This window comes from Trematomus bernacchii, unplaced genomic scaffold (assembly GCF_902827165.1).
Source record: "Trematomus bernacchii unplaced genomic scaffold, fTreBer1.1, whole genome shotgun sequence".
Lineage (NCBI taxonomy): Eukaryota > Metazoa > Chordata > Actinopteri > Perciformes > Nototheniidae > Trematomus > Trematomus bernacchii.
In genome coordinates, this window is record NW_022987910.1 from 739075 (window position 1) to 804864 (window position 65790).

The window sequence follows — 65790 nt, forward strand, 5'->3', positions numbered from 1 at the left end:
ATCTACAGGACACACATGTTCAGAGTAAAGGCTTTCACATTATAATTACAATTTTATTGAAATGTACATTTTACTTTAACCACGCAACTGATTTGAGCTTTTTGCAATGGGTTCTTGGCATTTGTTTCTGTTACTCAAATGTGTTTTACTACCCGACATATGTTTGATATATCTTAGGCTAGCACCAAAAAGTTTTAAGAATTGGTTGTTTTTGTTTGTTTTTTGGTTTAATTATCTCATTAAAGATTTTCAACATAAGCGCTCTTGTCTTATTGCTTATACCTGTGAAGTGGCTGCACATCAGCAGTATGTTAATGCCCAAACTATTAATTCCATCAAAGAAATTGGACAAAAGCATTGAAAAAATGCCATAAATATTCAAGGAAACAATGTTTTAGAAATGATTATTTCATTTCAATCTTTATTTCGAACAGATTAAAAAAATAACAAATGTGAAAAACAGAATACCGTATTGTTAAAATACAGTATTTATCCACATTCATGATAATATTTATATATTCAACAAAAAACAAAAAGTCTTCATATTAATAATAATAAATCATATGTGTCTGAAAGGGAGTAGGAGGAAGCATATGCTTATTAATTCCCACCCCTTACTTGATCAATGATTGTCCTTTAATTATAGCAATGGATTTGGGGCACAGGACATTTGGGTGAAACTATGATTTTAACAACTTGTTGCTTCTGATGCGGCTGTTGCTCTGATGCCAAATCTCTGCCATGACTCGCTCCTGTCGGGTCACAGCACTGAAGTCCATCGTCTTCAACTGAGACAGAGCAGAAATCCCATGATTCCTAAAGGGACAAAAACAAGTATTGATGCACACGCACTAAATCGTTTTAATACATTTTGCTTGCAACAATTGAATGTTGAAATCCAACCTTATTTCCCCTTTCTGGTGTTACACATTTAAATACAAATGATTCAAAAACGTACAGGATTTATGAGAACCTGGTTAATTAGAATAGACCTTTGACCAGCAGCCCCTCTCTCTTTCTGTGTGTGCTTGTGGTGTTGCTATGCAGACTGGAATATGAACTGTAACATGAGCTTGATGTGCATTTAAGCACCTGTTACAATGCTGAGCACCTACAGGCTTGCCAAGTATTTGAGTCTCACTCAGCAAACCACCAGCAGTTGTATATTGTTAAATCAGATTCAGAATAAGGTTTATTGCCAGGTGGGTTTTCACTTACAAGGAATTTGCCTTGGTGTTTTGGTGCATCCGATAAAAATCAAGTGTATACAAATAAAATACAATGACAGGAAAGTACTGCTTAATCAAAAATATAAATATAGACTATGACAGTAAAAATAAAATAAAAATGAAAAAGATACTATAAACATTGTACAAGAAATATGTTCAAAATGAAAGTTCAGTGCAAGATTTGGAAAAATATGTCTTTGCACATTCATTCACACTCAGTTTTTTAAATAAATAACCACACAACAATGACTGATCATTAAAAGTATCATCATACAGCTAAGCAGAATGTGTTTGGGGTACATTTAAAAGAAACTCTCCACCTGTAAGCCTTGTTGGTTTCTATGAGATTTCCATGCAGAGTGATGCTGTGTAGATGTGGTAGTGCTCCCAGCCGGTCCACCTCTGAGAGAATGAAAATGCTGTTGCCGTGAAGATACAACACACGCAGCTCACGCAGCTCGCACAAAACCTGGAACACAAGCACACACATGTACATGCATATTGCAGATGTACTGTGGGAGAAAGAAGACATGCTAATCCAAGGAAAGAGGAAGTTTACTTTATCTATGTGTGAGATGCTGTTGAAGGAGAGGTCCAGCCAGGCGAGCTGTGAAGGCTCGGCCAGGAAGTAGCTAACCGTCTTCTGGAGGTCATGGAGGTCGAGGATGTTGTTATTATTGAGACGTAGAGAGCAGCTTGGGTACTTCATCTCTGAATTTCTCTTTAAAGGCCGCAGACCCCTGCTGGGTTCTTCAGTCCATGCGTCTGAGACCAAAGAAAAGGGAAAAATATACTTTGAATTGAATAGTTTCTTGCGTGACATTTTTTTTATATGGTGAACATAGTTTCCAAGGCATCAACTGTATATGTATTGTGTCTATGTCAATGTCCATTGAACTTAAAATATGTTACGTTTTTAAACTATATACATAGATATATGTATAGATAACTATATAAAACAGTATATAGAATATATAAACATAGATATTGTGTCTTTAGGTGTGGGTTGTTAACCCTGCTTAATTTAACATGTATATGCCTTTTTATGTATTACTGTCTTCCACATGAAGTAGCTATCTTATAGGCTTTTTCATTTTTTGCTAGCAAAGTACATTAGACCATTCGTATTTTTGGATCCATTGATATGCTGATTTTGTTCCCCTGATGTTTAGATAACTTAATGGTAATCCACTGTAATGTTCAGCCATTTAAGCAAAGGTAAAATTAGCAGAGGTCATAATATAGTTTAGGTAGGAATCACACAATAGTATTGGCTACAAGGCAAGGCAAGGCAAGTTTATTTGTATAGCACCTTTCAACACAAGGCAATTCAAAGTGCTTTACACAAATGAAAGACATTAAGAATATGGCATTTAAAAACAGTCATTAAAAAGCAAAGATAATACAAATAAACATAATACAGTAAAAGTATAAACCTGTGTATAAGTGTATACCTTCCAAACTGCAGATGTTTTTGAAAGATAAATCCACTGGAGCTCCATACATAATCACACCTCTATAGATTCAGTCACCTGTTGAAGGACAGTGACTTCATCGTAAATAAGAAGATCATACGCAATTCATTTGAAAAACAAAAAGCCTCATATTTTTAACATCGTATAGGGCCTATCACGAATATTCAAACACATGATATAGCTTTGCTGTCATAACCCAGTAATTACGGAGCGGCCACAAACTATTACGTTGCAGACAACTTGCAGTTCTTATATTTTGTATAGAAACACAATTGAATACTCTGTTCCCTTTTACATCCGGTTATGAACCTACCTTGATTTAATGTTGGCCTATTAAAAAAATGACCGACAAACTCAGCAACACGCTATTTAACTGAGGGTAATAATGAGCAACCCGTGTTTCCACTTTACCTGCCTGTGGAGATCATAGACTGTATATATAAAGGTGGAGATACAACACGGCGTTTCCACGGCAACCAACAGGTAGGCCTACATGGGATTTGTAGTTAGGGTTTATTTGTTATCGATCAAGATAACCTTTAAATTGCATTTGCCCAAAGTAATGTCCAAAGACCTCTAATCCTATAGGCTACACACTGTATAACATTTGATAATTACAGAGTTATAAGCCGATAAGGAGCACACATGCTGCCTATCAATGATTAACTGTGCATGTATAGTTACTCGCTTGCTAGAAACACCTTACAATACAAAATAATAATTTCGTATGCAGTTATCAAGTATTGTAATATCCATCCATCGTCAACCACTTATCCGGAGTCGGGTAGTAAGTAATTAACACATTAATGACCAGACAGTAATTTAAAAACTACAATTACATTAAATTAACATAAATGGAAACATTAAACGCCTTGCTGCTGCAAAGCGGGAGCAATGCTTTTTTATTTTTTATATTTTCTATGTGTTTGGCCCGCGTGTAACGTAATGATTCGGACACGGAAGAAAATTGAGCCAAACAACATTTTAATGTCCACTGTGAATATTACCCATTTGGTTTTTAAACGTCAGTTGTCTCCGCCTACTTTAGACTGAAACGCTCCGGCGTCAAAAACAAGCGCAACTTTAAAGACGTCATGCATTTCAACCAATCAGATTCGCTTAATTTCAGACGCGTCAATATATGAAACCTGATTGGCTGATTCGATCTTAAGCTACCCTTTTTTAATTGTGTGTGGTTTTTGCACTGGACTCGACTGTTTATTTTTAGGCAGGTAGTCGGACGGCTGCGTCCCTTTTCAGAGAAAGAATAAATACGATACAGAAAAAAAGGACAACGTCTTTCAAGGTAAGTCACTGCTTGTAAGCCACATCTTTATCATCGTTGGTCTTTAAATATAAACTCACTCGATAGGTTACAGTTAGCGTTACAGTAACGCATATATGTTGGCAGTTGCAATAACTTTGCTAACATGCAAACCAGAAGTTTAGCAAGGTGTATCGTTAACTTTAACTACTTATCGTTAACTAACATAGTTTTGGATGAAAACTTGTGAACGTCAATAATCAAAGTCAATGCTTATATTTGCTAATTCGTTAGCTGATAAGGCTTGTTTGTTTCCATGTTTTCAGGTTGAAATCCCTTTGGGGAAAAAGGGTCAGCCAAGATGGCGATTGATTGATTGATTGATTGAAAAGTTTATTAACAGCTTGTATATTGGGTACAGTACAGTACAGCTCAAAACATACAATTGTTAAGGGGATGCAGACCAGAGAAAGACTTTCGTCTTGTTTACATCAGGGTCCCCCATTTCCAATTCATCATATCATTTAAGACATATAAGACATATATGACATACAGATGGCTTATTTACAATTTACATACAGGTGGTTTTTTACATACAGATGGCTTATTTACAATTTTCATTTTAGATTTCGTTCTAATACATCCTAACCGGACATTTAAGACATACCAAGTCTACAGATATACAGTTAGTAACAGAGTCTAAAATGCGAGTATATACATAGATGGGGGGGGGAAGCTGTCCATTGTACGACAGGTTGAGATTTGTACCATTACCGGGGCCAGTTTTGCAATGCTTTCCCCCGAAGGTGCTCTTTAAGAGAGGTTTTGAAGGTAAGTATAGTTTTACTTTCCTTTACAGTTGTGGGAAGAGCGTTCCACCTTGATGTGGCATAATTGCGAAACGTGTATTCCCCTTTTTTTGTGCCAAATCTGGGTTTTACATGATTTGTGGAGCTCCCTCTGGTGTTATGATCATGGTATTCCTTGACCTTTGGGAAGAATTTTGACATGTACATGGGTACCATAGAGGTGTAGTGGATCTTGTAGACCAGGCCCATTGCAAGTAGCTGTACTCTGTCGTCTACTCTAAGCCATCCTAGGTTGTCAAAGTGGGCAGAGGTGAGGTGGGTTCTAGATGAAAGGTCAAGCAGTAGTCTGACCAGTTTATTTTGCGATGTTTGAAGTTTTGTTTTTAGCGCCTTGGAGGTGCTATGGTACCATGACGTGCAAGCATAGTCATAGTACCCTTGAATGAGTGCTCCTGCCAGAGTTTTCAGGGTGTTTTTGTTTACCAGAGAGGAGATCCGGTATAGGAATCTAGTTCTTTGATTGACTTTTTTTATTACATTGGATGCCATTTTGTCACAGGAGAGGTTTGCCTCAAGAATAGATCCTAGGTATGTAATTTCCTTCTTACTTGTGACAATAATGTCACCCACTGCAACTGAGAAGTCGTCGGATTTGCTGAGATTATGTTTCGAACCGAAGAGAATGGACTCTGTTTTACCCAGGTGTAATGATAATTTATTATCGGCGAGCCAGGTGCAGATTCTGCCGAGCTCGGAGCTGAGGGTTTTTTCAACCTGCAATCTGCTCCTGTCAGAGACCAGCAGGGCTGAGTCGTCCGCGAACAGGAACAAGTTGCAGTCACATGCTGATGACATGTCATTTGCATAAATTAGGAACAGTAACGGACCTAATATGCTTCCTTGTGGAACACCACAGCTCACTGGGAGGGGGGGGGACAGAGTACCGTTTACCTCCACCATCTGTTCTCTCCCCTCCAGTGATGAATCTTGGGTTAACGGCTCTTCTGAGCTGGGTAAGTTGAAATTAAACTTGGTCATATAGTGCCAATATGTTGACTGTAGCTACCATTTACCCAACTTGTCAAACTAACGTCATGTGTTTGCAGGTCAACAGCTTAAAACTGTCTGAGCGCGATATGACTGTCGACGATTTACAAGATGGGACAGTCTTACTGAAAGTTGTTTATATGCTGTAAGTAGTAGGTATCAGGGAGCATCATGTGATCACATGTTTGTTCTGTGTAAATAAGTGATGGCCAATGACTGTTGAACTACATTTTCAAAATGCTTTTCTTGTAAGTGGGTTCTTTTGAAGTATAGAGATGATCATTTCTCTAAACCTCCACTTTATTCCTATTTCCTTCTGTCCTCTCAGGAAAAAGGAACCCAACTCCTGTGTCAGTAATACTATCAAGGATCGATTCCAGTTCATTGCAGACTTTGTGGAAAGTGAGTTTCTATACCTTAAAAAATATATATTTTCAGATATTGCTTTAATGTGATTTAAGTCTAGCTTGCTTCCAGTTTTGTGCTAAGAAGGCTTACCATGTTCTAGACCTGTCACTGTACTGATTGCATGCAGAAGACTCATGAATTGTCATCTGACAGTGCTTGACACAGCAAAAATCATTAAGAATTTCTTGAATTGTGTAAAGTAGCTCAGAGTAGGCATTGATTATTCTAACGTCTTCTGGTTAAACATTTCAAATGTGCTACTCCAGACCACTCCCCGTGACATTGTTGGGCGTGGTCTGAAGTTTACACTTTGGCACCTTCAAACATGCCAGACATATGTGACATATTGCTTTTTTTTCTTCCATCTATTCTATTGATTTTGCTATTAGGGGATTGCAGATTTAATGCAGCCAAAGGCACTTCACTATCTTGGGACAACATAAAAGATGGGATGCATCTCACAGTAGAAATTTCAAAGGTATGAAACAAACACAATACAAAGACAAACATAAACAGAGGACCATAATCTCACTTATTCTTTGTGATGCCACCAGGTGCTTTTGTTGCTTGTGTACTACGATATGATGAATGACCGCTGCACTCTGAACATGATGGAATGTGAATCGGAGGTAAGCAGAAAGCTTTTTTTCTGATTTGCTACTAAGTGCATGCGTTCACCACTTAGATGCATCACATTTCATTTATCATGTGTTGTGCTACTATTTTATTCTGTGCCTATTCTCTTATCTGTAGCGAGAGATAGCAAACCTAACTGGTTGCTATGTAATGGAGAGTGACGGCTGCGTTTATCTGAACAAAGAACTTGATGCCTATTTAGGAAGAAGATGTAAGTCACACATTTTTTCAATCCTCCATTTCTTTATAATATGCCATACTGACAGACAGTAGTGTCACATATGCAATTCTGCTTTATAACACCATTTGTCTAGATCAGGGGTGGGCAATTATTTTTTACAAGGGGCCACTTCAGAAACTCGAGCTGTGTTGGGGGGCCGAATCAAAAATAAGTTGAACTTAATTCTGCTCAATATACCAATACTGAAAAGGTGTTTTACAGTATGTTAAAGATAAGAAATGAATGAGTGCTTTTGATTTTTGTTTTTCAGTTCATTTTACTTGTTCAGTGAGAAAAATCCAGTCTGTCTTGGGCTTGAACAAGTGCACGGAAATCTGGTTCAATGTCTGAGGTGGATATGCGAAGGACAGCTGAGAGGTGATCATCAGTGATAGAGGATCTGTATCTGGATTTGTTGAACTTCATCACTGAGAATGTCTGTTCACATATGTAGGTAGATCCAAAGAGGACCATCATCTTCTGAGCACGTCTCCTGATGTGTGGAAAGTTCTCCTCTTTCAGGGAAGAGTAAAACTCAGGCAGTGAGACTGACCTAAAGTGCTCTGACAGAAGTGTGTCAGACTGCAGGTCAATTAGTTCAAGCTGAACATCACTGGGTGCATCATCCACATGGCATGTAAATGGGGAAAAGATCATGTTCATTTCATTCTCAACTGTTTTGAAGTCTTTAAATCGCCTTGAAAACTCACCATGCAGTGCTTCTAACATGGATGAGTACCTCTGGAGGTGATCAGCTGATGGTGTGGCTTCCTTCAGTGTTGGCAAGTGCGTGAGAATGTTGTCCTCCATTTGGCTTGAGAGAAGCTGCAGCTTTCTCATGAAAGCCTTCACTGCACTGTACATGTCATGCACAAAAAGGCCCTTGCCTTGCAGTTTGACATTTAGTTCACTCATTAGTGCAGTCACATCTACAGCAAAACCAAGGTCTGCCATCCAGTCTGCATCTGAAAGCTGTGGGATGTCGTTTCCTTTCTTCACACAGAAGTCTTGAATCTCTTCTCTCAGGTCCCCTACTCTTTTCAGCACTTTGCCCAGGCTGAGCCACCTGACAGCTGCATGGTAGGGTATGTCACGATGTTCAGTCTCACTTTCCTCCAAAAGTGCAACAAACTGTCTGTGATTCAATGCTCTTGCCCTGATGAAGTTAACTATTTTAGTTACAACATCAACAACATGGTTAATTTTTAACACTGACTTACACAACACTTCCTGATGTATAATACAATGCAAAAATACCTATTTCTGCTCAGGGTTAATTTCTGTCACTTTATCCTGCATTCTCTTCAATAGTCCAACATTTTTCCCTGTCAGATTTGGACAACCATCCGTTGTCACGCCTGTCAGCTTGTCCCATTTCAGTCCCAACTTTTCCACACATGCATTTACCTCCGTGAACAAATCACTCCCTGTTGTTGTACCTTTCATTGACTGCATGGCTGCCAGCTCCTCCGTGATTTTGAAGTCTGTAGTTATCCCACGTAGGAAGATGAGTAGCTGGGCAGTGTCACGTACATCGCAGCTCTCATCCAAAGCCAAGGAAAAAAAGTCAAAGTTGACCGCTCTGTTCTGCAGCTGAAGCTCCAGATTTCCCGCGATGTCCTCAATTCTCCTCGTAACAGTGCGTCGGGAGAGCGGCACTTTCTCAAATGCCTCCTTTTTCTCCGGGCATATTAGTGTCCAACAAACACTCCTTAATGAACTCTTCGTCCGAAAACGGTTAACTTTTAAGACATAACTCGTCTTGACAGCTGCATCTCTGGATGTGGAATGTTTTGTGAAAATGTGTTGTTGGCTTTGCAGCTTAGCTAGCAAAGCATCCGACCCCTTTGCCCGCTCTTCCTCAGACAGGTTCTTGTATTTATCTGCGTGTTTGGTAGCATAGTGGCGACTCAAATTGTACTCCTTGAACACAGCGACCTGCGCACCACAAACTAAACACACAGCTTTACCTTTCACTTCTGTAAATAAATACTTAGCGGTCCATGTCTTGTTGAAAATGCGGCATTCAGTATCGATCTTTCTTTTTTTTCCCTTAGCGGACATTTCGAGGACTAGCCGGCCTGCATCACTCGTAGCTGTTACGGCATAAGCGTTTACGTAAATAAATAAAAAAAACAGCAGCTTCCTTTTCAAAATAAAAGCAACACAGTTAGAAAAGTATTTACGCCATGCAAGCAATACAGCTGTGTTGCTTTTATTTTGAAAAGGTTGCTGTTTTTTTTCATTTTGTTGTAATTTATGATCAACCTCACACGGGCCGGCCAAGGCCGGCCAACGGGCCGGATGTGGCCCGCGGGCCGTAAAATGCCCACCCCTGCTCAAGGCTGAGGAGAAGCTTCAGATCCTCCAGACCAGTGACGTGCGGTGAGGTTCATGGCTGGTGAGGCACTGACTCTTTCAGTCAGATTTACAAATATTATAGCCTATTTTGACCTTAATCGAAATATTCTGTTATTTTCAAAAGCTTTTTTAGTCTGATGCTATGATTAATTTTAAACAGACCGATCAACAAAAGGATACCCAAAATCTAAATATTGGATTGTTCTTTCTAAGTAAGATCCCATTTTAATTACAGTTGTGGTCTTACCTTGACTTGAAGATGAATATAAGTCCATGCTATCCTTCTGGACAACAATCTCTATTACTGTTTTGTAAAAGTCCTCCGTATCTTCCTGTAGTTTCAAAAGTTTTGTTTGTTGTTTGCGGTAGAATAACAGTAGCAACAAGAACCTGTGGGCTCACGTGCGCCCCCTTCAGTGCGGCAGAGGTTATGGCTGCCTCCCCATGTAATTGTTTCATTGCCGTTGTATGATAAGACCAGCGAGCCTAAATATGATATATACGTGAAATAAGTTATTTAGAGACTATGGATGGCGAGGATAAATGTAATAAAGGGATCTACAAACATCACATTGGTGACCTACAGTGAGATGGTAACAGGCATGCGCTTAGGGCCCGCTTTCCAGCCAGTTTCTGTGGGGTGACACATTCTGAATTGAGGCAGAGCTCATCTGTGCCTCCCCTCAGAATGCGTCACCCCACAGTAAATGGCTTGAGCGCGCTCACAAAATAAGTGGCCCCGCTAAATTAGTGCCCGCGCTCCAGCAAGTTACTGTGGGCTTACGTGAGGCAGTGCTCGTGCTTGCCTCACTTCTTATCGCTCCCGTAGCGGAGCTCGGCAAATTTGCTGATTTTGACTATAAAATGCGATTGGAATCATACAGAAATCACATTTACACAAGATCAGTGGAGACATTTTATTATTATTATTATTTAGTTTTTCTTTAATTGTTTTTCCGTTACATTGGAGTATGACAGGTGAGGCTCTGCCTCCCCTGCCTCCACTGACTGCACGTCGCTGCTCCAGACAGAGTTGTCTGCATTCAACCAACTCTTGACGGACAAAGACCAACATCTGAACACTCTCAGAGAGGAGGTCACTGCCCAAGCTAATTTGATTCAAAAAACAAAAGGGGAAGCTGAAGCCAAAGAGAAAATGCTGACCGATATAAAGGCGGAGTGTTCCAACCAGACAGATAACCTTCAACATGAGATACAGGTTCTGAAAGAGAACGTTGAAACCACATCTCAGGGTCTTCTTGATAAAGAGCAGATGTTACTTGAAGCTCAGAAGGAGTCTTCTGAGCAGACGGGGCTCCTTCAGCAGCAGCTGGCGTCAGTAAATGCAGAGCTGGACCAATACAAAGAGACACAAGCTGTAGAAATCCGAGTGAAAGAGACTGAACAGGCTGCCACTTTCAGAGAAAAGGAGGCTCTGGTTCAGGAAAAAGAAGTACTCGTGGCCAGGATACTGCAGACGGAGAACAATCAGAAAGCTCTGGAGAAACAACATGAAGCTGTGGTGTTTGAGAAGGATAGACTCGCTCAAGCCACGCAGGCCATGGAGAGAGACGACAAGGAAGATGAGATTCAAAAATTAAAAGAATCTCAGAGTGAGAAAGAGAGCCATATCCTCAAGGCTGAGGAGAAGCTTCAGATCCTCCAGACAGAGTTGTGTGCATTCAACCAACTCTTGACGGACAAAGACCAACATCTGAACACTCTTAGAGAGGAGGTCACTGCCCAAGCTAATTTGATTCAAAAAACAAGAGAGGAAGCTGAAGCCAAAGAGAAAATGCTGACCGATATAAAGGAGGCGTGTTCCAACCAGACAGATAACCTTCAACATGAGATACAGGTTCTGAAAGAGAACGTTGAAACCACATCTCAGGGTCTTCTTGATAAAGAGCAGATGTTACTTGAAGCTCAGCAGGAGTCTTCTGAGCAGACGGGGCTCGTTCAGCAGCAGCTGGACCAATACAAAGAGACACAAGCTGTAGAAATCCGAGTGAAAGAGACTGAACAGGCTGCCACTTTCAGAGAAAAGGAGGCTCTGGTTCAGGAAAAAGAAGTACTCATGGCCAGGATACTGCAGACGGAGAACAATCAGAAAGCTCTGGAGAAACAACATGAAGCTGTGGTGTTTGAGAAGGATAGACTCGCTCAAGCCACGCAGGCCATGGAGAGAGACAACAAGGCCTCTCATAAACTGGAATCTTTGCTACAGCATGAGATGGAGATATTGAAAAAGGAGAAGGAGATACTCTTGAAAGAGAAAGAAAAAGCAGACGAAACCCAAACACTAAAGAAAGACCTACAAGAACAGCTGTCGGCTAAATCTGAGGCTGCAGAACACTACAAAGCACAGGTTGGTGTAAAAACAAATCCTCCAAGGACATAACACTATTCACTACTTTTATTTCTACCTACCTAATAAGCTTGTTAAGAGTCCAAAATTATCAATTTAGATTAATCTACAGTTTCATGTGCAAAGTGAGTTACTGTTTGGTGTGATTCATTCTAACATTTGTTTTATTATCACAATGCCACAGATGGAGAAGGCCATGAGCCATTACAATGGCAAAAAGCAGCTTCTCCAGGAAAGCCAAGAGGAGGCGATTAAACTCAAGCAATCCTTGGAGGTGAAAGAGTGTGAAGTAAATGATACTACCATGGAAAACCATCTGCTTCAACTTGATTTGGATAAGGCCCACACCAACGAGAAAGCACTTTTGAACAAGGTGGCCAGTTTAGAGGCACAGGTTAGTATTTTGACTCATGGGGAGAATGAAAAACTATTTATTTAAATAATAAAAAAAGAAATGTTTTGCTGCTGACCTTCATCACTATATTTTATAATTTGTACCTTTTAGCTGGCGTTTGCTGACCGTAACCTGCGTGCACAGAACAAGTTTCATGGTAATGAAGGAAGCTCGCTGACGTCCCTTAACATGGAGGTTCCCAATGCACACTCAAGTGTAAACACTAAAGCAAAGGAGAAGAAAGCCATAAGCTCTGACAGCCTGGACTACAGCTCCATGGAAGACTCTCTAAACAACACAAGGTAAAACACTTCAGATACGTAGCATGACATCTTTTTGGGTTACATCTATCAAAACATGTGCAACTGTTCGATAAAGTGATTAGAAAAAAAAAGAATATATGTGCTTCGTTCCAAATGGTTTCTGATTATTTCTTTGGTCATATTTGGTTAAAGTTGGTCAAAGGAAATAAGATTTACTATTAAAACTTTTAGTAATACATTTAATTAAGATAATCAATTTTAGCCAACCAACTCCTGTTTTTCAGGAAAGTATTTTTTTTCAAATTATTCTTAAAGATAGGGTAGGTAAGTTTGAGAAACCGGCTCGAGATACACTTTTTGTTATATTCCATGGAATGCTCTTAACATCCCGATAGCAATAGGCGCGTTCACACCAAGTACTTTTCCCACAGTAGTTCCTGAGAACTTTAGTTCATGAGAGTTCTTTTAGTTCTGACGAACTAAAGCAGATCGCGTTCACACCAAAATGAGTTCCTGGGGGTGGATTAGGCAAATGAGCCGCTGACGTCACTTATTCTTCTTCTGCTTAGATTTTCCTGGCAGGCTGCAAACAACTTCACGGCGAGTACAGTAGGTGGCGGTATGCACCTTAAAGTTGCAATCCGCCAAAAAACCGAGAGAAGAAGAAGAAAAGCTTCCGCTGTATGCTTGTTTACCTTCCGACCTCAGACACGGTATGGAGTTGACGTTTTGGTGCTCGTGTTATATAGCTTCGTAACGGAGTTATTTAAGCCAATAACTCAGCCACAAATAAAAATACAGATCGACCATTCAAATGCAATACAAATGCTGAGTCGGAGGCGAAGGCGGTTAAGAAGCCTTAACAAAAGGATTGGACCACGAAAAGCACACGCTATGGACATGTTTCGATAGCGGAGGATGATGACCGTTATCACGCCCAAAGAACAGCAATGGTACGTTCATTAAATCACATTAATACTATCTAATGTAGGATTTATGGAGTTATGTAGGGCTAATTTGTGTCTTTGTATGTATTCCAGATATGCGAATACTACGGAACGCGTCGTGTCCCGCGCTCTCTCTGGGTGAACCTCGGCCTGGTGCACACCAATGTGCAGTGGATCAAAGTGGATCTTTTCAACTCCTCTGTATTCGCCTGGAAGCAACCATTGGGGAGACGCAACCTAAACAAATCGCCACGGGGCAAGACACGCGCACAGCCCTTGAGGCATCTGAACAGCATGGAAATTGTAAATTGACAATAAAGCTGATCTTTTGTACTGTGCATTTGGTTCTCTCTTTTATTTACCACAGTCAACAGACACAATTACAATAGTGCAGACACACCTTTGTGCAAAGATTAAATGTCAGTATCAAAACAGTACTCGTACTGTATATTTGTATATTAATATGAGTATATTATTATGTTAAAGACAATGGGATGAGGTTGAAAGCTCTTTAAAAAGCTTTTGTATACCATCTTTACTGTGATAAATACATACATGTTAAGCATACACATCTGAAGAACTACGTTACACACACACACACACAGGTTAGTCTGTGTACCGCTGCACTGCTGCTGGTTTAAACAAAGACAGTCATGATGCTAGTGCCGTGCATGTAGGTTCTCTTTTATTTATCAGAAGCAGATTAATAAGTGTCAGTATCAAAACAATATAATAACAGTGGCAATATATATATATATATAATCACAATAATACAAAATTAACTGTCCCAGGTGTAGGCAATTTGGGGTGAAGTGTCTTGCCCAGGGACACAACGACATCCTGACTGCAGTGGGGTTTGAACCTGTGCTCCCCTGATCCGAACACCAACGCACCAGACCACTGCATCACACGCCTCCCAACAAGTCATTGTACAGTTTATCAACGACAAGTTTTTCTTAATTTTTGTATTGAAGGCCTGTTGGATTTAATCAGCTCGCTTAGCACTGCCAGAAGCCCAGCCTGAAAGGTATTTTGTTCCACCTCGATTCCTGGGCCTTGTGTGAATGCAGCAGCTGTTCGTCGTGCATCTCCTTGGCACGCAGGTCCTCATTCTCCTTGCTGACCATGGCACAGCGGGCCATCGCCATGATGGTGTCAAGGAAGCCGTCATCGCGTGCCCACTTTCCTAAGGTGAAATATGCAAGATACAAGATCAGTTTAATCGCAACAACGACACAACATTGTCCAAATCTGTCTCTGCAGGCACACAACAGGAGGAACACAGGGAACACCTTTGATTTGACTATTAACATGTAAACAACACTCTGTATGAACGTGTGAAGCAGAGTGTTAGCCCACCTTGGGGGAGCGTGTCTGGGGTAAGTTGACGGAGTGTTTCAGCCTTTTGACGGCCTCAGTGATGGCCTGGGTCTCCGTCTCGTCCAGAGCACAGCACAGGTTCTTCAGAGTCTGCACCACCCGCTCCACCGTCTTATACTGGGTGCTCTGAATATAGAGATACATGTTGGTCAGAGGTAGGAAGTAGCGGAGTACAAATACCTCGTTACTGTACTTAAGTACATTCCACTACTTATTTTTCTGATCACTTTTTACTTCTACTTCTTACATTTTGAACACAAATACCTGTACTTTCTACTTCTTACATTTTGAACACAAATACCTGTACTTTCTACTTCTTACATTTTCCAAACAGGCTGGTTACTTTAGTTTGAATGTGTGTTTGGTGGCGTGATCATTATTATTTAGAGTCATTGCGTGCCTATTGATTTGAACACGATCCGTGTATCCATCATTTCCTGGTCTTCTCTAAAGAAGAGGGACCAATGAAAACGTTGTCATGTTGCCGTTGTTCAGCATGGAAACATTCATTAGCTAACAATGACATTATTGTTCTATTAATATAAAGGGAGGTCAGGTACTCTTTAAAACAGCTGGTAGTTATGGGTACTTTTTACTTAAGTACATTTCAAAGCCCTCTTTACTTTTACTTAAGAAGTTTTACCAGAGTATTTCAAACACGAGTATCTGTACTTCTACTTGAGTAAAGGATGGAGGTGTGTGGCGCAGTGGATAAGTGCATTGGTGTTCGGATCAGGGGAGCACAGGTTCAAACCCCACTGCAGTCAGCATGTCGTTGTGTCCTTGAGACACTTCACCCCAAAGTGCTCCTGTGGGGATTGCCCACAGTATTGAGTATGTAAGCTTTGGATAAAAGCGTCTAACAAGTGACATGTAATGATTCAAAAAGCTTTTGAATATTGAATAACAAACCAATGTGGTTTACTTGTTATCCACAGTTTAGCTGCTAAATGTTTTTTAGCAATGCTTTTCTTTGTGCTCCACATATCTAAATGTATAAAGTGTGTTTTCACCTCCGTTCCCTCCTGTTTGCTGCAGTATGGCAGCAGCGGTCAGGATGGACCGGGCACAGGGTGTGGAGCTGCCTACTCTCAGCGGGGGGGAACTGAACGTGGAAACTGTGTTTCTCTGAGGGATCCTCCATGTAGTCTGAGAAGCCTTCTGAGGAAACAAGGTCAAACTATTTAGGATAATACAAGGAACAATGTTTATTTAGGCAGTAAATAGAATTTCAATTACATTTCTACTTAAATGTGCAAAAATATTAGAACATCAGTCTTTGTGGCATGCAGGTAATCAACTGTTTAAGCTTTTACCATTAACATGTAGAATGAATGTTGCAAATTACTTGAAATTAGAGGAACTACAATCTATTGTTTACCTCAGTGTAGCCACACAGGTCCAGCTAGCATGCTAATTGCTAACGTTATATTATCGAGTTATCCCGGAGGGGAAAACTAGTTTCTAATCCTGAGAGAAACACCTCGCCTGAAACACACGATTTGTGCCATGAGTTAGTGAAGCAAATTACAGAACATTGCACACTTATTCACAAGTCAAAACGTGTTCATAGCGGGCATGGATGAGAATAGCTAGCTAGCTAGATGTTATTAGCCAGCTTGGACCTAACGTTAGCAAGTTCTACCATGGCTAGCTCGATCTACTGAGCAAATAAAAGTACATCTAAGACCAGTATTGTGCAGATTAAAACAGTGCAGTGCATGTATTTTATTTTACCTTGGTAGTCGTCCCGACATGACTTTGCCAGGTCTGCTAACTTTGCTGATCCACTGAAACTGCATGCAGTAGAAGCTTCTGAATGCGGCGCTTCGCGTCCTCCGAGTCAATCGCCAGAAGCGCAGACACATCCTCATCCTCATCACTCCACCGCTCCAATTGATTTATTTAGTGTTGCTATAATAACTGCTTTCACAAAAGGAATCTCTTCGGGTGTGCTGCGAAGCGAGGAAATACAATGGCCGCTTACAACAAAAAATTCTGAATCAAACGGGCATGGTTTGCATTCCGCACAGCCAATCAGACGTAGGAACTACTTTCTCCCACGAGAGACCCTGCTCTGTAGCAGGGACTGAAAAGCGAGTCTCGCGAACTAAGTTGAGCTACTTTAGTTCCTGGGGCTTTTTGGTGTGAACGCAAATATATCGTAGTTCTGATGAACTATTGTGGGAAAAGTACACCAAAGTACTCCGGTGTGAACGCACCTATTGAATATCTTAAGTGCTTTGACAAAAAATCCATAAAAGAAATGTCATCTGTGGAAGCCGTAGTACTGTAAAAAGCACGACCAATCATTTTAGCCGGCCCGGCTAAAATAACTGGATGGCCTACCTGCCTGTCAGCCTTCCATCTGTGCACAGATTTATCTCGTGCCCTCATTGGTCATGTGCGCGTTCGTGTGTGTTGGAGGAGGGGCTCTGTAAGGAAGTGACAGATTTTCTCCGGTTGTGTATTTTCAAATTCTAGCAATCTCGAGCCGGTTTCTCAAACGTACCTACCCTACCTTTAAGTTTCCCTTCCCTATATACATACTTTTCTGAAGTGAAACCAATATCACTGCTCTTTCTACATAAGATTCTTGTTTTCTTTTTTGCCTAGGATCAATGCGGAGCACACACACAAGCTGGATTCAACACAGAAAAATCCAACTTCCTCTGTGAAGCGACGAAGGACCACACAGGTTATTAACATCACCCTGACCAAGGTGGAGGAAACTCACTTGCACACTCATTGCATGTTTTGCATGTTCAAAATAAGGCACACTGTGAATAAACTACATGTATATAGTCCCTTAACAGTTATATAATCACAATGGCTTCTCTATCACTATTCCTCAAATATATTAATTACGAGGACATTTAGCTTATTTTGTTTTCTTAAGGTTTAGCTGGTTCTTTCACTCTCATTATTCAATAATACTATTATATTATAATGTATCTTTAGCATTACTGTGCTTGTTTTGACCATCATAATATAAAAATGTGCAACTAAAGAGCTGTGTTTGCTCTTCAGGTTGTTGGTTGCTGTCTGCGTTCACTTGCATTCAAACGGCTGAACCAACATGTTCTAACTTGCCCTCTTGAAATTTTATCGAATCAAAATGTAAAATGAAATACACAGAAAAGGTACACATCTCAGGTCTTCCTTAACTTCCCTTCCCTAAGAAATGGTACCAAACAAGGTTACATTTTGTTTATTTCTATGCCCTTAATCCTTTTCTATCAGTTTAATAAATCCCTCTCTCTGTTCTCTCAGCCATGCCGTGGCGCGACATTCCTCTTCACAGACGAAGAGCTCCGTACGGGCGACCCGTCTGACACCATCCGCCGGGGGTCCACCATGCCGGGCCAGCTGCAAGATTCTCTCGCCTCCCATCGGCACTCTCTCATGGTGGGACACTCGGCTGCCGCTGCCAATACTCGTTCTCACCGTCTGTCCTTGATGCCCGAGCTGCCATCAAAAACCGTCAGCTCCTCTCAGCTGAGAAGCCCGAAAGGCACCAAGCGGTCTTCATCTACGCTGTCCGTACACCAAACTTCGCCTGAGGTTGGTTTGCGTCCTGCAGGACATGAGTATTCGTTACATTTTGTGTTGCTTAATGTGAGAGCCTGACTGAAGTGCAAATTATGAATGTTTCATAGGCCAACTTTAATGTTTTACTGAGGTTTCCTTACATTAAAAGGTTATTCATAATGTAATTAGTATTGAAAATGTACCTTTTCCCTATGCTATCTCTGACAATTAACTGTAAAGTATCTTATCATATTACATGTCTTTGCCACTTGCCTGAACACCACATTTGCCTATTGGCTGACATATGAACAGACATTTTGAGCATTATTCTCAAAGAATAGTTGTCAGGCTTTTGTGTTGTTTGCTTATTTAATTTGTTATCTGAAAGCTTACTCTTAACATAAAGTTACTCTTAAATGTAACTTTCTGAAATCTTCTTTGTCTTTCCACGTTTCCATCTGACAGAAAAAGGTGAGGGCCAGCTGTTTCCCCCGACCACTCACTCCCAAAATATTTCACACTAACACACACACAGAATATATTGCATATATGTCATTTTAGGGAACAAAAGGATACATACAATGTTTTGCATGTTTTTCTAACAGTTACCCTTGTATTATTCTCTAGGTTGATCGGAGGCAGTCAATGATGTTGAGTATTGACAACACCCCTCAAAAAACCAGCAACTTCCTTACGAAAAACATAAACAAACTACGCAGCTCCACTCGGAAATCCCCAGGAAAAACTTCAAAGAAGTCTCCTGCTCAGAAGTCTGTGCGTAAAAATGAAAACAACCCTGCGGCAGATTCCCGTGCTGGAGTGGCACGGACAGGAAAAATTGTCTAGTGCTCGCAAGGTAAACACTCACACAGACAAATCCATTCAGGATTTTACAGGGTACACATTATTATGTTTTTCTCTCTGCACTTTATTTCCCCATGCCAGCATGCCTCTTGTGGTAGCTTGTGTAGCCCAAATGGAGTGCAGGCTGCATATGAGGCTGCAGGCATGACAAATAATCATCATCTGCTGATAATCAAACGGCAGCACGTAGTGGAGATGCTGACGTAAACTTTTGATTCGATTTCTGTCCCTAGTTTGAGTGTTATTTATTTTGTCCTTGACTACGAGAGATGGATTATGTTTGAAATCTCTAATCAGGGATCTGATTGATATGACAATGACGCAAAACTTCATGATCATTAATGTGGAGGAAACTTCTGTGTAGTAATGCATGGAGTCACCGACTCAGGAAGGAGACACGGTGAGAGTTGGAGCTTTGATGTCAAACACTGATGGGTTTATTCAGAGTATTCGGCCGGAGGATTCACATCACAAATCAAAGAGTCAGAGGTTCTGACTACACGGTAGAGTTGCCACGTCAATTCTGAAGAGCCTCTCTCTATGCTAGACCTTTTAACAGGTTCACATAGAGAAATCAACATCTCTGAAGGAGTAGACTAAACACTGAATCATCTGCGTCCAACGCTCATGGCCTCAAGGATTTCACATCCGAGAGCCCACAAACACCGATAAAGTGCCTCAGTGTTCCCACAACAATTACCCTACGTGCCAGTCAAGTTGACCGGTCTCACACTGGTGACAACACATATGGCACCAAGGCCTTTCCTTAAAGGAGATAACACATGTCAGAGTAAAAGGTTAGATATCTAGAAGAATTATTCCTCAACAGTTCCTCTCTTTTTATCATTTTTGATAACCTTAAAACATTAGTCTAATAATTCTGGTCAATACTTAAATCAATAGGCGTCTTCAGATTCGAGTGTGGTCTCACCTTACATTCAATTACATCACAAAGTAGAGTAAGATTGAAACATTCAATCACAATGATTGATACAGGCAATCATAATAGGAAAAATTGTCTCTCATCAGTGTTTGGAGCATCTTTTGTCAATAAATACAATAATGAACACACATAAAAACACAGATACATAATAGCAAAATATTTGTTTTAAACTAATATCTTTTATCATTTAAACCATTAGTTAATGTCATTTATCAAACTATAAAATCAAAACCAGAAACAGCTTAAGGCAATCACTAGTTAAAAGCATTTAAAACTTAGGATCATAAGAGATCCAGCTAAGGCAGACCTGGGCATTGTACGGCCCCCGGGCCACATACGGCCCTTTGGTTGACTCTGACCGGCCCGTGTAAGGCTAATTGGAAATTACAAAATAAACATATTTTCTAACTTTACCTCATGCATGGACTAAAGCTGCATTGCTTTTATTTTGAAGTTGTTTTTTATTCACGTGCATAATGACGCAATACGTATATCAAGACGTGCACATTATTGGATCCTTGTCACAAGACGACTTTAGCCCTCAAAAAAATGTCCGCTAAAAAAAGAAAGGTAGATGCTGAATGCAGGGTTTTCAACAAAAATTGGACTGCTAAGTATTTATTTACTGAAGTCGGAGGTAAAACAGTGTGTTTAGTTTGCGGGGAGCAGATCGCCGTGTTTAAGGAGTACAATGTGAGTCGACATTACGAGACGAAACACGCGGAGAAATATAAAAACTTGACTGACGCTGAAAGGGCGCGGACATCGGAAGCTTTGCTAGCTAAGCTGCAAAAGCAGCAAGGCTTTTTTACCAAGCTTCACACATCCAGTGATGCAGCAACCATGACCAGCTTTGTGATATCCCACAAAATTGCTAAAAACAGTAAGCCGTTCTCGGAGGGGGGGTTGTCAAAGAGTGCTTGGTGGACTCTGCAGCACTAATATGCCCTGAAAAAAAAGCCGCATTTGAGCAAGTCCCGCTGTCCAGGCGAACCGTGACTAGAAGGATCGAGGACATTGCGGGGAATCTGGAGCTTCAGCTGCAACGTGAAGTGGCAAGTTACGACTTTTTCTCCTTGGCTTTGGACGAGAGCTGTGATGTCCGCGACACAGCCCAGTTACTCATATTCGTCCGCGGGATAACACCGGACTTCAAGATTACGGAGGAGCTGGCAGCAATGCGGTCGATGAAAGGGACGACGACAGGGAGCGATCTGTTCACGGAGGTAAACGAGTGCATGGACACGCTGGGACTGAAATGGACAGACTGGCAGGTGTCACAACGGACGGTTGTCCAAATCTTACCGGAAAAAAATGTCGGACTTTTGAAACGTATGCAAGATAAAGTGACTGAAATCGACGCGGATCAGAAACTGGTATTTTTGCATTGTATTATACACCAACATGTGTTGTGCAAGTCAGTGCTGAAAAATTAACCATGTTATTGATGTTGTTACTAAAATAGTAAACTTCATCAGGGCAAGAGCTTTGAACCACAGACAGTTTATCGCACTTTTGGAGGAGCATGAGACTGAGCATCGTGACATCGGCTACCACACAGCTATCAGATGGCTCAGCCTGGGCAAAGTGCTAAAAAGAGTTTGGGACCTGAAAGCAGAGATTCGAGAGTTTTGTGAGAAGAAAGGCAAAGACTTCCCAGAGCTCTCAGATGAGGACTGGATGGCAGATTTTGCATTTGCTGTTGATGTGACTGCACTGATGAATGAACTGAATACCAAACTGCAAGGCAAGGGCCTTTTTGTTCATGAAATGCACAGCCTGGTGAAGGCTTTCATGACAAAGATGCAGTTTCTTTCAAGCCAACTGGAGAGCAACAATCTCACTCACATGCAAACCCTGAAAGAAGTCACACCATCAGCTGATCACCTCCGCAGGTACTCATCCATGTTGGGAGCATTGCATGGTGAGTTTTCAAGGCGATTTGAAGATCTCAGAAAAATCGAGGATGAAATGCACCTGATTTCCTCTCCCTTTATCTGCAGTGTGGATAATGCACCCAGTGATGTTCAGCTGGAACTCATCGACCTGCAGTCTGATGCAGTACTGGCAGAGCACTTTAAGTCAGGATCTCTGCTGGATTTCTACTCTTCTCTCAAGGAGGAGAACTTTCCAAACATGAGGAGACATGCTCAGAAGATGTTGGTTCTCTTTGGCTCGACCTACATATGTGAACAAACATTTTCAATTATGAAGTTTACGAAATCCAGGTATAGATCCTCTCTCACTGATGATCATCTGTCAGCTGTGCTTCGCATCTCCACCTCAGACATTCAACCTGACTTTGATGCACTCGTTAAAGCCCAGCAGAGACTAGATTTCTCTCACTGAACAAGAAAAGAGAACTTAAAAACACCAAATGAGGTGGTTAGACTACAAATGTTGGCATGTAAAGGCACCAACTAGCAGTGAACTGGGACACTTTCTTTGGAAGCCTTTTTCTCAAAATCACAGTTCAGTGATGTTTAGTGACAGTTCAATATGATGTATCTTGCTTAATATTTGGAGTACAAAGACAATATTGTGATGTCTTTAGAATGCTAAGAACCTCTTTCCAACAGTAAATGAAACTCAAAATGTGTTTGAGTGAATGTGACTGAAAATGTTCACTAATATGAGTCACAAATGGTGAAAAACGTTCATTTTGTTTACCATTGTTTTGGGAAATTTGATTTAATAAATGACATTTTTTGTAAGGCAACCTCACTTTTTCATTGCTTAACTATAACATATACTCTTACCAGCTTGTCAAAACAATGCTATTTACTGCTTTTTATAAAGAAATACAATTAATATTATGCAGAATTGAGTTCAGCCTTTTGGCCCGGCCCTCCACAATATTTTCAGTTTCTCATGTGGCCCCATGGAAAAAATAATTGCCCACCCCTGAGCTAAGGCATACAATTCACAGTGGTGATTTGATCAATCTGTAATCGGCAAAGTTGCAGTGTCCTCAATTTTAGGATTACTTTACGTTTACTTCATTACGCTTTAGTCAAGAGTAAGGCACTTAGTCTTAGTAAAATCAATACATTCATTTTAGTCTGAAAAGGAAAAGTTAGGCAAATATTCAAAGACTTTTGTAAAAACCTGGGAAGGAACGATTAAACATTCTTAAAACTTTAATTCATACATTTGTAAATGCTACAACTGATCTGTACCAAATTAAGTCTATCACTTATTCTTATTAGCCATACTTACCTGAACATCTACTTATGGTACTTGGAAAGGGTTCTTCTTTGCTTATCTAATGTTGAATATAGAATATCAATTTCTTTAAATTATGCTTCTCTAATTTGAGGATCAAATATGCTGCATAATTGTTATATGAATTATTATAAATATTTGTTTTGGGCCAAAACTGAAATTAATCCAGTACTTGAAACATCATTTTATGTCTGTCTGTGCATGGGTAATACATTACAGAGTAGTGTTGTTAAGCCTGAGTGCTGGATGATTAAGGATATTAACATTATCTGTTATAATATTAGAAATACCTTATTATTCAATACCTTATAATCTGAGAATATTTATTTATTAATTTTGTTTAGTGTGAAAATGTAATCTGATCTGACTAAATATATTTATCACCACTATTTAACACATGTCTGGTCATTGGAAATATAAAAAAACAATCATTAATTGTACATCTTTAAACATCTGGTCATTCAATTCAAAGTTCATCTTTGTACGAGAGCTGGAAGAACATGTCCGTCAGGCTTCCTGACTCGTTCTCCTCCTCCCTTTATGACACCGAGTGTCTGGTGTGTAAAGGCATCCTGATACTGTAGATTAGCACTGAGGTGCTGATTGGCTCAAACTCTTCTTCATCAGAGCGCCATATTTCAACCCCCAATTGCTCTGCTTTTGTGTGGCTCATTCAGTGAGCACTGTAGCTGACCCCCCAGTGAGACGGAGGCTCATCTGCCGGTATTCCTTCTGCTATCTGCTTGAGTACAACTGCGTATTCCTGATGCATCCAGGTGTCCCCCCCGTGATGGGAGAGGTTAGGAAGACATCAAACTCCTCCAAGAAACATGGAACCTTGTATTATAGAAGCCTCTGAAGCCCTCGCTCGTCCTGCAGGGTTGTCTGCTAGAGCCCACCGAGCAGAAAGATGAAGAGAAGAACCCCCTCTCAGCAGAAAGGTGAAGAGAAGCATCCTCTCATCTCGAACGACCTTGTGCTTCCTTGCACGTGGCTGGGGGTGCTCTCTGCACCCGGAGAGTGTGTCCTAGTTATTGGGTTAACACTTGATAGGGATGTTTTTTCTGAGTGAAGACAACTCAAAGTAATGGATTAGCACATTATCATTTAATTACAAAAACAGGATAGGCCCCTCAGAATGATTTGGGAGCCTTCCTGACACATGCACATTATCATTTTGAAGGTTTGTGTTAGTCATTTAACATGCAAGAATCATATACTCATCAGTCCATAGCAGAGACATGTTATTGTAAGTTAAAGGTGAGCTTGTCCCTGTGGATATAACCCCTTCTCAATGATTCTAAATGTATATTAATTCACCATTTACCTTTTGATAAAATATTAGTTTATCAGAAATATTTTGTCTCTTCCATAAAACATAGGTTTGAGAAATAAATTACCCAATATAAAATCAATTACTCAATATAATTGACTCTTCCCTCCCTTTTCTTACATATGGTACATATGAAATAATAACTTAGGAGTCTATTTAAGCATGGTATAGTTTATAATCTATTAATCGAGAAGACTCAGTATCACCTGTGTGCAGCTTACAAAAAACCATTGTGATAAACATATATTATGCAGGGCTAGGAATGGCTACATTTGTTGAAAAACAAAGCATATCTGATTTGGGAGGAAAAGTTTCATCCCTTTAACATCTGTGTTATTACTGAAGGCATAGCATGAATGATATTGGGTGTCTGAGGGTGTCATTACTGAGAAATGTCAAACAAAATCAAAACCTTACATTTGAAAACAGGTTTGCATTCCTCAACTTAAGGTGACGTTATCATTGGAAACAATAAACGCTAATTGTTTTGATGTAGAATCTATACATTGAATCGTTAGAGCAGAACAGAATGGTTGTATTGTAGCCTGAGTTTTGTGCAGCCTTTAGTTTTACCAGGTGGAAACATTGTCTATATAATGTGAATACATGTAGAACTAGACATTAAGAGACCCCTGACATTAGGCCTATTTGAACAATAGTAGGGGCTTTTACCAGCTCGCCAACTTACAGGCATCCTCTGCATAGCAGTATGAATAGCCTTAAAAACAACCCACTCTGCGGTAACGAGAGTCATGTATCTGAACCAAATGCCCTAAGTGAAGCCGTTAGTCTCATCTGACTGACCCAAGGGTTGGTGCTGGTGTGACAGGGAGGCTTCCAAGTGTTCAAAGCAGATGTCATGCTTTCAGTTCATGGCTCAGTGGGGGGGGAGCAGACCCATGTGAGACAGTATCAACGGCTGTAATGTTCTGGGAGCAGGAAATGGTGTCCATTCAGACCAGACCATTAATGTCATGTAGAGCAGCCATAGCATCTCTGTGACTGCACTCAGCCGGACTGCAGCAGGGCAGAACTGGGTGACTTTTAGTGAAGCCGTCCAAGGCCATAGATAAAATGGAACCACGTACTAACAAAAGGGACACAAGGTCATCAATGTCTCTCTTTACCTTTGGCCTAATTGTAAAACAAATTAGTGGAAGAAATGTGGAACACTAATCCATCATCATGTGACATTTAGAGTTAATTTAAATAATTACTTATGGGTTGAAGTCAAATTAACATTAAAACTAAAGTCAGTCAAAATTGGACTTGCACGGATCAGAATCTAATCAATACACCATTTTCCCAGCTCTGTAATGAAAAGGATATCAAGATGAGGTACATTACAGGAGTGTTAAAACATCCAAACATGCACACTTATCTTATTCTAGTAGAGATTAGAGGACAGGTCTAATGTTGTGAACAAAATGATCAAGTCAAGTTATTTTATCTTATGTACCACATTTAATTTAATAATTAATCTTAAATTACTAATAACTTTAAAGAAGGCAACAATTTACAATGTGGATAAGGTGACTACTTATCCAAAGTGTGTGGGTGTGTGTGGGTGTGTGAACAGCTTGTCTGCCCAAGGTTAAAACATTTGGGACAGCAGTGAGAATGTTATGAGAAACAATTTGTTGCTTAGACTGAACTCGAAAGAAGCTGAGATTAGAACATTTGAAATAAATCAAAACACTTGTACATTAATTAAATACATTTGACATTTAGCTTGAGCTGGGTTCAATACTTTCTTTATGGTATTTAAATTGGGCTCAAGTAGAACCTTTACATGGATTTGGCTTGCAACACAAAGTGATACCGATCTCTGTCTGTTATGATTTGAAAGTCTCATGATTTAAAGTGTAGGGCTGTGAAGGAGAGGCCCTTGGAAAACAACCTCTACTTCTTTGTTAACTGTAATTACTTATTGTAAAGAGATTGCAACATTATACTTTTTAAATAATTGCTCAATTCATTTAACACATTTATTATGCACACTGTAATGAAAACGTCAACAAATATATTGATCCTGGCTTAACCAGCGACCTTTACTCTTTTGTTCATAAACTCGGTTTCAGAAAACTTGTCAGTAGTTTAACAACTATTAGAATTGTATTAATGTCTATGGAGACCAATTGGTTGATACGAGAAATCATTTGAAGCAGTTTAATAAAGAATGTTAAACTATATTTAAAACTGTAATTAAACTTCAACTTATATTAATTATCTGAATCCAGTGGCCAGTTGGAATAGATAATCAACAAAGTTTCCATTTTGCAGCAACAGCGCAAAAGGTTTCAACAATCATTTGTATTATGTTTGAGTCTAGTTCTGTCTTATCAGCTTTGTTTCGGAATGTGTTCAAAACATTACGTTTTTTTTTTTCATTATTACCATACAATACATAGATTTAAGAATAAATGAAACAAATAATACAATATTGACCTAAAACAGCAGACAGATTTTGCAACCCTGACCTCCTCAGGCAGGTTGTTTACGACCAGCAATGATGCCTCTTAGGGTCTCAGGGTGCAGGACGGGGCATAGGGTTTATAAAAGGTCACAAACATATCTTAACATACCAGCAATACAATTTAAGAATGTATTCTTAAAAGTAATATAATCTTATTTTCTTCTTACACCTACAGCGCACACCCTGAACAGTGTGCTTCTTGTTTACATTTTCTCTGCACACTCAGATGCAGGACATAAAAACACTTTTGCTTCTTCTTTTCATTTTGCAGCACATCTATACTACCAGAATTTTGCAAAACACTATATATTATTTATCTTTCTCAAGTCATTTACTTTTGGTGAGTTAACTAAAGCTTAGTTTATTTTACCCTGGCTATGGACTGATTCATTATTAGTAGGGCTGTCAAGTTAACGCGTTAATAACGCAAAAAAAAATTAACGCCACTAATTATTTTAACGCGATTAACGCATGTGTATTTTTTGTCCTCGGCCGCCGTAGTTTCAGAGCGCATCGAGTTTAAAATACCATCTACAAGCTGATGCTGACAGCCCCGCTCCTGCTGCCCGCTTGTAGCAGACCACACTTCCACGCTCACCGGCAGGCCCGGACTGGCCATCGGGAGGACCGGGAGGGTGTGTGTATGTGTGGCGCGAGCGAAGCACACCTTACGTGTTGTTGTTAGCATCTGGTGCTAGCTAGCTGAGCTAACGGATATAAGGAGCTGTTTCAATGAAAACAGAGGAGCGACATTTCGCCGACAACTGCGCCGAGCACTTGACTTTATGCAGGTAGCCAGACAGCACACTCAGCACGGATAGTGCCGCAACACAGCTCATACACACAGGCATATATGCCTTGAGCTGCACATAGCTCCAACAATCCTCCACATTCACACACAAACACACACACACACAGTATTGTATGAGAGAGGTTCTAGGTTGAATTGAGGCGAATATTTGTAATGTTCAGGTTGTTGTGTGTAATATTCATGAGAATATTTGTCATTGTTCAAATGATAACAAACAAACATATAAAGCATAGTTGTCCACTCATATGTTGATAAGAGTATTAAAAACTTGAAAAATATCCCTCTAAGGTACATTTAGAACAGATAAAAAATGTGCGATTAATTTTGCGATTAACTATGGACAATCATGCGATTAATCGCGATTAAATATTTTAATCGACTGACAGCCCTAATTATTAGTTGTTACAAAACATGCACAAGACGGCGGTTAGACAAACCAATATAGACCCCTGATACAAACAATCAGACAAACAAACATGAACTCGTAATAAACAACAATGCGACAGCAAAGTTCATCCAGCTCAATTTAGTCCGGATTAAAGAGGTTTCAGAGGGGGTAGGGACTATTTGATCTCTCCCAATGGGAACCCAGTGGGGTACCTTGACTCGTACCTCCACCCTTGTATACAAGTCCTTAGATTGGTGCCTGAAGACCGTCCAAGAGCAATAACTAGCTTATCCTCTTGCGACTCCACTATCCCTGCTCTAGTGGTGCTATGCCCCCCCGATCTGGAGCACAGACTTTTTTTCCTCTACCCTTTCTATCCGAAACCACACAGTTAACTGTAGTCCTACTCGACCAGCCTACACACCTCCCATCATGCTCATCCCAACGATGAAACACAGTTTTGCTCTACACTTGCATACCACTGCCCACCCATGATCAATTAGCCTATAATTTTATGTATGCACCCCGGACCGACACCAGCTCCTCCAGCAATGTAGGGAGCCTGTCGCATCAGGTAATGCACGCACCTCGCACCGGCCAGCACGTCGTAAACGGCCACAAGCCACGAGAGTGCTTTTAAACCGTCTCGTTTTTAATAGAGACGGCGGTGGTGTGAGTTAAAGCTATAGACAAAAGCTGTGATTTTCTCCCTCTGAGTTCACTTCACCAGCTCATGCAGATACGGGGAGGTATTTGACACACATTCCCCGGAGCCGCAGCAGCTGGAGCCGTGTTTTTTTTAGAGGCGCTGGAGGTAATATCTCTGGCTGCTTTAGTTAACTGCTAGTGTTGGCCGCTGAAACCCCCGGAATCTCGGCGATTTGTTCATTACAAATCTCTATTTTGATTTCACACAGAAGTTCCACTTTACTGCTGCCCTCATTAAGGTCTTTTTAAACATCTCCGTGTATGCCTGCACGGCACATACGTCCCGAGCAGCACACACAGAGGGAACCAGCCAAGACAGAGTCCCTGGATGATCCCCTGGGGTTACTAGCCCCAAATGTTCATTAACCAAAACGAAACGCAGCCGCTTAGCTTCACAGATAATTTTAGGATACCGTCAATCACAGATTCTGGTAAGGCAATGTCCAAATGTAGATTTGAAATCACACTTACCAGTCTCTGAAGATCTGTTGGTATCCTGCCGACAACGCCAATTTGTGGAGGAAACTTCTGTGTAGTAATGCATGGAGTCACCGACTCAGGAAGGAGACACGGTGAGAGTTGGAGCTTTGATGTCAAACACTGATGGGTTTATTCAGAGTATTCGGCCGGAGGATTCACATCACAAATCAAAGAGTCAGAGGTTCTGACTACACGGTAGAGTTGCCACGTCAATTCTGAAGAGCCTCTCTCTATGCTAGACCTTTTAACAGGTTCACAGAGAGAAATCAACATCTCTGAAGGAGTAGACTAAACACTGAATCATCTGCGTCCAACGCTCATGGCCTCAAGGATTTCACATCCTAGAGCCCACAAACACCGATAAAGTGCCTCAGTGTTCCCACAACAATTACCCTACGTGCCAGTCAAGTTGACCGGTCTCACACTGGTGACAACACATATGGCACCAAGGCCTTTCCTTAAAGGAGATAACACATGTCAGAGTAAAAGGTTAGATATCTAGAAGAATTATTCCTTAACAATTAACATTTCAGTAACCGTTTTCAGAAGCGTGTGTCTGTAAATGAAGACAACCTTCGTGGAGGTGTTTAAAGGTCAATAAAAGTAATTGTATTTTGTGGAATAAGGGTTTGTTGACTTACACTGGCTGGTTGGGTTTTTACTTTTGCCATAATAACACACGGTGTGTTCATTTCATATATAAACTTTATGGGTTTTCACCATAGACTGTATATATAAAGGTTTTCACATGTATCTGTCACAAAAACACACTTGGCTTTAGCTTTCAATAAATGAACATATTGTATAAAAACATGCTTCACTGTAATCTCTGGTTTAATCACATGTTTTGTATCCCACAGATGAGCAGGATGAATTTTTGAGGACTGGTTCCAGTGATTGTCTACAGTTCTACTTGAATCATATGTTTTACTCTGAAATCTTTTATAATGTTGTCCTTCAGCAATTGTTTTATCTTTTCTTAAATTACTTTTCATTAAATCTGTATTGTATTTACATGTTTGCCAATAAAAGTGATAAAACACACTATAAAAAAGCCTGCTATTTGAACCACTTACCTCAGAGTCGTGTCTGGTGCAGCTTGGTCTAGAAATCTTCTGATAAACTTAAACCTCGTCACTTTAGGATGCATTTTCCAGAAATTGCAATTGCAGTAGAAAAGATGGATTTTGACAGCAGTTTGTCTCATTTCTACTGTGAGGCACTATCCCAAAACTAGCTCTGTAAATAAAAATGAATAATATTAATTTATTCAAAATGTGTTTAAATAGAGTGAATATTGACAATTTGCTCCAATAATATTTTAATTAAGGTGGCTCGTTCTCTAAGATCATCAATTTTGTTTTTCATCCTGTTGTCCATTTGTTAGAATGCGCTACCTTATTTAAGCATAATGGCACATAGGAAGTTCATGTTTGTATAAATACATTTCTTACTTAATAGATATGATTGAGCAGCTTTAATTGTCTGAACACACACTAAAACAAATTGCGGAGAAATCATGTTAACTCAGTTTCCTTGTTTGAAGGGGACTATTCTACTCTTTGATCATGATAACTGGGGAAATGCAGCGACGGAAGTATGAAGATCCCAAGATATTTTTGATCCGAAAATGATTTGGTCAGTGGCGACTGGTCATTAGGGGCAGGTGGGGCACAGCCCCACCTAGTGTCAGCAGAAAGTATTACAAATAATGATTACAAAAATGCAAAAAAAAAAAAATAAAAAAAAATATATAAAATATATTTTAAGATCATGTTTAATCATCTGATTCGTCTGTACATTGCTGTTTTAGTCTGTGTTCTTCTAATTAGTGTGTCTACAGTCACAGTGTGTGCCTATTGAGCTGTTTAGAGCCATGTGGGACAAAACCTGATTATGCCCCTTCCTCTCGCTGTGAAGTCAACGGTGACTGTAAAAACTTCACTGCGCATGCTCAGAGTATTTTGTAATGAAATGTGTGTGGCAAAAAAATAATGACCAGAGGGGCATGGAGCTACCATCCCCAACATATGTCATCTCAAATCATTCAGAGCTGATTGGCTGTAAGTACGTGTGCCGCGAAAAGTGTGGTGTGTGAAGAGGAGACGAGAGAGCTGCAGTGACGCGTCCTAAAACCAGGAAGTAAGCACAAAAAAGCAATGAGATTTCTCCAGAGGATTTTAGAAAATAGCTCGAAATAAGATCTGTGGGAAACGTACCTGTTAGATAAATGCACGTTTTGATTAGCCGGATAACATCCACATGTCTACCCTACTTATATAATTTTTTTATCATAAATCTATGGATTAGATTTATGATAGACTTTTGAAACTACAAGAACATAAGGAGGACTTTTACAAAAAAAGTAATAGAAATGTTTGTCCAGAAGGATAGGCAAATGGACTTCATCTTCAAGTCAAGGTAAGACCGCCATTTTATTGAAAATGGGATCTTACTAAGAGAGAACAATTCAATATTTAAATGATAAAATTACATTTTTTGGGTATCCTTTTGTTGAACTGTCTGTTGAAAATTAATCGAAGCATCAGACAAAAAAAGCTTTTGAAAATAATATTATATTTTGGTTTAGGTCAAAATATAATATTTGTAAACCTGAAGAGTCAGTGCCAGTGCCTCACCAGCCATGAACCTCACTGCACGTCACTGCAGAAGCTTATATATAGACATCTAAGTTTTTTGTGCCCCACCACTTTTGTACATATAAAAACGCCACTGGATTTGGTCCACTAAAATACACAATTGTGCTGATTAATACACGTTATTATTTATAAAGTGGAGGTTTCCAAGAACATGTCAGTTCAAATGAATCCATAATGTATACTGTTACAGTCCAGTCCACTGAATCCTATTCTCTTTTTAGTAGTGCCCTTTCAGCATATGAACCATGACCCTACGGCTCTGTTTATGACTATTGCGAAACTGTTACACTTCCGGTATATGCCTCAAAACCCTTCAGAATAAAATCAAGGTATTTTTAGTTTTTCTATTTTAGTACCGGTGTTTCCATTTAAACATCCTACCACATATATGTTTTCTACCGGTAGTAGTATTCTTGCATATTAAAAAATTAGATGATTTTTAAGTAAAGTATGTGCAAGGAGGAGTTTGGATGTGCGTTTTGTCAATAGCATGCTTTTATTCTGAAGTGGATCGGCATTCGGAAGTCGTCATGTTGATGCTGGCGGAACTTAAACCGAAAGTTATAACTGACAAAACGAAGAGGAAATAAGTTAAAATAAACCACTGGGGAAATTATCGTACACTGTATAGTTTATTATGTTTACCTTGATTATCTCCTGCTAAACGCTCATTTCTAACAGATCTCTTACTCGTGAAACCGTCATGTTATCTTGAGTATCAATGTTTTCAAATAGGAAGGGTGGAGAGCCTTCATTTTGCCACGGAGGAAATTACATTTCATTTGAAGTTATTGCGAAAAGGAGGATTTAGTTGATATCAATTAATTTCACAGCTGCAGTTTATGAGTCTGCTACGACCAGGAACATGGACCCGGACACTGAAGTTGCAAGGTGGGTGTTGTCTTACACTTTTTGTCACGAAGGATAGTTCACCTGCCATCTTTAATCCTCTGTCACTTCAGGACATTTCACACACGCTATGTTTCGTCAAATGCTAAATTACCCGCCTTGTGGGTTGTTTTACTTGTTTTTAATATACCTGTAGAACTGTATTACACTAGGAGTTAATTCACTGCTAACGTTGGTATAGGTGAGAGTTAACACTGCTTTACTACACCCACACACGAGTTATTTCAACTCATTTATTAATGGAACTCCATTTTCGCCACTGATGAGGAAAAAGCATCCTGTAAGTCAGTATAATGAGAAACATGTTATAATAACATTCTTTTCATAATGACTACTAAAAGCTTCATCATTTTGAGAGTCAAGCTAAAGCTCCGCTATTTTGAGATACTATGTTTAGTGAGATACAATCTATTTTCAAGAAAGTCTGTCATAATAAGGAGTAAAATAAACACATGGCCTAAATGTCATTCCACCCTTATGGGCCAGATATTTTACATCTTGTTAAATTACTCTGCCAGTCTTTGATCACCTACGACTTATAAACAGTATTATTGGACATATATCTGTAACATTTGGTCCATGATTACTAAATGAACTCTTTATCTTAAAGCAATGTCACACCCAGTGGTATGCTAACACAATGTTTCTATCCCTTTAGCATTTTCAGGCATGAGAATGGGGAAGAGGAAAAGAAGAAGTGGACGAGGCCACCCTCCAGCTATGGTTCCATGAAGAGTGACAGTGATCACACGATGGAGGACGTAGAGGAGGGAAAAGAGGAAGGGGTTGCTGTTACCTTCCATCCTCCATTACCTGTGGTGCAACCTGACGTGCTTATTAATGATGGGACAGGGTACTGAGTCTTTTTTATAGAATTTGAGGATTATCTCAAGGTTTTGGCCATTTAACCACAGATGGCAAAAGGCTTCACATTACTGCATACTTTACTTTTTTTGTTACTCTACCTCTAATTTCGTGTTGGGACTCGTACAAATTCCTGAGACCAGCAGGCCAAAGTGAATGTATTTTAGTCCTGTCTGAGCTCTAGGTGGCAGTGAGAACGTTTTCAAAAATGACTATGCACAAGTCTGTTTTCCTACCTCATACACCTAAGTAGACATTTTAGTATATTATGCAAGTCAAGGGACTTGAATTTGAATAGGTGGGGTTTCTTTTATTAGCCTTTCTGAACAGCTGGAACATCATACCGGGAGTTTCTGTACATATTCAACTTTTCATGATTATCTGCTACTTTTACTAAACAGTGAAATGTTAACATTCTGCCACCTGCCAAACCGTTGCCCAGAATAAAATGTATCCCCTCGATTGGCAAAGCTGGACGTACACCAACAGCTACTTCACCTTTAACAAGGTCACAGTCAATATACACCTTATGAACAGGAATAGGAAAAACTTTTAATCCCATCCCCCAACTCAGAACTGTGTCACCTGTGTCACTTTCACCAGACAACGGCAAAACAGAGTCAACAATATAGGAGTCAAAAGCCCCTGTGTCCCGCAAGATTTTTATTGGAACTCTGACATCACTACCTACCAATGACACCAAGCCGTCTCGTATAAATGGAATATAAGATGCCAAAACCTCAGATCCACATAAATGGGATTTAAGCACATCGGCAACACAGCAGCTTTTCACAGGCACAGCCAACGCAACAGGCCCAACAAAACATCTTCCTCCCTCAGATTTTGCTCTAATCGCAGGACATTCTGCCTTCCAATGGCCTTTTTCACGACAGTAGTGGCAATTATCGTTGTTTTTATCCACATCAGATTTTACCAAACTCAATTTCCTTGGATCCATCCCAACCTCCTTTCTATTTCCTTCACAAACAGTTAGTGCCCCAGAGCGTCCTCCGAACCTGCTCTTATGAAGCAACACAAACTCATCAGCTGCCACAGCAGCTCCAGCCGCGGAAATTAACTTGTGCTCTGTTATGTAGGTAGCAATCTTGTCAGGAAGAATATTTTTGAACTGTTCCAAAATCATGAGTTCACACAAATCGTCAAAAGAATCGATTTCAAGAGCAGTTAACCAACGCTTAAAATGAACAGACAAATCCCTCGCCATCTCCACATATGTTTGATCTTGTTTTTGCTCAAAGAACCTAAAACGCTGTCGATAGGCCTCTGGCACCAGTTCATATGCTCTAAGCACTGCCAATTTTATTTTACTATAGCTAGAGCTATCTTCCAGACATAAGGAGGAATATGCAGACTGCGCTCTTCCTGTGAGAACACACTGAAGCATCAAAGCGCAGTCCGCATCAGGCCACTCTCTAGCCCTAGCTACACGTTCAAATAACAAAAAAAACGTGTCAGGATCACTTTCATTAAAGTGAGGCAGCAAGCGCAGGTTACCAATATCAAAGCGATGAGGAGACCTGGTCACCTGTTCACCCTGCCCCTCACCGGACAACGCGCTATCTCTGAGAATAGCCAGACGATGTCCCTCCAACTCTATCTTGGCTTTCTCAGATTCTTGTCGCATCCGCTCCACTGTGATTTCCTTTTCAATTCCCAACTCATACTTCCTTTTGTCATGTTCCAGCTGTAACAACAACAATTCCCTCTGCTGCTCAAAGAAAGTGCACTTGCCTGAAAACGAGGTTTTAACAAAACCCCCTCTTCCTTTGCAGCAAAAACTCCCGTCTCCCTTAACGTCGACACTATAGAGTCTTTTATGTTGTCTTTCACCCTTCTATCCCCGACAATAGACACAGAGAAATGCTCAGCAATTAAGAGCAGCTGCTCTCTTGAAAAAGTACCAAGCAACTCCTGAGACGGAGCTTCAATAAATGCCTCTACGTCAGCCATATTAACTTCCAACGACCCCTCACCGGAACATAACACCGGACCTTTAAACCGAGAGATGAGAAAGAAAAAACACAAAAACAAACCGGACAGATACCACCACACTTATTATGCGTCCAAAGTGGAACAACACTAATGTTCTGATTGGAGTTTCCCCACTAACTCACCATCCCACTGACTAATCTCCTCCCTAGTCTTCATGCAGTTACTTGTGGTGGGTATTTATGCACCGGAGACCGCTGGCCCAGCAAAGCGACTAGCAAGCTAGCAACACTACTGTGACCACGGCCATGCTCCCAAGCCAAAGCGTCAACCACTTTCTCCGCAACACTACACACCCCGCTCAACAATCCCAAGGGAACCGCCGCTTAACCTGCCAGGGAAAACTCCGCACCGCTCCGCACCGCTCCACCTGCAACGCACCAACAAACCCCGACGAGAGAAAAAAGTGAAAAACAAACCAAAACAAACAGCTGACCACGGCTAAGAACAACTAGCAACCCCTCTCCCGAAATATAATACCAACCAAATCAAAGCTTCACAAAGTAATCAAATCAGTCCCCAAACAACAATCTGAAATGTCCTTCCCACAACGAGCCGAAACAAAGAAACCGGCCGCACTGCAAACGCGCTCCCAACAAACTTTATCCACGCGCACCAACTCCCAACACACATCTTACAGTACCTATCCGTTGCTGTATCACAGATAAAAGAAGTGGACGAGCCCCCATCTGTCATGGCCTGGCTCTTGGCCATAACAAAAAGCGTGGGAAAGGACAAGAACATGTATGAAAAATATATTTATTAACAAAAGGTTGTCATAAACAAAGAAAAACTAACGCAAAGGAACAAGCCAAAAAAGGCTAAGCAACGTGGCTGCTCCGTGGTCAGGTCCTCTGCGGGAGAGCAAGGAGAGTCTGCTCAGGCCTTTTAATCCTCTGGTGCCAGCAGACAGGTGTCCTCAATCAGCGCTGACACAACAGAGGGAGAACATTAAAGGGCCATGCACACACACACCACAGGAGACAGTAAAGCAGGGGTCGTCACACCAGTATATATTATACCCAATATATATAACTATGTACACTTGCCCATGAGAAATGGTTTTGTAGAGTTGTACAGCTGATGCATAAAAAAGTGAAGTCTGTTCATAATCAGCGTTCATCAGGTCTCCCTGCTGGGGAATACAGTGTCACATCAGGCAGATCATGAACAGCAGCGTACTGTACTGATGTTTATGGAACTTTAGCCAACATGTCAAGGGAAGGATCAACCTTTGAATGCCATAATTGTACTTTTCTTTTTTGATGTAAAAGCAGAGATTTTGCTCTTTGTTGCTCCAAAAAGTCAACTTGTAAATATTGAAGGGAGGTATTACTTTCAGTGACTAAATAATTACTAGTCACAGGTTAACCAGATTGGTGTCCCACATTTTTTGTCCAGGATGCAAATGCTTCGCCCAGACTCTCCAGAGACCTACTACACCATGACCACTCAGCACACCAAACTAGCAGGAGGTCTTGTCATTGACACAAGGTGAAGGACACACACACACACACACACACACACACACACACACACACACACACACACACACACACACACACACACACACACACACACACACACACACACACACACACACACACACACACACACACACACCATTTTCTGATGCAGATACATTTCAAAATGATATTTATTATCTGTTAAAAATCATTGGAAATCGATTCCTTGCTACCAATGTCGCCTCTGGACATAATTTAACATTTAATGAGTTGTATCATCACATTAGTTTATATGTGAAAACATTTAAATTAGTTGTAAACTTATGTTTTGAATATATTAAAAAATTCAATATCCAAACATAGGTGTTGCAAAATGTGTGTTTTTTTTCTACAAGGGCCAAAATGCAGCTAAATATCATGATGATTCATGTAGAATATTAGCTCTTTCTCACCTTCTTACCTGTTTTACTGTTGTGGTTTAGAGGCCAAAGATTCATTAGGGAAGTCTTAAAACAGGTTTAAATATCCTAATTCTGGGAATTGAAAAGAAAAGTGGTTTAAAGGTCAAAGATGGGTTCGGGTTACAGTAAAACAGGGGGAAATGTGTGCAAAATGGATGAGAGAGAAGGATGAGAGGAATATCAAAATGTTAGAAAAGTGTCAAAATAACTATAATTTCACAGGAAGACTAGGGGTAGAGGAATGTGAGAATTTGGTTAGTGATATTGCCAAATATCTGGAACAAACTACCAGAAACCTGCAGGTCCGCTGCAACTCTTACTACTTTTAAATCCAGGCTGAAAACGTTTCTTTTTGCCGCTGCTTTTAATTGAACTATTCACATCTTACACTGCACTGTAATTTTTATTCGTGTACCTGTGTTATTCATGTTTTATTACCTTTGCTTTTTAATGTTTCTAATGTGTTTAATGCTCTTAATGTCTTTCATTTTTGAAAAGCACTTTGAATTGCCTTGTGTTGAAAAGTGCTATATAAATAAACTTGCCTTGCCTTGTTGTCTATCAGGTCTTCTGATCTGGGGGATCTTCCAGAAAATGACTTGGAGGATGCAGATGAACCTTTGTTGGCTGATTCCCCAGAACCACCTTTGCCGGTTGAACCAGAAGAAACAACTAGTGAGAACAGCCAGCCAGGCACACTACACCCAGAGCAGGACATGCCCCATATTTTCAAGGTGAGCCCATCATAGCTGATTAGTCAGTTAAATAAATATCACAACAATAGGATTAAGTAAAACAAGTACATTTACAGATATGAAAAAAGAAAATTAAGAATATATATGTCGTTCATCGTGGATAATATGGGGGGGGCTTTCCTACAGTATTTGTCAAAATAACTTTTTCTATTCATGTTTATAACATTATAAACAAACATAAAAAAAGTTTGCTAATTCTGTATGTTTTGGGTAATTAGGTATTTTTTTTGGTATAAAAAAACTAGTTTGTTGATATATCATAAAAATGTAATGGTTGCGCCTCCTTAATATGGCCAACGAGACGCCTACATAATATCTGAGACAAAATGTTAACTTGTATTTTTGTTCTACCTTCTCTCTGTCTGCAGAGTATCCAGAATGTTTTGACACTCCTCTCTTTTGAAGACCTCTTACAATTTAAGACGTGGTTTTACCAGTGGGAACGAGACCTTAGCCGGAAACAAGCGATGGAGGGAGACCTTCTTGATTTTGTGGACATGATCCTGGAGAGACTCGGTATCTAAACACATCTATTGAACATTAATTGTGAATGGGACTGTACAAATAGAGCTTAAAATGGAGAGGGACACATTTTGACTGTTGGGATAGCAGCTTTAGACCAAACACTTTATTGTTAAGGAAAAATTGAATTTAGCTTTAAGACTTGAATAGTTATCGTTTCATTTATAGTCAAATGCATTGTTAAGGAATAATTGACGAGCCTTATGGAGAGGACAGGGTCTTATAGTGGTTGCTTACCAGTTTTCTTTTTGATTAAATTCTGTTTTGCAGGACAGGATCGTTCCCTGTCGCATACAATACAAACCCTGAAAAGCATCGGCAAGATAGCAGAGGCAGACCAACTACGTAGTATGTGTAAAAGAGGCAAGTATGACTTTTGATGGAGGATTAAAGGCTTCTGGGCACCAGTTTCAAGAGAACAGTAAACATTTCAAATCTGATTGGCTGCAGCGTGTGCATTATCAGGACGTCCTGCAGCAAATCAGACACAAGCATTTTATCCTTTATGTTGTTCCATTGAAACATTTTCAAAATGAATGTGCTAGTTACATTGTAAAAGCCTTAATATAAAATGTGTAACCACCTGTTTAAAATGTATTGCAGCTTTTTGACAAGCTAACATTTAAATAGAACAACAAGCTATTTTATAATTTCCACCATCTGAAGACCACAGGATTTTGACTGTAACACACAATGCTGAAGTACTACCCTTTCTCAAATGTGATATGTGTTATCACCACTTACACCTTCCAAACCAAACGTCGGTTTTCTTACGTTCCACTTTGTCTTTCTGCACTGACAGCGCTGGTCCGTTTTCAACTGCAGCAGGAATTGTCCAGAAAACACAAATATATCCACGAGGGGGTTGTTCAAGCCGGAAAGCAGAATTTATTCGAATCCATCTACGTAGAGCCCCAGATTTCCACCTGTGGTTATGGAGGAATTGACCCCTCCCATGAATTCCGACCCTATCCACCAACCCATGTCAGGGTCCCCAGTCCCAACACCTTCGTCGGGCTGAACGATCTGTTGCGACTACAAAAGGAAGATGGTACACCAGCGAGGACCGTGGTCACCACTGGCTTTGCAGGCATGGGCATGTCTGTGTCTAAGGCGAAATTCTGCCTGAATTGGGCAGAAATGCGTGCAAATAAGGTAAATCAACAAAAACAAGTTCGTTTTTTTGACCTATTTGTTGTGACTGACAAAATTCTTTTGTCCATGTTTGCTCAGGATCTGCAGTTCGTTTTCAAGCTTTCTTTCCGGAATTTCTGGACCCTGCGAAAAAATGAAAATCATATCGCAAAGACGATGTCCATCATGGATGTGTTGGAATATTATTATCCTGAGTGCAAAGACATGAAATTCCTGGAGGACGAGGACTGTAAATTTGTCGTCGTCATGGACTCACTTGATTGTTACCGAGAACATCTGGACTGGAAGGTAAGCCATCTGCACACCACAGCTAAAACCCATTCACAACTGTAACACAAAAAATGAGCGTTAAAAACCAACCACCATCAAGTTTAAAATCTTTATATCACTTTACAGTTCTTGAAGGTGGGCTAATAATTAGTAAATAAAGCAGTTTGTATCGTAAGCAGTTGGCAAGTAAACAATCCAGGAGTGTTTTAAACGCTGCTTTCTGGTTTCCTTATCTGATGAATGACGATGTCAAACTGATATATTTCTCCTGTGTTTTCTGTACAGAATGCTCCAGTAATAAATGACAATGTCACCAAAGCAACCCCCGCCGTCCTGATTGTGAATATCGTCCGAGGTACTGTGCTCCGTGGGGCTTGCGTTTGGATCCTGGGGAGACGGACTGCTATCTCCCAAATACCACCTCAGTTCATTGATGTCTTCACAGAGATACAGGGCTTCAGGTGTGTGTAGATGGACAGTGTGTTTGTGTTAGGTACAGACTCTAATCCAGGGGTGTCTAAACTACGGCCCTGGGGCCAAATGCGGCCCGCTGTCCATTTTGAATCGGCCCTCAGCAAATTCAAAAAAGTATAATGTAACAAATGAAACTTGTGCTTGTCTTATATTGTACTTCTTAAATATACATGTACAAATATATTACACAGTAGTATTCATGTGTTAATAAGCCCACTTTTCAAATAAATTCAGTCAATTAAAGTTGGGAACATTTTCTAACAAATCTTAGTTGATAAGAAAAAAGGCCCAATTACTTATTTGCATAACAAGCTTGAAATACACCCTTCATATTTCCCCTTATTATAATCACTCTGAGGCTTCTGTTTTAAGGGATGAGCTGCCAACAGAACAAATGAAACCCTATAGAGAGCTGTGATATAGGCTGTTCTTTTTCTAAAGCCATTTTCAAGTATCAAGCACACTATACCTAATTAATTTAGCTAACTTATAACTGACCTTATGAGGCAATATACCTCACCTCTAGGGAGTGGCCCAGCCATTCGTATATCTTTCTGTATGTGGCCCTCTGTGAAAAAAGTTTGGACACCCCTGCTCTAATCATTTTCTTAAATTTGCAGGTATTTTAAGTATCCTGTGTCAACTTATTTAGCCCATCCATTTAGTAGTTTTGATTATGTACAGTTATACTATTTTTTTGCAGTTCCAGACCATTTTTATCTTTTCTCCCCCTCTTTTCTCCAGTGATACGATGAAGGATGAATACCTGACCAAGCGTTACGAAAACGCAGCGCTAGCAGCAAAGATCGTGGCGCATTATAAGCTCCTCCCGTCCCTCGTTATTCTCACCCGACAACCCTTCGTGTGCTGGATGGTGGCCACAGTGTTCAAGCGCAACTTCAAATATCGGGGCTATGGGGAGAACCCGCCCAGGCTGACGCCGTTCTACATCAATGTTTTGGTTGTCCAGATGAATCGCAGGCTGGAGTTCTACTACGGAAAGGCGGAAAATGAACTGGTATATTTTTTTGTCTGTGTCTTTTTATCGTCTCAGTTAGATTAGTTATATTAACATAATCCCCTTCGTTCGTGAAAATAGAACACCTAATTGCTAAGGGGTCACGCATTTCCTGAATCTACTTTTTTAATACTTTTTACATTTAACATTCGGGGATACAATATCATGAACACCTGTGCCATCTCTTTCATTTTGATTGGCACTGATTTAAAATCAAACTCTAGCCTCCAACACCTGTATGACAGAGTTTTAACAAAACAAACAATGCAGTTTGACTGACTTAATTAGTTCAAGCTGACAAAAGAGACATTTGCGGAGCAGCTAATAGCTAACCAAAACATCAGAATGTTTCACTTCAATGTCTCTTTTCCACTCAGAAATGGTCCCCTGATGATAAAATGGTGGCGACTAAGATCGGGAAGATGGCCTTCAAGATGCTGGAGAAGAACATCAGTGTGTTCTGTGAAGAGGACGTGAAGGAGTACGGTGTGAGCTTCACGGAGGTGACGTTGTTGTCCGGTCTGTGCACCGAGCTCCCTGCCTCATTGGGAAGGTTCTGCTTCGTACACTTCAGCGTGCAGGTACAACTCTCCATCTTACAGCACCTGAGTATCATAAAACCTTATTTGAATTCTGTACTGGTATTATAAAACATGAAAAAAAAACATTCACAATTTAGTTAAAGGGGGTGTGTGGGAGAGAAACTCCCTTACATGCACTATTCGTACACAAAAAATAAAAGGGAAGAGGAATATTTTAAAATACCAACAAATAACAGAACAATTAACAATGGGACACAGGATTAGAACTGAATCAAAACAACGTCTTTTCCCCTCCAGGAGTTCATGGCCGCTTTGTACGTCTTCACAATGTTTCGCGAAGAGTCCAAGAATGTTCTGGAGAGCATGTTGTTGCCGAGGCCCAAGCTCTTCGCATCCAAGGATCAGACCAGATCAGTGGCCGGCGTCGTCCAGAGCGCCTTATCGCGGACCCTCAGCTCCCCGCTGGGCCACTACGACATGTTCCTGCGCTTTCTGTGCGGCTTGCTCGCCCCGGACTGCCACGACAGTCAGCTGGCCGGTTTTCTGTTCCGCTACCACATGCCGAAGGTGGGGGGGCTGGACGAGACGCAGCGGCTGCTGCAGCAGGCAATAAAGACCGCTGAAGTTAAGAATCGAGACCGGGTGGAGAACTTAAAGGAGTGCCTTAGAGAAATGACCCAGACAGATGAGTGAGTCAGGGTTAAACGGCATCATGGAAATCAGTGTCACTTGGAATGGAAATGTACTATATGGAAAAGATAGATACAAATACAGCCTGCTCTGTTATATTTCATCATAGAATTCATGAGTGATCAAAGTGTGATGCTCAAAACAGTGAAAACATAAGTGATAAAGTGACTTGTTCAAGTTGGTGTCATTTTAGCTTTGATAATGTCATACAATGGACGTTGATGAGGATATCAAACTGTCTGTCAGTCCCTGATTCAACAGACGAATGAACATGTTGTCCTATGCTTTCCGTTACATTAGAGTTTAAGCAAAACTACATTAAGTTTGTCATGTTTTACAATCAGCACTAAGAGACTTCTAATCAGTCATTTTTATTTTAGATGTGCTTTTATTTGAAACCATATGCATTGGAGGGAACAAGCAAGTAACTTTTGAAACAGGAAAATACTGAAAATGTCAAAAAGTTGTAGGTTAGTTCCAAATGCAATATGGATGAAAGGTTATGGTATGGGTGAATAATGTATTCCTAAATTAGTCTGGATTGATATCATAGTGTGTATGCATATTTGTCTCGGGCGATTCTTTGTGCTTTTGTACTTGCTGAATTATAGATTCATTCTTCTGTTTACCTTTTCTACCATTAATCAACATAAAATCGAATATTATGGAATGTCAGCTTTTATGTGCATTTGTTTATTGTTTTTATATTTATTGTTTTTATATGTTACCTGCTGACAAACATTTAAAGACCAACTAAATGCAATGACATTTTCTCTGTGTATAAGATGTGTGTGTGTGTGGCTGTCTTCCCTCAAGAAATATGATACAATAAGGTAAATGCCGATCATTGATAAAGTGAAAATGGATGACATTTTCTGAGCACTTACTGTAATCATCTCCTAATGGATTTGTTCATACATTTTCTAAATATGATTTTTTGCATATTTTACATTGTTGTCCTGAGATCCTTTAAACAACAGTGTTTGTATTTGGTTTCAGTCATCTTTTGTGTTTTACTCCACAATGGATTTATATTGGGGAGTGGGTATTGCTTTATTATAAAGAAAATAAAAAAACAAACATGGCATTGAGCATTGACTAAATGAATAAGAATTAAGACGCATCACTTGCATTTTAAGGTTATAACCATAGACTGTATAGGTTATAAGTCTATGGTTATAACCTTTATATACAGTCTATGGCATAGACCAGACCTGGGCATTGTACGGCCCCCGGGCCACATACGGCCCTTTGGTTGACTCTGACCGGCCCGTGTAAGGCTAATTGGAAATTACAAAATAAACATATTTTCTAACTTTACCTCATGCATGGACTAAAGCTGCATTGCTTTTATTTTGAAGTTGTTTTTTATTCACGTGCATAATGACGCAATACGTATATCAAGACGTGCACATTATTGGATCCTTGTCACAAGACGACTTTAGCCCTCAAAAAAATGTCCGCTAAAAAAAGAAAGGTAGATGCTGAATGCAGGGTTTTCAACAAAAATTGGACTGCTAAGTATTTATTTACTGAAGTCGGAGGTAAAACAGTGTGTTTAGTTTGCGGGGAGCAGATCGCCGTGTTTAAGGAGTACAATGTGAGTCGACATTACGAGACGAAACACGCGGAGAAATATAAAAACTTGACTGACGCTGAAAGGGCGCGGACATCGGAAGCTTTGCTAGCTAAGCTGCAAAAGCAGCAAGGCTTTTTTACCAAGCTTCACACATCCAGTGATGCAGCAACCATGACCAGCTTTGTGATATCCCACAAAATTGCTAAAAACAGTAAGCCGTTCTCGGAGGGGGAGTTTGTCAAAGAGTGCTTGGTGGACTCTGCAGCACTAATATGCCCTGAAAAAAAAGCCGCATTTGAGCAAGTCCCGCTGTCCAGGCGAACCGTGACTAGAAGGATCGAGGACATTGCGGGGAATCTGGAGCTTCAGCTGCAACGTGAAGTGGCAAGTTACGACTTTTTCTCCTTGGCTTTGGACGAGAGCTGTGATGTCCGCGACACAGCCCAGTTACTCATATTCGTCCGCGGGATAACACCGGACTTCAAGATTACGGAGGAGCTGGCAGCAATGCGGTCGATGAAAGGGACGACGACAGGGAGCGATCTGTTCACGGAGGTAAACGAGTGCATGGACACGCTGGGACTGAAATGGGACAGACTGGCAGGTGTCACAACGGACGGTTGTCCAAATCTTACCGGAAAAAATGTCGGACTTTGAAACGTATGCAAGATAAAGTGACTGAAATCGACGCGGATCAGAAACTGGTATTTTTGCATTGTATTATACACCAACATGTGTTGTGCAAGTCAGTGCTGAAAAATTAACCATGTTATTGATGTTGTTACTAAAATAGTAAACTTCATCAGGGCAAGAGCTTTGAACCACAGACAGTTTATCGCACTTTTGGAGGAGCATGAGACTGAGCATCGTGACATCGGCTACCACACAGCTATCAGATGGCTCAGCCTGGGCAAAGTGCTAAAAAGAGTTTGGGACCTGAAAGCAGAGATTCGAGAGTTTTGTGAGAAGAAAGGCAAAGACTTCCCAGAGCTCTCAGATGAGGACTGGATGGCAGATTTTGCATTTGCTGTTGATGTGACTGCACTGATGAATGAACTGAATACCAAACTGCAAGGCAAGGGCCTTTTTGTTCATGAAATGCACAGCCTGGTGAAGGCTTTCATGACAAAGATGCAGTTTCTTTCAAGCCAACTGGAGAGCAACAATCTCACTCACATGCAAACCCTGAAAGAAGTCACACCATCAGCTGATCACCTCCGCAGGTACTCATCCATGTTGGGAGCATTGCATGGTGAGTTTTCAAGGCGATTTGAAGATCTCAGAAAAATCGAGGATGAAATGCACCTGATTTCCTCTCCCTTTATCTGCAGTGTGGATAATGCACCCAGTGATGTTCAGCTGGAACTCATCGACCTGCAGTCTGATGCAGTACTGGCAGAGCACTTTAAGTCAGGATCTCTGCTGGATTTCTACTCTTCTCTCAAGGAGGAGAACTTTCCAAACATGAGGAGACATGCTCAGAAGATGTTGGTTCTCTTGGCTCGACCTACATATGTGAACAAACATTTTCAATTATGAAGTTTACGAAATCCAGGTATAGATCCTCTCTCACTGATGATCATCTGTCAGCTGTGCTTCGCATCTCCACCTCAGACATTCAACCTGACTTTGATGCACTCGTTAAAGCCCAGCAGAGACTAGATTTCTCTCACTGAACAAGAAAAGAGAACTTAAAAACACCAAATGAGGTGGTTAGACTACAAATGTTGGCATGTAAAGGCACCAACTAGCAGTGAACTGGGACACTTTCTTTGGAAGCCTTTTTCTCAAAATCACAGTTCAGTGATGTTTAGTGACAGTTCAATATGATGTATCTTGCTTAATATTTGGAGTACAAAGACAATATTGTGATGTCTTTAGAATGCTAAGAACCTCTTTCCAACAGTAAATGAAACTCAAAATGTGTTTGAGTGAATGTGACTGAAAATGTTCACTAATATGAGTCACAAATGGTGAAAAACGTTCATTTTGTTTACCATTGTTTTGGGAAATTTGATTTAATAAATGACATTTTTTTGTAAGGCAACCTCACTTTTTCATTGCTTAACTATAACATATACTCTTACCAGCTTGTCAAAACAATGCTATTTACTGCTTTTTATAAAGAAATACAATTAATATTATGCAGAATTGAGTTCAGCCTTTTGGCCCGGCCCTCCACAATATTTTCAGTTTCTCATGTGGCCCCATGGAAAAAATAATTGCCCACCCCTGGCATAGACTATATAAAGGTTATAACCATAGACTGTATATAAAGGTTATAACCAACCAACAAAAGCTGCAATACCGTTAATAGCCAGAGGAGGGCATCAGCTGCATTAGTTTATAAAACCTAAAACACTTACCTCAATGTAGGAATACAACAAAATACAATTTGGTAGCTTTCAGGAACCAGCAGCAGTAGAGAGCAACGGGGCATCACTTCACCTGAATGGCAGGTTACAAGCTGACAACACGGGTACACACATGGATTTGTACTACATACATTCATGAAGAAGGCGATGAAAAGATTGGCTTCTTGTAAGAATAGAGGATGCTGTAATGTTGTAAACTGTTTCTGTGACAGGCAGAGTTCAAATGTCATCACCTGGGCTGTCTGCCAGTTTGGACTTTCAGTACAACTCTGTTCCAGAAAGACAGAAGGCAGAAGGGAGTCTGTAAACATCATCCGGGAGTTCCTGTTTTCCACATGGAGTGAGTACACACACACCAGACACAATCTAACACATTGTGCTCTAATAAGTTGTAGCACAGTTTTAATGGTGTAGTAGTTCTAACCCTTCACTACTTGTTGTACAACTTAAATTGTATCTGCTTCCTAAAAGTGTGTGTTTGTCTGCAGCACAAAGTACTGGAGCTGCTGCCAAAATAAACGGTCCCAGCAGGGCTGCACTACAGGACGTCGCCTCTGGAGGGAAAATAAATACCCAGGTCAGAGAGGAAATACTCCAACTAAGAAAGATCAGAGTTTAAAAGCGTAGGGCAGACATTTTTGTTATGGTCAACACACTTTGAAACCAGCCAGAGAAATTAGCTCCAATTCACTTCCAGTGTGCTGCACACAGTAATATTCATGTTTTAAGTTGGTGGTTTCCTGCTCAAACTTTCCTTTAGGAATAATTTTAATTAAATAATGAAAATGTGTTGTTTAACTTTGACCACACATCACTATTACTATTATCTTCGTCCCAGGGGTCGAGAGTCAAATTATCATCTCCATTACGCCAAACCTCCTAACCTGGGTCAGCTATGTGGACGCTGTCAGCTCCAAGGTAAAACACACAGAAGCATGCAGACACAACAGCCTGCTCACACTCATCACATTCATTCACACACCACTTCTTACATCATCTACATAATACGTCCATATAACTCTGCATAACTCTGATTGTTGCCAGGTTCCCAGTTTGGTGTTTGAGTAAGATATATAGTTTGAATATAGCAGATCAATCGAAAGGTTGTGTGATCATCTTGCTTTATATTAATAGCAAGTTCTCAAAGAAAGGCAGCTTCCTGTATAAAAAATACAAAGACAGAAATGCACATCTTATTTGGGTGAAGAAAAGCTCAACAAATTAAGTTGAAGAAACCTAAAATAAAGAGCTTAAAGATTAAGTGTTTTTTTCTCAGACCAACATTGACTGGAAATAGTTTTTTTTCCTGCCTCCATGCAAATGATGGATTTATTTTATTATGCTCCCCATTCACAAAACATCAAACAGTTAAAAAATAATAATAACATAAAACACCAGAAAGTTGTACTCTGAAAATGGCACTCAGAGATTCACTGTATCACTGAACAGGCATTCCTGGAACATGACATGTTCAGAAAACAGGGATTGTCCATCTCTGTGTTTCACGGAGCGTATTTCCTCGCTTCAGAATCCGTTATTATAAAATAATTAATTAGCATAATCACATGGCTTCAGATTGTCTGTGCCTGCGTCATGCAGGTGGAGTTAGGGTCATGGCAGCAGCGTGAACGGTGAATGCTGCGATGCTGATTTGACGCTTGACTTCCTCCCAGGACTTCTGTTTATCAGCTGAGTTCTGGATGTCAAACAATGCATCGTAGATTCCAGGGAAAGACTCCCCTGCATATTTATTGTGGCTGCTGGGAGCAAAAATCACATGCCTGAAAGAGAGAAGAGGGAATGTCAGTTGTGCAGGATGGTTCTTGTCTATTCAAAGTTGCAATATTCATCAGTCTTAATGCAAATATTTAAATGGAAAGTGTGATATGAGGCAAACAATCATAGCTCTGAAAAACGAAATGAAAAGGGTTTTAAACAGCAGCTTAAAATGTGTCAGATGTAGATGGGAGGTACACTTGGCTTTAATGTAGGAGAAAATGTAAACCTAGAAGCGTAATGAGTAGACATTTGAAGAATTTACATATTTCGCTTTGGGAGCATGTTTACAGCAGCACATGCAGAATTAAAGATACAACTCTTCCCTCTGACATACACAACACCACAAGGTTTTTCTGAGGAATAATAGTGTTTATCTCCACCTCTTACATTATAAACAAGCCCGTCCCAAAGTCTGCTTTAAATCAGCCAAATCTCAAGCCTCTGTTTACTTTGAATGAAATGCGATGGACCAGCTGTGATGAGGTGAAGAGTTGAACGTTGAAACACAGCTGTTCATTAGGCGAATGTGCTGTGTGGATTCTGTTGCAGGGCATAGGTGTCTTGTGATTGTGTAGTTGAGTGGCCTTATTTTTGGTTTGCATCCATCAAATCAAGTGTAATTGCGGTGTGTGTCTCTCTGTGTGTGTGGTGTGTGTGTGTGTGTGTGTGTGTGTGTGTGTGTGTGTGTGTGTGTGTGTGTGTGTGTGTGTGTGTGTGTGTGTGTGTGTGTGTGTGTGTGTGTGTGTGGTGTGTGTGTGTGTGTGTGTGTGTGTGTGTGTGTGTGTGTGTGTGTGTGTGTGTGTGTGTGTGTGTGTGTGTGGTGTGTGTGTGTGTGTGTGTGTGTGTGTGTGTGTGTGTGTGTGTGTGTGTGTGTGTGTGTGTGTGTGTGTGTGTGTGTGACTCACCTGTAAAACGGTCTGCCAGGTAGGCCTAGGGGGTCTATGAAGGCTCTCTCCAGATACATGAGCTGATCATTCACGATACGTAACTGCAGAGGACTGATACACAAGCACAACATTATTTTTCACATTATATTTACAGTTATGTTTTATGCTGATCCCTCTTATATATAAATAGGAAAAACTGAAAATAAGAAATACCTCTCAATACGAAAACAACAAACATATTTCAGCATTTGACATCCTAAATGTTAAACATATTCTTACTCTGCTTTGTTGAGAGTATGCAGGCGCTCATGGAAGTCCCTCGCTGCAACAGTAAAGTTCTCCACAGCAGAAAACAAGGAATCTGAAAATGTAACGAAAAGGGAAAACAACATTTAAAAGCAGCTACATTCTGAGAAAAGTTTGCTATTTGGCCATATCGTTTAAACATTTTAAGGATATTTAAAGTCGATATATACTCAAGTCAACTCACCAAACGACACCCTGTACGTGTTCATCTCCTCTGGGTGCCTGTGTCCTAGCTGTGCGATGCTCTGAGCGTACTTCCCGAGCGCGTCTGCATACTGGTTAACATCGAGAGGGAGCAGCTGGGAATCAGCCAATTGGAAGATGAGCCCCCCTCTCACCTGGGCCACCACCCGAAGCCTCTTGAAGGAGGGGTCGTAAAACTTCTCCACTACCTCGAAGGTCTCATAAACACTGTGATACACCGGATAGCTGCTGTACCGCTCTGTTTTCTGAAAGCACAGACAACAGCCCAGTGAGATACATTGACGCCATGGAGGCTCAGATTATCATTTACCATAAAGATTAGGGTGGTCCTCAAAATTGAAAGTCGGAAAGTCTAAGCTCCAACCCCCAGAATTCATTCTATTAGTCAAGAAAACTCTCCTGGTGAATTTTATTCTCAATCTGACAACATTTACCCCTCCTTCATCAACCTTGAAGTTTAGCCTCAGTTGCAGCACCGTGGCTACTGGTGTGGCAGCCCAGGTTGATGAGGGAGGGGTACATTTTAAGGACCACCCTACGTGAGGCTAAACTTCAAGGTTGATGAGGGAGGGGTAAATGTTGTTGGAATTTGAGTAAAATTCACCAGGAGAGTTTTCTTGACTATCATAACGAATTCCGGTGGTTGGAGCTTAAAATAAATGAATTCGAAAATGTACATGGCACTGAGGACCACCCTAATAAAGATGCTGTCCTTTTTTTGAATTATTCTCTAACCACTTATTCAACCCTTAAATGTAAACAGAAATAACTTTAGATTATGTAGTGTAGGACTGAAACTCACAAATATTTTGGTTATTGATTAATCTCCCGCTTATTTTATCGATTTATCAATTAGTTATTGTTAATGGTCATTGAAGAAATACTTAAACGTTTAAACTAGTATCAAATAGTTGGCGATTAGTTTCTGTTGATCTACTATTCCATTAGTCCACTTATATTTGCAGCTCCAATTCTTAATTTCTTTCTCAGTGTAGCATAATAGAGATAGATACAATTATTTATTCATATACGAAGACAATGTCACACCGACAATGTACATGTAAAAGACAAAACCTGCATTAAAAATCAAAAAAGTATGCAAAAATCGCAAACATATTCTCTCGGAACGAATAGGTCTGCATATGAAGCATGTACACTTACTTTAATATTGTTTTTAAAGTTTAACATCCTTAAAATTCCTCAGAGAAAAAATAAATCTTCCTAGTAAAACTTAAACATAGCATGGATGCAAAATGTTTTGTGCGCCTAAAATACAGTCACATAAAGATATGATTAAGAACTTATAGTAATAGTAATATACCTTAAGACTAATAAGAATGATAATATTTGGATGAATCAGTCAGCGTGTCTCACCTTGTTCTTGGTGTATCTGGCTCTGCCTGCAGCAATTCCCAGACGGATAAAATAGGCCTCGAAGTCACTGCCTGACCCCAGTTTACTGATCCTACAGCGCAGCAGAGTGAAGGACAGACTGTTTGAGTGATTTGTTTCATTACTTGTTATATTTTACATTCAAAATATGTTTGTTTACAGCCTGACTCTGACCAGAGCAAGCTACTTTGTACCTGGGTGCATCACGGTTATCCGTCCAGTTGTCCCTCTTATGCCAACTCTCGTACAAAGAAACTCCTTCCTCTCCTTCCTCTGGACTGGCTATCTACATACAAACACATCAAGTATAAAAGTGAGCATGAAGACTAAATTAATCATTCTCAAAACAGTTTGTTAAGTACCCTTCCTTTTGTTTCTGCTTACCTGTTTGGTGAGGTCATACACCAGCGTGTGTAGAGACGGAGTACAGTCAACCCTCAGTGTGTACATTCCTGGAAATCAAATTGAAATGTTTAAAAAAACACATAAGACACATCAAAACTAATTTACTACTAACTGTGCACACACTCACCCTCAATGGCAGAGTCGGCATTAATGTAAGCCACAGCTCTCTCCTGCAGCAGCTTGGCGTTATCCTGTTGAGAAAGGTGAATGTTGGTCAAGTGTGTGTGGGTTTGAGTGTGTACAAGTGCAAGGCAAGGCAAGGCAAGGCAAGTTTATTTATATAGCACCTTTCAACACAAGGCAATTCAAAGTGCTTTACAAAAATGGAAGACATTAAGAAAATGGCATTTAAAATCAGTCATTAAAAATAAAAGATAATAAAATAAACATTAAAAGAAAAAATACATGGATAAAAGTTACAGTGCAGTTTAAGATATGAATAGTTCAATTAAAAGCAGCGACAAAAAGAAAAGTCTTCAGCCTGGATTTAAAAGTAGTAAGAGTTGCAGCAGACCTGCAGGTTTCTGGGAGTTTGTTCCAGATATTTGGAGCATAATAACTGAACGCTGCTTTACCATGTTTAGTTCTGACTCTGGGGACAGAAAGCTGACCAGTCCCTGAAGACCTGAGAGTTCTGGATGGTTCATAATTTAGCAGTAGGTCAGACATGTATTTTGGGCCTAAACCATTCAAAGCTTTATAGACCAGCAACAATATTTTGAAATCTATTCTTTGACACACAGGAAGCCAGTGTAAGGACTTCAGAACAGGAGTGATGTGATCCACTTTCTTAGTGTAACCCCTAGATTCCACCGGGTCCGTCTGCGGCGCGTTACGGACGCGTTACGGCTGCGCCGCGGTGCTCAAGGTATCCGCGGCCACTCTAGTCAATGGGTGCTATTCCACCACACGCGGCGCGTTACGGCTCAGACGCGTCCCAGAAGCGTCCCAGAAGCGGCTCGGCGCAGGGCTTTTCTAAAATTAGGATCGAATCCTATTTTTGTCGCGGCGCAGCCGTAACGTAAGGTCTGGCAGGCAGGAAGTGGAACTTTCAGAGCATATATAGCATATATATATAGATATATACACACACACAAACTAATTTTGCAGACCCTATCCCTCCGTAGTCTTTCAAGTAGGAGGAGAAATGCCAGCGTTCTCCTCCGGTTAACAGGCACTGTGTAAATTATATAGAATAATTATGATGATGAATGCATTTATTTACCACTAAAATACAGCAACAGATCTTTGATTCATGTCGTTTATAACTGGAATATTACAGTTATTATTAACTTTGTCTGTACAAAGTAGCCTGTCCAGGAAATATGCCCAAATCAACAAAAACTGCGAGCCGGCAGGCAAGACGCTCCGCTTCTGAAATGCTTCTGAAACGCGCCTGGTAGGGTATGACGCCGGAGGAGGCCGGACCAAAACCGCGGTGCAGCCGTAACGCGGCGCAGACGGACCCGGTGGAATCTAGGGGTTAGTGAGGACTCGAGCAGCGGCGTTCTGAATCAGCTGCAGCTTTCTAATAGATTTTTTAGTGAGACCTGTAAAGACACCATTACAGTAGTCCAGTCTACTGAAGATAAAAGCATGGACAAGTTTTTTCCAAATCCTGCTGTGACATTAGTCTTTTAATCCTGGATATATTCTTTAGGTGATAGTAGGCTGATTTAGTAACTGTTTTAATGTGACTGTTGAAACTCAGGTCAGAGTCCATGACTACACCTAGATTTCTGGCTTTATCTGTTGTTTTGAACATTGCAGACTGAAGCTCAGCGCTAACTTTTATACGTTCTGCCTTGGCTCCAAAAACCATTACCTCAGTTTTATCTTTGTTTAATTGGAGAAAGTTCTGACACATCCAGTCATTGATTTGTTCAATGCACTTACTCAGTGTTTGAATTGGAGCATAGTCTCCTGGTGAAATTGTTACGTAAATATGTGTGTCATCCGCATAGCTATGGTAACTTATTTGGTTGTTTTTCATTATCTGAGCCAGTGGTAGCATGTAGATGTTAAAGAGAAGAGGCCCCAAGATGGAGCCTTGAGGTACCCCACATGTCATATTTGTCAACTCAGATGTGTATTTACCTATAGAAACAAAGTTTTTTCTGTCCTTTAAGTAGGACTCAAACCAATTTAGAACTGTTTCCGAAAGTCCCACCCAGTTTTCTAGTCGGTCTAGTAATATGTTGTGGTCAACAGTGTCAAACGCAGCACTGAGATCTAATAATACTAACACTGAAGTTCTGCCACTGTCTGTGTTTAAGTGGATGTCATTGAAGACCTTTACAAGAGCAGTCTCAGTGCTGTGGTTTGGACGAAATCCTGACTGGAACACATCCAAACAGTTATTTAAATGCAAGAAGTTACTCAACTGTTGAAATACAACTTTTTCAATGATTTTACCTAGAAATGGCAGGTTTGATATTGGCCTGTAATTGTTCATTACTGAAGCATCTAGATTATTCTTTTTTAAGAGCGGTTTAATGACTGCAGTTTTCAGGGCCTGTGGAAAAATACCTGAGTGAAGAGATGTGTTTACTATATGAAGTAGATCTGAGGCCATGCAATGAAAAACATCTTTGAAAAATCCTGTTGGAATAATATCAAGGCAGCAGGAGGAGGATTTCAGAAGTTGAATAATGTCCTCTAAGTTTTTATCATTAATCTGATGGAATTGTGTCATGGTGTTTGAATTGATATTAGGTGGACATAGGGACACATTTGCTGTACCTGATGCAGAGGCACTGACTGCTTGTCTAATTTTCTGAATTTTGTCAGTGAAGAAGGAGGCAAAATCATTGCACGCCCTGGTGGATAGAAATTCAGATGCTACTGACACTGGGGGGTTAGTTAGTCTGTCGACGGTAGCAAACAAGGCACGTGCGTTGTTTTTGTTTTTGGTAATGATGTCAGAGAAGAAAGACTGTCGTGCGTTTTTCAATTCCAAATTATAAAGGCCAAGTCTCTCTTTATAGATTTCAAAGTGAACCTGGAGATTTGTTTTTCGCCACCTACGTTCAGCTTTTCGACACTCTCTTTTTTCTGTTCTCACGGTCATGGCCTTTCTCCATGGAGATATTTTCTTGCCAATCACTTCCTTTACCTTAGTTGGAGCAATGGTATCTATAACATTTTTAATTGTTGAATTAAAATGATCTACTAGCTCATTTACTGAGATGTTAGCAGGGGCAAGTGTGGATGAAAAATTATGAGTAAACATTTCCCTAGTATTTTCAGTTAAATATCGCTTTGTGGTTACCTCTTTCTGAACATTTTTGTGAACAGAAATAGAGCTCTCAAAGAAAACACAGGAATGATCAGATTGTGCAACATCAGTCACCACAACTTTTGAGATATTCAGACCCTTTGAGATAATTAAGTCCAGAGTGTGCCCCTTATTGTGCGTGGGCTCCGCCACATGCTGAGTCAGTCCATAGTTATCAAGAACACAAAACAGTTCTTTAGCCCCTCTGTCCTGGGGGTTGTCAACATGGATGTTAAAATCACCAACAATGACTAGACGGTCAAAGTCAATACACACTATAGACAGCAGTTCAGTAAAGTCATCAAAAAAGCTTGCACAGTATTTGGGTGGTCTATAGATATTTAGGAACAGAGCTCGAGAGGAGCATTTCAGCTGAAGGGCCACATATTCAAAAGAAGCAAAGTCCCCATAAGATGTCTTCCTGCATTGAATGGAATCATTGAACAAAATAGCAACTCCACCCTCTTTCTTATGCATTCTTTCCTGACTCATAAAACTAAAGTTGGGAGGGGTTGATTCGATAAGAACAGCTGCACTGTTATTTTGTTCAATCCAAGTTTCCGTTAAAAACATAAAATCGAGATTGTGCTCAGTGATAAAATCATTGATTAAAAATGTTTTTCCTGCCAAAGACCTGACATTTAATAAAGCTAGTTTAAGTTTGTTAAATACACTATCAGTAAGATTTTTTGTGACAAGCTGTGGCTGACATTGAATCACTGCTAAATTTGATAACCTCACACAAACGTTTGAGCACTTCTTGTTTCTAAGCTGATTCACCGCTCTTAATCTGCAAGTGTGTGAATGTGTATGTTTAAGTACCTCTGCCCATTCTGTAGATCCCTGCAATCCAAACTCCTCTGCATCCCAACTTGCAAATATTAAAGTCCTCCGAGGCCTCCATCCTACACACACACGCAGACAAACACACACTGAGTACTTGTCATGACACAATTATTTATGTGAACAGTTGAGTAGTGACAAGCAGTGACATACCTTTACTGATCAGCCTGCCGGCGCTCCTGACAGTCTCGTGAACCACTGCAGCTCCAGACATGGGGTCGATTCCTCCGAACACCCAGGCGTCCCGGTGCCCTCCCAGAATCACATACCTGTCTACACACACAAACCCATAGCACACATCGATGGAATAATTCGAGAAAAATATACTTTTTTTTCTTCTATTATTTACAAATTATTCCAAATAGCTAATCCTATCACAACACATACAAAACAGGCTCTGAGTAAGAGGCTGATGCACTGTATTTCACACTGAATGTAGCAACATTTCCTGACCAAAATGCATTATGAATATCCTGCAACCTGTTATTATGAGTCTGAGTGTCCAGTTAGCATTGTAATGGAGTGAAGGATTAGTGGGTTGTGGTACTGTACCTGGCTCCAGAGCTCCTCTAATCCGGCCAATGACATTGTAGATTCTGGTTATCTGGTTGTTACTGTGGATGTTCATACGCAGCTTCCTGACACAGGCAGACACACAGGGGAGAAAGAGATTTAACCCTCTTAATGGCCGCATTGAAGTCCTTTAAGAAGTGTTTTGCACCTCAAAATTCCCTTCTTTAGAAGAATAATGAGGCACAAATAGACCCAGTTACTGTTGTTCATCCCTAATTTAAGCAGCTTGTTCTGTGTGTATGTTTTTCACACACCGAGGGTACAAGGGCCTTCATTGTATAACATTTGGCTACTTGCCACTGGGTCATTAAGGCTGAGCAAGAGGAGAAAAGAGCAACAAAATGCGAGAGACAATTCAAACACTTAAACCACTACAGAGTGAATTCGGAGAGAGAAGTGGTGAGGAAAAAAAACAAGTGGAAGGGAGAATCATGTTATTACAGTGTGAGGTGGACACAAGCAATCACTTTGACACTCCACTAAAATGTTATCACTTACTGGCGTTTGAAGTCATCCGTAAATCCTGGTCCGATCCTGTAGGAGATATTCAGAGCTCCTTTCCAGTTGTTGGGTGGAATCGGTCCTCCCATGTTCCTGTTGAAGCAAAAATCTAATATATTATACACCAAAGCAATTATCTTATACATTAAGGATGCCAATACAAATTCAACATCCAAAAGAAGTAAGTTTCAACCATGCTACACATCTTTGTTATTTGGTCCACCAGTTTGGTCCAAGCTAATATATCTCAACAACTATTGCATAGATTTCTATGAAATGTAAATATAAAATACATTCCTGTCCCACACATGTTGACTTCTCATGAGATCAGATTTATTTTTTAATGCATGTCTAATAATTTGATTTATGATAAACTATTATCAAAACATGTGATATTTTCATCTGTCTTTGTGCCGATTACCACATGTAGCATGCTCACATGTTTAACAAGGGCACCACTAACTTGTAATTGTGTGCATTTTAGCATTAGCTTAGCTTCACAGAGCTGCTAGCATGGCTGTAGACCTTTTTAAAAAATGACTGATTTGAATGATTGCATTTTAGAAGTGTGGAGAGAAAAGAAGATTGAAATATGATTTTACTTCAGCAGGTTGATTGCATCATGGAAGCCAATTGGATGCACAGGAATCTTGGGAAGACCTACTCCATCCTCGAGACTTAACCTGTAGGTATATTCTGTAAGAGAGCAGACAAGATTATGTTAGTTAAACTCAAACCCATGATTCAGCCTCTCACACTTATAGACACTCATACACACCTTTAGCGGGGTACCCTGGTGTGAGTGGGTCTCCTGCTCCATTCAGGTTGAGAACATTTCCTCTTTGAGCTCCTCCACCGGGTAGGTTCCAACCATCAGGATATGGCTGCACACACAAACACATTTAAAAGGCTTGATTTGAATCCACAGATTTAATTAGTATCCTTGATTCCAATATTGATTTGTTTAGAGATAATAACTATGAATAAGTGTACATTCTTGAAGGCTATGTCTGACATCTGCTACTTATTTATAGTTGTTGTTTGCAGAGTCTCTTATGGGTTACAACTTATTTTAAGGCTTATAATTGTGTCAGTGTTGTCTAAAAACAAATGTTCAAACTACTACACTAATACTAGCACAATGGCTGTTACCATCCACACATGCACAGTTTTATAATGAACAAATTAACAAAAACATTATCCAAAATACTGTACCTGGACTCCGGCAGCCCAGTAATCTGCTGGGTCTGAGAACATAATGATCCCCTTTGCTCCTGCTAACATGGCATTTTTCACCTGGTGGAGCATACAGAGTAGAGTGAGTTATTAGTAAACAAAATGTTATTTATTGCTGTCCTCTTTTTCCTTTGTGCATCAGAAAATGGTGTGGTTTGACATTGACAAATCACATTGAATAATCAAAGATGTATGAGAAAAAAGATTGTATTCTTCCAGTACACCTAGCCACAAGTATAATCATTTAATTGCACGACTCAGTCACAGAAATCCTTTAACTGTGGGTTTTCATGTGGAGTGATGACCAAGACTTTTCTTTTCCTACCTTATTGCCTCTGAATATTTTCCCATATCTGACGATGACAATCCTCCCAGTAGCATTGACCCCCATGTCTCTCTCTAACTGGAAGAAGTCTTCTGTTCGACCATAGTTCACATACACCAAATCCCCCTATAGAGAGACAGAAAGAGGAGACATCTCAGGTTATCAGATAGCTGACGGTGAGGATTTGTAATGTTTAGATTCCATGTTGACTTTTACTTCTGCAGTGAAAACATATTCAAACATCACTGTCTGCTTGTGAGTATGGTTGTTGTTATTGACCTCAGGTTGTCCTTTGGGAGAGAAGGCGCTGTATGGTGGCACGATGTTAGACACATCTTCATAACCCTCAGGAACAGGCTCAGCCAAGGAAGTGTTAAAAACCTGTGACAGAAAGATGAGCACAGACTGAATTAGATAAAATATTGATGAGATCACCCTTTATTTACTAAAATATCAGATTTTCATGCTTTACTTCTACATTTTATAGGGGGAAACAATACTATTTTCTGCAATAAATGTATCTCACAGATAATTTTTGTTTACATCCCTCTATTTAACTTTTACTTCATTAATCAATTACCTTAATGAGAAATTATCATTACAATTGGCAACATCATTTTTACTGTAATATTTGTGTTCAATAATAAATTAATAATAGTTGAAGAGTAATTTTGGTTCTCACTATTTTCTGAAGTTTTACAAACAGAACAACCCACTAATGATTCAAAAACATAATCAGCAGATTAATCCTTTATGACAATAACCCTTTTTTGCAGCTCTATATATTTAAAAAAAAATGAATTAGCTTCACATTAGCCAACTATAACAGTAAAATGCTGCTTAAGTCACATAAGGCATTTTCTGCATCGAATACTTCTACCTTTAAACTTTTAGTTAATTTGCCTAATACTTATAAACTACATATGTTACATTTTCAATGCATGACTTAACCTATATTTGGGTATTTTCACACTGTTGTATAAGTACTTTTACTTAAGCGTGATTCAAATCCTCAATCCCACCCAGAGTAAATAGGGGGTCAATATGTAAATGCTAGATTTGTCCTTTACAGGTCTGATACCAAAACAAGTCCTGTGAATTATTGGCAGATACCAGGTTGTCCTGTTCTACTGTAGAATATACTTCCAGTGGTCTGACAATCACCTTGGTATCTATGCTGCTCAGGGTATCAGCTGAAATGTGTTACTGATTAAGCTGAAATGTAAACCCGGATTTTGTTTGTGATCCTGAATGCATCCTAGTAGCATGCTTCGATATAGCCATGCTGTAAACTCTGGTCAGTTGTTCTTGCTTGCCACTGTGCTGTATCATTATCTCTACAAAGAGTGGTTTATCTCGCCACAAGCTATAAAAGGACCTTGGACCTGAACGAGACGTCTTGTGTTTTTAATTTATCTGAAAATTCACCATGTGGACGCTGCAACTTTGTTATCTCCCTAAACAGACTCAGCAGCAGTCATGTGCTTTTTCAAATGAGTGTTTTTGTTCATGTGTGTTAGAAAATAACATGGAGAAATTGATCAATATCATAAAACGTTTGGAAATCATTAAACTAAAGCATATATTACATGTAGTTTCTTACAGTGGACACAATGCATGCAAATGGTCATTGAAATAGTTTTAGCGGTGGCTGTGTTATAAACTGACTGCTATGCTAATGCTATAGAAGATGGGACCAAACAACAAAAACAAGAATGCACGAGAAGAGGTTTTAGCAAGATATGCAACATGTTTTGCTTCTTTGTAAAATGCACTTTGTCTTTTTTCAGTATGAATGCATTTGACTGGATGTTTTCATGTCGTACCTCACTGCCAAGCTGATCAATTATCGAGATGTAATTCGGCTGTGTTTTGTTGGGATAGGACAGCAGGACGTCGTAGGGCACCATCTCCACTGAGTCCAGGCCGTACTCCTTCCACTCTTTCATGATCTGCTCTGCATATTTCAGATTCTGCTCTGTACCGGCGAGATGTGGGAGTCGTGTAAATTTCCTGTGGAGAGAATGTCAACAGTGGCTAGAGGCTAGAAGTTGCTTACAGAATAAAATGTATTTTGGCCATAACGCACTTCATTTGAATGTGCAGATTAGCTAGGGAAAGTGAGATCTTTTTGTAAAGTTAGAACAAATATAAGCAAAAATGCATGGAAAGCGTTTCTTGTTCTGAGACTGCACTTGAACACACCATCAAGTCTTTAATGTTATGTATTTTTCCAGATGGTTGGACAGCATTTTTTGAAGCTATAGGATGTTTATAGAACACTGAGGGATGCTTAATTTTATATTTGGAATCTTTGGAAATGCCAATAGATAAAATAAATAATTAAAATAAAGTAACTTAGGTTTCTAGTCTTTTTTTCTTCTTCTTATTTCTTTTCCTCTTTTTTTTCTACCCCGCTAGTGGGGTTAAGAAGCCTAAGATAAATGTCAACAATTGAGTTGCTGTGCAAGTGAAATGTTTGGCTTGCTATAGTTGTGAAATGGAAAAACATATGGCAAAATTGGTGCACATTCAGATAGCTGTCACCTCCACTGGCTAGCGATCAAATACCGGAGTGATTTAATATATTACACAACCCCCTAAAAAAAGCCATCAACCACCCACCCCCCCCCCCCCCCCCCCCCCCCCCCCCCTCACCTATGAGACCTCATTCAACAACACAACCCTACCCATCTCCTGAGGTCTGCTGTTGCTAACCTACTGCAGCCCATCAGGACTAAGTTCCAGACCTGGGGCGACCAGTCCTTCGCTGCAGCCTCCCAGTCACATTCAAAATACATACACTGCATAAAAGCCTTCAAAACAACCTATAGTCCTCTACCCAAACCCACCTTTTTTCAACTTTGCTCAGGGCTGTTTTTGTATTTTTTCTCGTATTTTATTGTAAAGCGTCTTTGAGCACTGGGAAAAGCGCTATATAGATATTATGTATTATTATCTATATGAATACAAGGAACTCCCTAACAAAACTCAAAGATGTTTCCCTCCCTGCTGAAACCTTTTCTTTCAAAGAGGGCTGAAGACTGTTTACAGTTGTTTAGATGATTTGTTCTGATGGATAGAGAGGTTTTGTTTGTTGGTATTGCTTCTTACCTGAGATGTTCTCTGATCTGCTCTGGCCGCATTTCATCCAGAAACTCCCGTAGATACTTGCCGGAAGCAGTATCGTTTGGAGTGTTTGGACGTGTGGGCTTTGCAAACCAGCCTTCAAAACACAGACACACAGACATACATAATCCATACAGCATAACAACCGTGTCTCTTCTTTCAGGACTGAAACCACCTTATGACTTACAGTAAGGGAGAAACCGAATATCTATTAGTCACTCACTGCCCAGCTGTGTAAGATCTAGACAAACTTTGCATGACCATAGATATTATATTTCAAATGGAGTCGTGGTTATGGACAGCATGTGTTAGCTGCTGTGAGCAAGCACACGTGAAATGAATCAAAGTAGTGACAAACTAAAACGCACACACATGATAACACACCTTCAATATTAAACTTTAACAGCAATGATAACATTTGATAGTTATTCCGAATAAATTAAAGATTGTATGCACTTATGTTGTGCAGTGGTGTTAAGTAATTAAGTACATTTACTCAAGTACTGTACTTAATTACAATTTTCTTAAGTATTTCCATTTTATGCTACTTTGTACTTCTACTCCACTACATTTCAGAGGTAAATATTCTCCTTTTATTTTTGGTACTTTATGTATATTTAGATGCAAATTTTACTTGAGTAACATTTTGAATACATGACTTTTACTTGTAACAGAGTATTCTTACTTTGCTATTACTACTTTAACTTAAGTACAAGACTTGAGTACACCTTCCACCCCTGAGGTTTTGTATCTATTCATGTTAATTCAGCATCTGCCTTCACATCCATTTACAAACTTGTCCTGGTCAACTATCATTAGTTCCATAGTTATACGTTATTTCTGTTAACAACAAACATAGATAGCAGTGTAGATATAACTTGTGAGTAACAGTCCAGTAGAGTGTAAGTTTGTGTTGTATTATCAAGTCTTACCTATGATGAAACCAAGCAACAACAAACCTGCCACAACCACAGTCCATCCGATCCACCGAGTTAACCTGCCCTCCTTTCTCATTTTAAAGCAGCTCGTCCCACAGGCTTCCACGCGCCGACACAACTGCACAGCACGCTCGCAGAGATAGGGAGTAATTTGTTTAGGTAGAGCACAGAGGGAAAGTGAGATAGAGTGGGACAGGGAGAGAGGGAGGTGACTTTCTGTGTCTGGCAGGTTGCAGAGGACTACAAAGAGGGAGCTAGTCATTAGTGATATGATTGGCCAGTAGGCTGATGACAGTCTTGTGCTCCTTGGCCATTCATGTGCTGACTCAGTGTTACTCAACTATGGTCGGGAATCCAGAGTCCAGCCAAGAATAAGCTGTTAAAGTAATAATTCAGTCAGAAAGCTGTCAAAAGTCTCCATGAGCCACACTGAATGCGCAGATTCCTGTAGAATTAAAATAAATGCATTGTCTTGAAAATAATCTATGGTGATTAAATCATAAAAAAGACAAAATAAAGTAACATGTGTTCATATGGTGATAAGGGGTCACTAAATGGCTTTATATATGGATACAAATGTGTGTGTGTGTGTGTGTGTGTGTGTATACATTGATATGGCTTTCACAGTCAGCTGAATATAAAATACATGTTGGACATTGAGAGGACATTATTTAAGATTGAGAGCTGTGCACGCTTCTATTTAGAAAAAATATATCCATCTGTATGGACATTTCTGTAACAGTCTATTAAAGTAAACCCGTTAACCTGGAACTAAAATATAGCTGGCTATAAAAAGGGGTAGATAATAAATCATATACCATTAACACTAGCTGCAGAAGCATATATCCATATACAAAAGTGAAAAATGTCATTAATCACATAACATCTGGAAGCCCAAAAATAAATGCATGAACATTTAGACATAATATAATTAGGATGCTCACAGTAAATCACTATTTGTACCTACTAAGTCAACATCGAATTGTTCCTGGTAAGAATTTTAAGGTAGAATCTCATAAGCGAATTCAATTATAGTAAGTCAAAATTCCGACTTAGAAAGACAACTAATGGAACCACTATGTGTATCTTTTCTATTATGCATAACTTTTAGCTCTTTTTTCTTTTCCTGTCAGAACTGGGTTTTCAGCTCCCTTGTTCTTATCTGCTCTATCTCCAATTGACATAAAGTTGACATATAAAGTAAGTCATTCACCATAACTTCTTATCACCCAACAAAACAGACAATAAACAGCGTTAAAGTTATGAATCCTATAGCTACCCAGTAGATAATGGGTGAGTTTATTAAAGTGTTATATTCCAGGTTCAGTTTAGGATGAAACTCAAGTTACAGCATATCTATTGCTATTAATATTCTGACATATTTTCCCACACTATAAGACCCACAGGCCTGGTCTTGCTTGACCCCTCCTGGTCCTGTGAACAGCTGGGAGGGCTAAAGTGCGGCTCTTTTATGTGGTGGGCTGGAGCGTGAAGTGTGGAGGAGGCTCTCTGCCCTCAGGAATTTGGGGAGGACACAGACTGCAGCTCTGCCTCATCCTCAACACACTGTTTGTTTTAAAAAAAACAATGCAATATTGTATTACTTTTATACAATCAATGGACCATGATTAAGGTTAATGATAACACGCCAAACCATACCAGGTATTATGACTTCAAGGGACAAAAGTAAAAGTACTTATTCTGCATTATGTCCCATTTTAGAATCATATCTAATCAGTAATGCATTAATGTGTTCATCTCTGCTGGTAAAGGTGGAGCTAATGTAATGAATTGATGTACTACTACTGGATTTATTAACCTATAATTATCTATCATAGTTTATGTATTAGTTTATTTATAATTAGTATTAGCTAATAGTCTGAATCTGTAAAGTAAGAAGTTAGTAATTTTGTCAAATGTATGTAGTGGTACAATATTGGCTTCCAACATGTAATGGAGTAGAAGTTTTGGGTAGCATAAAATGGAAATACTTAAGTAAAGTACCTCAAAATCTTACTTAGGTATAGTACTTGAGTAAATGTACTTCATTAAAGTAGTACACCACTGAAGAGAACCAAAATGAATGTCTGTCTAACACACGGTCACTTCATTGTTAGACGGTGGCGCCCTCTATTGTCAGAAAGTAGCAGTGTAGCAATGCTTATTGTTCTCCATTGTGTTTGTTGGTTACTTACTATCTACAAAGTCCTTATTCCTAAATGTGTTTAGGAAACATGTTAAAGACGCTGCTCACTTAAAGTCCAGGCCTGTTGTAAAGCCAACTGAGGTGAAATGAGGAGAAACTTTAAGATTGAGTCACGTCGCTGGGATTTGTTCTCGGAGGATGAAAAGTCAAACTGCGCTCAGGGCAGTCAGCGGTGACGGAGGAGGAGTGAGGGGGGACGGAGCAGACACCGGCCGGTCTGTGGAGCTGCACACACACCACACACACACAAACACACAGACACACAGACAGGCACATAGAGACAGAGCTGCAGGGTGGACGAGTCTCTACCTCTAAGCCACACCGAGGCTTTGGTGGAAAAGTTTCGGCAGCTGCTGAGCCCGTGAAGGCATCATGGTTGTGTCGGTGCGGAGCTGGGTCGCCAACGAGGGAGGAAAGCACTTGGTCCTGGTGGGGAAACTTTTGTCAGATGTTTTACATTTGGCTAGCTCCACTTGTGT

At 40.1% G+C, this 65790-nt stretch overlaps 5 protein-coding genes and 2 long non-coding RNA genes across 7 annotated transcripts in view; 5 read left to right on the forward strand and 2 right to left on the reverse strand.

Annotated features, from left to right (window-relative positions):
• Positions 1–680: 680 nt before the first annotated feature.
• LOC117470263 (leucine-rich repeat-containing protein 51-like) lies at positions 681–2738 on the reverse strand. Its single transcript, XM_034114976.1, has 4 exons — positions 2684–2738; positions 1789–1994; positions 1550–1698; positions 681–816 (listed from the first exon to the last, which is right to left on the reverse strand). The coding sequence occupies exons 1-4, from the start codon at positions 2733–2735 to the stop codon at positions 681–683; spliced, it is 543 nt and encodes a 180-aa protein (XP_033970867.1). The 5' UTR covers positions 2736–2738.
• Positions 2739–5756: 3018 nt separating this feature from the next.
• Positions 5757–6656, forward strand: LOC117470265. The gene is made up of 4 exons (XR_004554680.1): positions 5757–5790; positions 5884–5969; positions 6153–6226; positions 6622–6656. It is a non-coding gene; the product is annotated as an uncharacterized LOC117470265 (long non-coding RNA).
• Positions 6657–6660: 4 nt separating this feature from the next.
• On the forward strand, positions 6661–7078 carry LOC117470266. The gene is made up of 3 exons (XR_004554681.1): positions 6661–6710; positions 6787–6861; positions 6986–7078. It is a non-coding gene; the product is annotated as an uncharacterized LOC117470266 (long non-coding RNA).
• A 3415-nt stretch (positions 7079–10493) lies between these two features.
• On the forward strand, positions 10494–12517 carry LOC117470261 (nuclear mitotic apparatus protein 1-like). Its single transcript, XM_034114974.1, has 3 exons — positions 10494–11817; positions 12002–12211; positions 12323–12517. The coding sequence occupies exons 1-3, from the start codon at positions 10606–10608 to the stop codon at positions 12515–12517; spliced, it is 1617 nt and encodes a 538-aa protein (XP_033970865.1). The 5' UTR covers positions 10494–10605.
• A 20228-nt stretch (positions 12518–32745) lies between these two features.
• nlrc3l (NLR family, CARD domain containing 3-like) lies at positions 32746–44441 on the forward strand. The gene is made up of 12 exons (XM_034115059.1): positions 32746–33111; positions 33788–33982; positions 37405–37497; positions 38496–38664; positions 39054–39201; positions 39478–39570; positions 40010–40362; positions 40441–40650; positions 40918–41093; positions 41851–42124; positions 42502–42705; positions 42964–44441. The coding sequence occupies exons 1-12, from the start codon at positions 33086–33088 to the stop codon at positions 43357–43359; spliced, it is 2337 nt and encodes a 778-aa protein (XP_033970950.1). The 5' UTR covers positions 32746–33085; the 3' UTR covers positions 43360–44441.
• Positions 44442–48617: 4176 nt separating this feature from the next.
• Positions 48618–63318, reverse strand: naalad2 (N-acetylated alpha-linked acidic dipeptidase 2). The gene is made up of 20 exons (XM_034115155.1): positions 63100–63318; positions 62153–62264; positions 60865–61051; positions 59318–59419; positions 59039–59164; positions 58693–58773; positions 58256–58361; positions 58080–58173; positions 57475–57570; positions 56956–57041; positions 56557–56676; positions 56383–56465; positions 52411–52474; positions 52263–52330; positions 52073–52164; positions 51861–51951; positions 50467–50731; positions 50256–50337; positions 49995–50087; positions 48618–49091 (listed from the first exon to the last, which is right to left on the reverse strand). The coding sequence occupies exons 1-20, from the start codon at positions 63179–63181 to the stop codon at positions 48902–48904; spliced, it is 2220 nt and encodes a 739-aa protein (XP_033971046.1). The 5' UTR covers positions 63182–63318; the 3' UTR covers positions 48618–48901.
• Positions 63319–65572: 2254 nt separating this feature from the next.
• Positions 65573–65790, forward strand: part of LOC117470245 (NADPH oxidase 4) — a 25089-nt gene continuing 24871 nt past the window's right edge. Inside the window, exon 1 of the mRNA XM_034114949.1 lies at positions 65573–65740. Within this exon, the coding sequence (XP_033970840.1) occupies positions 65684–65740 (57 nt within the window). The 5' untranslated portion in view covers positions 65573–65683. The remainder of the gene's footprint in view (positions 65741–65790) is intronic.

Coding starts and splice junctions, on each gene's coding strand:
- LOC117470263 (XM_034114976.1), bottom strand. CDS start 2,735: ATGTATGGAGCTCCAGTGGATTTATCTTTCAAAAACATCTGCAGTTTG. Junction 1,995..2,683: donor AAACATCTGCAGTTTGGAAG/GTATACACTTAT, acceptor CTTTGGTCTCAG/ACGCATGGACTGAAGAACCC. Junction 1,699..1,788: donor GCATCTCACACATAGATAAA/GTAAACTTCCTC, acceptor CTTGTGTTCCAG/GTTTTGTGCGAGCTGCGTGA.
- LOC117470261 (XM_034114974.1), top strand. CDS start 10,606: ATGCTGACCGATATAAAGGCGGAGTGTTCCAACCAGACAGATAACCTT. Junction 11,818..12,001: donor CAGAACACTACAAAGCACAG/GTTGGTGTAAAA, acceptor ACAATGCCACAG/ATGGAGAAGGCCATGAGCCA. Junction 12,212..12,322: donor TGGCCAGTTTAGAGGCACAG/GTTAGTATTTTG, acceptor TGTACCTTTTAG/CTGGCGTTTGCTGACCGTAA.
- nlrc3l (XM_034115059.1), top strand. CDS start 33,086: ATGGACCCGGACACTGAAGTTGCAAG. Junction 38,665..39,053: donor ACATGCCCCATATTTTCAAG/GTGAGCCCATCA, acceptor CTCTGTCTGCAG/AGTATCCAGAATGTTTTGAC. Junction 42,706..42,963: donor TCGTACACTTCAGCGTGCAG/GTACAACTCTCC, acceptor TTTCCCCTCCAG/GAGTTCATGGCCGCTTTGTA.
- naalad2 (XM_034115155.1), bottom strand. CDS start 63,181: ATGAGAAAGGAGGGCAGGTTAACTCGGTGGATCGGATGGACTGTGGTT. Junction 57,042..57,474: donor ACGGATGACTTCAAACGCCA/GTAAGTGATAAC, acceptor TGCCTGTGTCAG/GAAGCTGCGTATGAACATCC. Junction 52,165..52,262: donor TGTATGACCTCACCAAACAG/GTAAGCAGAAAC, acceptor GTTTGTATGTAG/ATAGCCAGTCCAGAGGAAGG.